This window comes from Nansenia antarctica (assembly GCF_963989245.1).
Source record: "Nansenia antarctica genome assembly, chromosome: 6".
Classification (NCBI taxonomy): Eukaryota; Metazoa; Chordata; class Actinopteri; order Argentiniformes; family Microstomatidae; genus Nansenia; species Nansenia antarctica.
Genome location: NC_137676.1, coordinates 35,805,418 through 35,875,938, shown reverse-complemented (window position 1 = coordinate 35,875,938; position 70,521 = coordinate 35,805,418). Strand labels below are relative to the sequence as shown.

At 43.5% G+C, this 70,521-nt stretch overlaps 3 protein-coding genes across 3 annotated transcripts; 1 reads left to right on the top strand and 2 right to left on the bottom strand.

Moving 5' to 3' along the window:
- Window positions 1-11,235: 11,235 nt before the first annotated feature.
- On the bottom strand, window positions 11,236-17,664 carry LOC308160160 (U8 snoRNA-decapping enzyme). The gene is made up of 5 exons (XM_080534050.1): window positions 17,552-17,664; window positions 12,892-13,023; window positions 12,640-12,680; window positions 12,148-12,388; window positions 11,236-11,973 (listed from the first exon to the last, which is right to left on the bottom strand). Exons 2-5 carry the CDS (start codon window positions 13,021-13,023, stop codon window positions 11,725-11,727), a joined length of 663 nt encoding a protein of 220 aa, XP_080390176.1. The 5' UTR covers window positions 17,552-17,664; the 3' UTR covers window positions 11,236-11,724.
- Window positions 17,665-18,643: 979 nt separating this feature from the next.
- On the top strand, window positions 18,644-30,216 carry gss (glutathione synthetase). The gene is made up of 13 exons (XM_080533318.1): window positions 18,644-18,753; window positions 19,088-19,232; window positions 21,948-22,093; window positions 22,550-22,625; window positions 22,780-22,919; window positions 23,441-23,557; window positions 24,099-24,179; window positions 27,032-27,109; window positions 27,305-27,371; window positions 27,924-28,118; window positions 28,204-28,285; window positions 28,707-28,896; window positions 29,287-30,216. The coding sequence occupies exons 2-13, from the start codon at window positions 19,098-19,100 to the stop codon at window positions 29,408-29,410; spliced, it is 1,431 nt and encodes a 476-aa protein (XP_080389444.1). The 5' UTR covers window positions 18,644-18,753; window positions 19,088-19,097; the 3' UTR covers window positions 29,411-30,216.
- A 7,159-nt stretch (window positions 30,217-37,375) lies between these two features.
- LOC308159572 (rho-related GTP-binding protein RhoA-B) lies at window positions 37,376-46,173 on the bottom strand. The gene is made up of 5 exons (XM_080533389.1): window positions 46,103-46,173; window positions 44,428-44,588; window positions 40,501-40,621; window positions 38,764-38,894; window positions 37,376-38,246 (listed from the first exon to the last, which is right to left on the bottom strand). The coding sequence occupies exons 2-5, from the start codon at window positions 44,581-44,583 to the stop codon at window positions 38,073-38,075; spliced, it is 582 nt and encodes a 193-aa protein (XP_080389515.1). The 5' UTR covers window positions 44,584-44,588; window positions 46,103-46,173; the 3' UTR covers window positions 37,376-38,072.
- Window positions 46,174-70,521: the final 24,348 nt, after the last annotated feature.

Genomic DNA, 70,521 nt, shown 5'->3' with positions numbered 1-70,521 from the left:
GAAGTGGGAGCCCCCAGTTCAAGGTCGTTGTGTGGAGAGTGTGTTTTGGGGGTGCACGTAGACAGACTGAAAGGGAAATCATTTCCTGTTTTTAGCTTGTGCATTACGATCACTTCCCCCTGTATGTTTTTTTCACTTGACCTGTGTCAAGTGCCTTGAAGTGGTCTGAGTTCGTGAAAGAAGCGCCATACCAAAGAAAATGCATTACTAGTATAACTTTCATTCATAGAAACATATTAAGACAGTAGGTTGGAATATGTTGTTACAGACCAACACTAAGCAAAGGTTAACACTGGAGTTAGGGTCAAACTTTTTATAGATGATTTTCTTTTCTTTTCTCTTCTAGTGTAAATATGGTGAGCATAGAGAGATATATCAGCTTTGTTTTTCTCTATTTTGTGATGATTTTGTTTTTCCTGGCTACAGGGAGATTATTTTGATTTGAAGCACACTAAATGTTAAACAGATCTAGATGCAGGGTAAAGAGGCCTTTTTTGGTACGAACTGGCACTCTTTTTTGAGGAGTGCACCAAAAAAAATAAAAAAAGTGCCAGTTCGTACCAAAAAAAGGCTTCTTCATTTGTCCCAGTAGGGGAACCCATGTTGAACGCTTTCCACAGAGGGTTCTATATAGCAGTGGTTCTCAAACATCTCCTCGGGGAGCCCCAGCCGCTCCACATATTTGATCTGTTCCACCACCAGCACACCTGATTCAACTAATCAAGTAAAAAGCTATTATGATTTGTACTTGATTAGCTAAATCAGGTGTGCTGGTGGTGGAACAGATCAAATACGTGGAGCGGCTGGGGGTCCCCGAGGAGAGGTTTGAGAACCACTGCTATATGGAACCCAAAATAGTCGGACATGGAAACAAAAGCGTTCTACATGGAAACCAAAAGGAGTCTTCAAAGGGTCTCCTACAGGGAGAAATAAAGAATCTGTCCGTCCCTTTCCCATCATAGGCTAATTAGAGTGCCCTAAAAGGCAGAGCTGCCTGCGGTGCTAACGATCAACTCTACTCTCGCTGCCGAAGTCCATCTGATCTGGGAGGCCTGGCAACAGGCCAACCGTGGACCAATAACACTGCCGCCTCACTAGCGAATGCCAGCTTACACACAGCTCACAAAAACAATGCCTTCCAGCGAGCTATCACATGCTATTTCACTGGCAGCTAGCTAACACAACTAGCTAACACAACTAGCTAGGCGATCTGTAGTACACATACCCATTCCAACTGTACTAAGAGGTCTGGGCTAGTCCAACAGCTAGCTCATAACAGTGGTAGAATGCTAAAATAATACATATAATTATGGTATGATATGTGTATAGTATGATGATATGAACATATGAACATAGAGGGTTGAGAATACACTAAGTCATCAGCATGCTGAAATGCTGATAGTGAAGGGTTAAAGGTGATTACATGTGATGAGTAACGACTACTGTATATTCATTATATGCACTTTAGGCTACAGTATGGTAATATAACATCGTGACACACACTCTCTCACACACACACACACACACACACACACACACAATTGAACATACAAAAGACAACATTTATCCACACCATTATCATCCAAACATCGACACACACACACACACGCACACACGCACACACACACACACACACACACACACACACACACACACACACACTCACACACAGCACAGAAAATGGTGCACAACCATTACATAATTGATACCCTAACAGTCTGTGCATCCATCATGCAGGAGTCCATTTACAAAAACCCATATTCACTCTCACACACAAACATGCACCCGCATGGATTCACAGTAAAATCACACACTGTCTCTCTCACTCTCTCTCTCTCTCTCTCTCTCTCTCTCTCTCTCTCTCTCTCTCTCTCTCTCTCTCTCTCTCTCTCTCTCTCTCTCTCTCTCTCTCTCTCTCTCTCTCTCTCTCTCTCTCTCTCTCTCTCTCTCTCTCTCTCTCTCTCTCTCTCTCTCTCTCTCACACACACAGACAGACACAGACAGACACCCGTACACACAGACACGCACACCCAAACGTGTCTCTGTCGCATCTGTGAATAGCACACAGCATGACAGACGTACCTCACTCTGTAGTCCTCTGTCCTCTCGCTCTGCTCTTCTGCTCTCCTCTTCCCTCTCTCCTCTCCTCCCCTCTTCTCTGCCCTCGCTCTCTCCCCCTCTAGATCACACACAGGCAGCAGTGTTTGAATCTGACAGATTCCTCTCAGCTCAGTTCTCTCCTCTCCTCTCCTCGACCCCCCCCCCTCCCCCGTTTTCAGGCACACACTCAAAAACAGCCCTTTCTCTCTCTCCCTCCCTCTCCTGCTCGCGTACACACAGCCCTCTCTCTCTCCCTCTCCTCTCACACACAGACCTCTCTCTCTCTTTCCCTCCGTAGCAGAGAGAATGTCATAACCTAAGCCACACCCCCATCCTCTCCTCTCCTCGCGGGCCTACTATAAATACCCCAGTAGATATGAATACACCATCTTTTCCCCTCAGCCTCCATCCCTACCTCTCCTCCCTCTTGCTGTCTCTCTCCCTCCCTCCCTCCCTCCCTCCATCTCTCTCACGCTATGAAATGTTTTTGTGATGACCTTGTATAATTCACCCCAACAGCACCATCATCAGGCAACCTCCTCTCTCCACACACACACACACACACAAACACACACGCACATAAAAACACACACACACACACACGCACGCAGGTAGATAAAACAATGTATTATGCATACACACACACACACACACACACACACACACCACACACACACACACACGCCGATGGTTCTACCTCCACCAGCCACCCCTGACACAAAAACATGTCTATGCATGTTTTAAACACACAGGTAGGCACATTTGAATGCACACGTGCACACACACACACACACACACACACACACACACACGCACATGCACACGCACGAAGACACACACACACAGTCATGATATCCATCTCTTTTGCTTCCTGTTCACACAGTTGCGCCGGATGTGGTAAAAAGAAGTGAAAAACATGTCTGAAAGAAATGCATCTGTCTATAACGCATCACAACTATATATGAAGAGGTTAGGTTAGCTAGGTTTAAGATCAGCTTCACATCTGAAGCTGTGCTCTATCAAGTTGCTAAGTGGAAGAACATTTAAGAAAAGAGGTTTATATGAATCACTGTTTTCCAGTTCAAAGTATTCCAAACTTGCCACATTGTATCAAAGAAAAAACCCTGTCTGGTAGAACCATACTGGTCCTGATGATCAGAGACAGAACCAGACTACTGGTCCTGATGATCAGAGACAGAACCAGACTACTGGTCCTGATGATCAGAGGTAGAACCAGACTACTGGTCCTGATGATCAGAGACAGAACCAGACTACTGGTCCTGATGATCAGAGACAGAACCAGACTACTGGTCCTGATGATCAGAGGTAGAACCAGACTACTGGTCCTGATGATCAGAGACAGAACCAGACTACTGGTCCTGATGATCAGAGACAGAACCAGACTACTGGTCCTGATAATCAGAGGTAGAACCATACTGGTCCTGTTGATCAGAGGTAGAACCATACTGGTCCTGTTGATCAGAGGTAGAACCATACTGGTCCTGATGATCAGAGATAGAACCATACTGGTCCTGATGATCAGAGATAGAACCAGACTACTGGTCCTGATGATCCCAGAGATAGAACCAGACTACTGGTCCTGATGATCCCAGAGGTAGAACCAGTCTACTGGTCCTGATGATCAGAGGCAGAACCAGACTACTGGTCCTGATGATCAGAGACAGAACCAGTCTACTGGTCCTGATGATCAGAGATAGAACCAGTCTACTGGTCCTTCTTCTTCGGCGTATGGGTAGTTGTTTTCCTCTCCACTCCACCAGGCTCGGGCCGAGGGGCTACCCTTTTACCACCCTGAGACCTGGTTGAGGGGCTCACCCGGGCTATATTTCTGGACACCCCTCCAGAAGCCACGTCATTGTCTCGTCATCTAATACCGACAGACCATGCATCCCGTTGGGTGGGTGGTACACCGGGCAGGAGGCCTGCGGGCTGGATGCCTGCTAGGATGGGAAGGTTGTCCACGGGGGTAGGATGCAGGCATCCTGTCACAATGCGCAAGGCTTCGTTTATAGGCGAGTCGATGAGGCGGGTGTGGGCACTGCGACACCATACTGGGGCGCAGTATTCACTAGTTGAATAAACTAGTGGTCCTGATGATCAGAGATAGAACCAGTCTACTGGTCCTGATGATCCCAGAGACAGAACCAGGCTACTGGTCCTGATGGTCAAGAGATAGAACCAGGCTACTGGTCCTGATGGTCAAGAGACAGGACCAGGCTACTGGTCTCTCGTAAAAGAAGAGAAAGAGAAACTTCAGGTTCAACGTGTTGATTGTATAAACACTCTTTAATAGGATTAAATATTTGATAACATTTCATTTTACAGATCTATGGAGTACACAGGAGTCCACAAATTATGCAAACATGATTTGTGTGTGTGTGTGTGCGTGTGTGTGTGTGCGCGTCACAAGACCATGGTCAATATTGAGGTCAGTGGCCATGATGTCTCAAAATACAGTCTATTATTTATTCTGAGCAGAAAGTTTAAAAAAATGTGGTGCTGTATTATTATTATTTTTCATTTTGTAGTAGCTCCCAGTTGAGGCGTTGATTTCCCTCAGGTTTGATTCTCCCTCAGCCATGTCTGAGTCCTGGTCCATCTCATCTTCCCCTTCTGAGAGATTTCAATCTCCTAAGGGGCCCGTTGGAACATCACCTAGAAGTCTCACCCTGGGCCATCGTTGTAATGTTAGGGACTAGAACTGCTAGAATGTATAACTTATGAAACCACTCAATACAGTGGTGAACATCCAGTAGCATAGATAACACTGAGATGGAAACCAGGTGTAGAACAATTCTAGGATCTTACCAGGAGGTCCAAACAGATCAGGGTTGAGATGGAGATGTGTTTGTCTTTTATCTTCAACCAGGAGGGACAGTTAAGTTACAAGTTGTCCTTGTAATTGCTTTGGTAAAATGCAAAAATACTTGTTATAGTAATAGTCTACCACAATGTATTGCACAATTTTGTGATTTACAGCGTCAGTCAGGTTTGACGAGCTGACAGCCCAGTAATGTTTGATGTTGAGAGCATAGTATATATATTTATTTGATGGTCAGTCCTTGTATTGCATCCATAGCTCTGTCTATGAATTTTAGTGATTACATTTGTTCAGCTCCATCCATCCCCTGCATTGTTGTTGTGTTGTTGTTGTTGTTGTTGTTGTTGTTGTTGTTGTTGTTTGAATACCAGATTGCCCCTTTAACAAAAGAGTGTATAGGAAGCATAATGCAGAGTTTAATTTCAGTCTGTGTAAGTGTTTGCCAGCATTGTGATAAAAACAAAACAAAAACAAGAATGAGAGATTAATTAAATGTTTTATTACAGTAAGCACCAGGGGGGTATTCCATCAACGTCACTAAAGGAAAATCCAGGCTTATTTTTGATAACTCTCGTGAGGAAAAAAAACAAAGGATCTTGGGACGGCAGGAGAAAAAGGAAAACATATGAGGATGAAGAAGACAAACATGACAGATCAGAATGTGTAGATGCTGGCAGTCCAAACTTCAGTCCCAAACTGACAATCTGAGAAAAATAACAGAAAAAGGAAAGTGAGAGAGGGTTTGCCTTTACACACACTGTTGACATGAGACAAGCACCTTTTTTTTGCTGAGCACCTCAAAAAGTTCCTGTTTCATACTCTGTGAGCAGTATCAGGTCTTGATCATTGTGGGGAGCATGGCGCGTTCTGGCCTGCAGAGGGAGCCAGACTGTTGGTGGGGGATGGATGACGGGCTGATTACGGACAGGTGTCAGTAATCAGACTCATTATCCAACTGGTCTATTTAACCTGTGTGTGTTTGTTCCCCCAGGAGAGTGAAGGAGGCGGGGAAAACCTGCCGAGGTGTTGGAGAGAGACAGAGAGACAGAGAGACGAGAGAGACGAGAGAGACGAGAGAGACGAGAGAGACTAGAGAGAGAGAGAGAGAAAGCGACAGGACAGGACGGCAGAGCCAGCTGAGTTCCGAAAGGGGAGTCAGCGCCGTTTGAAGTCGCCGCAGCGGATCCTGAGAAGGGAATCCAGTGGGCGTGACGGCCACGCGCTGCACCACTCGCTGCACTTATTCTTTATTATTTTGAAAGTCTCGCTCAGCACGTCAGTGACGTTGCTGAGCCGTGCTGTGCGTCCATAAACACGTTTGTACAGCCGTTCCTCTGTGCCGACCTCCCTCTGTGCCTAGAGACTCTTACAATCATATTTTATACAAAATTAAAGAACAATATCCTACTACCTCGTCTTCCCTGTGTGGACTATTTCTCACCTCAACCTTCTTTTCTCCCAGATTGTCATCTTCCGCTTTGGAAACAAAGCCGCCTCTGGGTCCTCCTGAAGGTCCTCTGTGAAATATACCCCACGCGCCATCCATTCAAGTCTCTGGTCTCTCTTGTGGGCAGCCCACATCTCATAGCGGTCCACCTCCTTCTGCCTCTTGGCACTTTTCTCCTGGGCTTTTTTCTCCTGGAACTTATTCCAGCGCTCCTCTGTCTTCTGTCTCTTCTTCTCCGCCTCTACAAGCTCCTCCCTCTTCTCCTGCTCTCGCTGGGCACGGGTGCGCAGCGTGTGTATGGCTACTGAGCCCATGCCCCCAGCCATGGCACCTGACAGAGAAAAGGACAATATCCAATGGTACTAAGTTTAGAATAGAATAGAACATTACGCTATACTGTATCTAACAATAGACTTGTTGTTTTAAAGAAATTGCTACAGTAATTGTCTGGGCTTACCGTTGAAGTACACCTGGTGCCTCTCCTCCTTCTCTCTCTTTAAGGTCCTCTCTATCTTCTGGTTGAAGTACACCTCATGCCCCTCCTCCTTCTCTCTCTTTAAGGTCCTCTCTATCTTCTGGTTGAAGTACACCTCATGCCCCTCCTCCTTCTCTCTCTTTAAGGTCCTCTCTATCTTATTGAGGTTGTGCTCCTATTATGCTCTTGAGCTCAAAGCAGAAATATCAGTCCTTATCATTACAGTATATCGACCACCAAGATGCTCATTATCAGTATTCATGCAAGAATTTTCAGAACTGATCTCAACTGTCGTCACTAGATTTGATAGATTAATCTTGAATGGAGATTTGAACATTCACATTAATAAGAAGGATGACCCCAAAAGTATAGAGCTCTTGAACCTAATGGACAGTTTTGGACTTACACAGCACATACATCAAGCTACGCATCAACATGGCAACACCCTGGACTTGGTAATAACAACAGGGCTGAACATTGATAACGTATCAGTACATGAAATGCCTGCTATCTCTGACCATTACTGTGTGTTTTTTGATACTAACCTAATCTTAACAAAGACTAGAATACAAACGGTAGTTCAAAAAAGACTCTTAGACACCAATGCTGAAACACAGTTTTCTAACATTATGAGATCAATTGAGCCATGCAGCGACGAATTCTCTTTACATGAGATGGCCCTAAATTTACACAGTACACTATCAACTACGTTAGATATTGCTGCACCCCTAAAGGTTAGGAAGCGGGCAACTGATAGAATCTCCCCTTGGTTGAGCAATACCAGTGTTAATGACAGCAAGAGGAAATGTCGGGCAGCTGAAAGAAAATGGAGGAAGACTAGGCTCACAGTTCACTGTGATATTTACAAAGACACGATGACTGCCTACAACAAAACAATACGCCTTGCTAGAAAGGATTACTTCTCCATGATTATTACAGAAAACGCTAGTAACTCTAGAGTGTTATTCTCTACTATTGACAAGCTAATCAACACTGCCCCCCCCCCCTCCGCAGCCGTCAGCAACAAAATGTGAAGAGCTTGCACTGTTCTTTAATAATAAAATAACATTTATTAGAGCCAGCATCACCCCTGACGCAAACATAGTCGACCTCAGGAAAACAAAAGCAGCAACTATGAGTGAATTCACCTGTATCACACTACTGGACCTCTGTAAGACAGTCTCTAAATCTAATTCCTCCACCTCCTGCCTTGACCCTATACCAACAGCATTCTTCAAGCGGGTGTTTGATAGTGTCTCAAATCATGTGCTGAAGATCATAAATACGTCGCTTCAAACAGGCATCTTCCCAGATGACTACAAAACAGCTGTTGTAAGACCGCTATTAAAGAAACCCAACCTCGACGCCGATGCACTGAAAAACTACAGACCGATATCCAACCTCACATTCATTAGTAAGATACTTGAGAAGGAAGTTTCACTACAAATAAACTCCTTTCTGAAAGAAAATAATGTCATGGAGGAATTTCAATCAGGTTTTAGAACATATCACAGCACTGAAACTGCTCTTACTAAAATAGTGAGTGATCTCAGACTAAACTCTGATGCTAATAAGGTCTCAATTCTCGTCCTATTAGATCTAGGTGCAGCGTTCGATACGATCGACCATGATATCCTAATCAATCGTCTCGAAGAGTTAGTTGGTCTTTCTGGCAGCGTGTTAAATTGGTTCAGAACATACATTACAGGGAGAAAGTTCTATGTCAAGCTTGGAGATCATGTGTCTGAGAAATATGACAGCGATTTCGGAGTCGCACAAGGGAGCTGCCTTGGTCCACTACTATTCTCATTATACAAGTTACCACTCGGGGACATCATTAGAGAGCACAACGTATGTTTCCACAGCTATGCCGATGACACGCAACTGTACATTTCTGCTGAACCAAATGATACTTCAGCTATAGACTCCATTACGAACTGTCTTCTAGCAAAAAATAAATGGATGAGCAATAACTTCTTGAAGCTAAACGAGGACAAAACTGAAGTCCTACTGATCGGCCCTAAAGCAAAGAGGGATATGCTGCTTAATAATCTAGGGAAACTGACATCATTGATTAAACCTGAGGTTACAAGTCTAGGTGTTATTTTCGACTCAGACCTAAGCTTCAAGTCCCATATTAACAAGGTGACGAAAACATAATTCTTTAACCTTAGAAACATTGCTAAAGTAAGACCACTTATAAACCAAAAAGATGCTGAAAAACGGATTCATGCCTTTGTCTCAAGCCGGCTCGATTACTGTAACACACTTTTTACTGACCTTCCTAAAATAACGACTGCAAGACTTCAGCTCATTCAAAACTCTGCAGCTCGACTTCTAACTAGAACCAAGAGGAGAGAACACATAACTCCGGTCCTAGCTACTCTGCACTGGCTGCCAGTAACATGTAGGGTTGATTTTAAGGTCCTCCTCCTTATATGCAAAGCCCTTAATGGGCGAGGCCCAAAGTACATTGCTAATTCCCTTGCCAATTATGCACCCTCAAGAACACTAAGATCATCTATCGCAGGTTTATTAGAGGTTCCCAGCAACAGTCAGAAGAAGATCGGGAGCGCAGCCTTTGCCAACTATGCCCCAAAGCTTTGGAACACATTACCCTTAGAGATCAGGGAAGCCAGCTCACTAAATATTTTTAAAAGAAAGCTAAAAACGCACTTCTTCAATATAGCCTTCAACTAGCTTATCTGCACCTGCCCACTGCTCATTTGCCAGCTATTACACTTTAAATATGTTACTGTCCTGGATACTAGATTTCAGGGGTAACCAGGCCCGCCGAGATCCAAGTTAGGCTTAAGGAAGGGACAGTAGGTCCTGGATACTAGATTTCAGGGGTAACCAGGCCCGCCGAGATCCAAGTTAGGCTTAAGGAAGGGACAGTAGGTCCTGGATACTAGATTTCAGGGGTAACCAGGCCCGCCGAGATCCAAGTTAGGCTTAAGGAAGGGACAGTAGGTCCTGGATACTAGATTTCAGGGGTAACCAGGCCCGCCGAGATCCAAGTTAGGCTTAAGGAAGGGACAGTAGGTCCTCCTGGATATTAAGGGGTAACCAGGCCCCGGTTGAAATACCCTGCAACCAAGTGAGAGGGAAGTACATTGCGGGTGGGGTAGCGTGTACCACAGGTGCAGGTCCCATACTAGCGTGACTACACTCACTGAGGGTGTAGTACATTGCGGGTGGGGTAGCGTGTACCACAGGTGCAGGTCCCATACTAGCGTGACTACACTCACTGGGGGGGCAAAAATAATATATAGTAGTGTATGAATGTATGACATGTAACACATAGTGTGTAAGAAATGTAAATCTTTACCTTTTATTTTGACTGTTTTCCCCTGCTTTTATATTCATTCTATGCTTGTATATGTTTTTATATTCACTTTATGTTCTTATCCCTGTTGTAAAGCACTTTGAGCTGCATTTCTTGTATGAAAGGTGCTATATAAATAAAGCTTTACTTACTTACTTACTTACTTCCACTTCTGGTTACCCAAGTTGAATATTCTTCTCCGGAGGCTCTTTTCTTTCTTCTGAATGGGACTCCCCTTATGTGTCTCCATGTCATTCTGTTCTTCATCTCTCTCTTTCTCTTGTGTTTCTCATCCTCCATCCTCCTGTCAGTCTACGTCTCTGTCTTCTTCTCTCATCACATTTTTCCACCTCTTTCTCTCTCTTCTCTCCATCCTCTGCAGACGAGATATCTATCCACCCCTTTTTGTCTCCTGGATACTTTTGCCCATTAGTACAACTATGTTGTAGCCCCCAAGCTTTCAAAGGATACTTCTTTGGCGCAGACATCTTTCCTATTATCCTTGAATAAAAAATAATCAGGGCATCACATTATGTCCACAAATGGCTTACTGTTTTCTAAGTCTGACATACAATAACGGTGTCTGAGAACAGCAAGTATCTTTACATGCAATGCAAAACAGTACATTGATATACAGAAAATGTCAAAAGACCTTTACCTCTCACTACTCTCTAACCTTCCCAGACAGAACCTCTCTAACTTCTCAGAGAAGTAGTATTTGCATTGTAATGAAGAATTGGTGGAAATAATAGTAGCTCTAATTGGGAAGTCGTACTGATTACATTGTTACCCCCCCCCCCCCCCCGCGTCAAATATGCAAATGATACACTAGTTCTGGCCAAACGAATAATGTCATATTTTCATATTATTATGTGTGACAAGTGGCGCGTTAATAGAAAACTGCATTTAAGGTCTAGGAAACTCAAATGAGCTACTGTAGGTTGACTTTAGCAATCGGCTGTAGTTTGAAAACTCATACGACTCAAACTGCTATACGGAGTGCTGTGTACCACTACATTAAGTTTGATCACACAAGCGTTGCAATTAAAGAATCCGAGGAGAAGGTCAAATCAAATCAAATTTTATTTGTCACTTGTGTCACATACAGTTGTAATAGACCCAAACGTTTTGGGTTCTTGCTCCAAGCTCAACAACAAGGGGTTGAGGTAGTGTCTTTATCCGTCGAATTCCCCATTTCAGCATATGTAGTCTGGCTAGAGCAGCCTCTCAACAGTGTAGTTTAAATAAAGGATAGGAATAAAATAGAATAACAACAATCATAATAAAGGTTAGGCCAGCCGATAAAGATTGTTCTTAAGGCCTGCTTTAAAAGGCCCAACAGTCTGAACAGCCCTTAGATTGTCAGGAAGAGTTCCAAATGCGTTACTATAAGGCAGTACGTACTAAATACATGTATATATATGTGCTGTATATATGCTGTGCATCTATCACTGACACCGCGGATGGTTAAACATCACATGATCCATATTCTAGAAGTGTTGCCGAGGTGTGTGTGTGTGTGTGTGCGTGTATTAAGGCTGTTTCCTCATCTCCTCTGTGAGTTTGATGGCAGCGTGTAGATCCTCAGAGGTGTGTGTGTGCAGGGTCACAGAGTGTGTGAGGGCTGTGTGTAACTCCTCTGGGAGGACCAGGCTGAAGCGCAGCAGAGCGTCCAACAGCTGGGAACGGCTGTTCCCAATAAACGAGTGCGAAAGGAACGAGGGAAGCCCTCCTTTTCCTCCCTTCAGAGTGTAGAGAGGGACTCTGACCATCCCCATTACCTAGAGAGAGAGAGAGAGAGAGAGAGAGAAATTTAATTTCAACCCACTTCCTTCAGAGCTTATCTCACAAATCAAATCAGCCAACACACATACACACACATAGGCACGCATGGTCAGATTCCCTGCTGCCTAAAAAGAAAAACACACAGACACACAGACACGCATAATCTCTACCTCCTGGCCGTGGTCTGTTGCCGTGGTAGCGGCTGCTTTCTCCACCTCTCTGAGTCGTTTCTCTCCCATCTTCTGAGCGTAGAAGTGAGTGATGAGGTGAGAGGACGAGGAGGAGGAGGAAGAGGGGGCATGACAGGATGTCACATGATCCTCCATGGACACAGGAAGCTCCACGCCCAGCTCTTCCCACAATTCCCTGCTAAGCCCCGCCTCCAGCGACTCCTCTAAGGGGTTAACTAGCCTGAGGGTTAAATGTCAGATAACAGCCACTGTACTTTAGCTGTCCATCACCCACACACACATAAACACACTCACACACCCACTATTATCTACTAGACTATATCTTCAAGAGTCCTCCTAGACAATAACATAAATACAGTTTCAGTCACACACTTCAGGCTCGATACTCATCCTATAGGACACACCCTCCTATGGACACACACTCATCCTATAGGACACACCCTCCTCTGTCACTCTTCATTACCCACTCACCCGCCAGGAAAACCCAAAAGACCGTCGAAGCGCATCTGCATCTGAGGATAGATATAGAGACAGTTACATAAACACACACACACACTGTGTATATATACATACACACACACACACACACACACACATACTGTATATATACACACGCGCGCGCACACACACACACACACACACACACACACACACACACACACACACACACACACACACACACACACACACACACACACACACACACACACACACCTCTCTCACCAGTATGATATGTTTGATAGGCACTTTTCCAAACAGCTGAGTGTGTGTGTCTGCATAAAGCATCATGTGACACGCATGTCTGCAGCCCGGACATGCCAACGCCTCCTCTCTGGACAGCTGTCCACTGGCCATCTGCGCACACGCACACACACACACATACACACACACACACACACGTCACACACACACACACACACACACACACACACACACACACACACACACAGAGAGAGAGAGAGAGAGAGAGAGAGAATCAGATAACAAGCCAATGCCTCCTCTCTTAGTAGCTGATGCAGTTTGCCATCAGCTTCTGCTTGTCAACAACAGAACACATAGAGACAGAGTCACAGACACACACAGACACAGACACAACAGTACACACCACCAATCTCTGAGTCTTCTCATCTCCTTGCTCAAGATTAGCATGATGCTCTCGCAGAATGTTGTTGGTGTCATCTTTGAGGCAGAGCACATCTGCCCTTCTCTCTTGTGATGTGAAATACAATGTGTCATGGTATTTCTCTTGGAGTTTCATCTTTAGCCATTTCTTTCTTTCTTTTCCCAAATTTCGTTGTTTGGTACCTGTACTATATCAATGACAATAAAGACCATTCATTCATTCTTTGAATAAGAGAGGCTCTTATCTGGTGACTGATCAAACTCCTGCAGCTTTTCGTGGACTTGGTCAAGCGTCATCACCCCATGCTCGAGTTCTGTGTCTAGCCATTCGCAGAATTCAATAAAAACAGCCTCTCGCTCATCATCAATTTTCTTCTGTCCTCTCTTTCTTTGTCCTTTATCTTCAGTCTTGGAGTAATGGTCTCCCCTCTCAAAAAGAAGTTTGCAGCGCAAATGGTACAAGGTTTCTTCTGCTACCAAGTCATGTATCCCTTCCAGACGTCCAAGGACTTCAGTGCCCCAGTCATCCCCACGACTCTGTGCTGTCTTCAGCAAGCTTGCTTTCAGTCTATCTGCAGTCAAATTATCAGGCACTCTATATCTCTTTCTAGCGTCTGCTGGATTATGTTTGTAGAGATGAGCGGGTTGGTTGCAAAGAATGCAAACATTCTTGTACAGAAGATGAACGGACTGTCTATTTGTAGAACTGCATCCAGTTGATGCACTGAACTCAGGGCTAGTGCGTCTTCGCTTCACTTTTGCTAGCTCTTTCTCTGCCGTTGCTGCTTCAGCTGACCTCTTGGTGACCTCGACAAACTTATTGTAAAAACCACTTTTACACTTTTTGTGGTACCTAAGTCTTTCCTTATTTTCGTCCTCCTTCATACACTCCAAAATCGTAGCATTCCCAACCGCTTCTGCCTGTTTCAATAAAGTAGAGTAGCCTTTAGGAGTTCCTTCTATAAGCCTCTCAGCTGGCATCTGCGGGCCTTCACAGATGAAGCACTTGAGTAGAGGTGGAGTAACATCTTCATCCATAGTACTGCAAGAATGAAAATATATATTTAATATTTAGTAGTTAGTAATATCAATATTTTTGTGACATTTAAGTCAAAATCTGTCATGTGGAGGAGGAATAGCTTTCAAATATAATGTATTGAGGAGGAAAATAAGAGATCTGCTTTACAGTAAAGAAAACAGCAAAAAAAAAATCTCTGAGGCAGTAGGCTACACCACGTCAACCTATAGGTAGGTAATGGAGCAGACAGCTAGCATTTAACAAAATAAATAAATCAGATGTAGTTTTTGGAGTGTAATACACACGTGGGAGTCTGACAACTAATGTTAAGCTGGTGATGACAACTTTTAGTGGGAGTTACCATTAACGTTAGCTAATCATGTTGCTTACTGTGGGTGCGTGGCGTCAGTCCGACCTCTCTTTGTTCGACCTCTCTTTGTTCCGACCAGTGGCGGCTGGCCGATAGAGGGCGCTGGGGCGCCGCCCCCACCTTCACTTCCTAGTTGCGATTTGTAAAAGTTTTTTTTTTAAATGAACATTGTTTATTCACAAAACGCGGCTGATATTCTGTCGGCGCCTATCAGCATTCATTAAAAATCCTCCAATACAATAAACATTTTTATCTGTGTGTGTGTGTGTGTAAAACTCACTGTTAAAATACATAGGGGGAGAACGCGGGGCGCCGGTCAATGCAATTCTATGCCAGGACGAATACTTTTCGCTTACACGTGAGCTGTAGCAGCGCTCCAATTGGCTGTCTCTATTTCTTGGCCAGGGCGCACAAATGTGCGTCCTGAATCTCCGGTTGTATTGCAGACAATGCATTATGCTGAGGACTTCCGGTTTTCCGGACTTCGGGCTTCCGGAGTATTTTAAATGAACATTCGTAATGTCTGTCTCTGATGTTCATGGTCAATTAAATCAGCCTATTTTGTGCAACTAATAATGTTCCCGCTAATGGGTTAACCAAGCAGCCTCGCACCTAACGTGCAAGCACCTATCTTCGAACTATTCATAGCAATATGCGGGTAAACACGGCTCATGTTCTGTCATCAAAGGTAAGAGTTGGTTTTCTTTAACTCAGCTGATGCATTACCTTGCTGTTGTTGTTTACCGAATGCTCCATCTGACTGTCACACTGTGATTGTACTTGTGTAAACAGTAACACAGACGGGGTGAATTTCATGAATGAAAGTGAAAGTTCTGTCACAAAACGCCTTTACGTATCCTCACACATGTTTAAGTGGGTATTCATAGCTTTCAGTCACGTGGTTTCTTCCCTAGCAACCACCAACCTGACGGGCAAAAAGTATCATAGCAACATGGCGAGTGGACGCAAACGGTTAATAAAATACAAAGGTTCCATCTCACAAAACATAATGGAATGTCAAAACTTTGACGCTCAATATCTCTGAACTACCCTAAACGGAGTTAGAACCTTATCATTCTAAACGGAGATAGAACCTTATCATTCTAAACAGAGATAGAACCTTATCATTCTAAACAGAGATAGAACCTTATCATTCTAAACGGAGATAGAACCTTCTCATTCTAAACTCACGAGTTATCTTCAGTTGATGGATTTGACTTAGGGGGCATTCATTTGAAGTAACGTAATGAACATACAAGTAACAACAACAGGTTAATGCAGCCAACCAGCCAGCCAAGCAAAGACCATGACTATGCCCAGTTTATGCATTATACACTCTAATATAATTGTTAGATTGCCAGGGTATTCGCTACAGGTTGTTGTATACATATACGTTTAATACGAAACTCGATCAACCGGGCGTTCGGGAGTTCTACCGCTGCTGGACGGAACTCCCGCTGACAGCGGGTCGAGGGGATATTTCTACCCGGGAATTCGCTCATTGCTGTGTCCACGGTGATAGGAGTGGAGGATCGACTCCATTCAAAAACTTTTCGATTCCCTGGTTTCTCCTCTTTCCGAACACGTTGGAATTTTTACCGTAACCCCCGGAGAATCAAAGTTATTAAGCCGCAAAGGGTGCCTCCTTGACCGGCTTTGACCGTGAATAACACCGGCTATGGAGGTGCTACAAACACAGTTTTAATTTCTCTAAATTCACCATCAGTATACGGTCATTTTGAGCCCTTACACACCGCGCTGACACCCCGAGAACATATACTTTTAATACGAAACTCGATCAACCGGGCGTTCGGGAGTTCTACCGCTAATTCGCTCCTTGCTGTGTCCACTGTGATAGGAGTGGAGGATCGACTCCATTCAAAAACTTTTGGATTCCCTGGCTCCTCCTCTTTCCGGACACGTTGGAATTATTTTCCTAACCCACGGGAAATCAAAGTTATTAACCCGCAAAAAGTGGGTTTTGCCCGTGGGTTTTGCCCGCAAAAAGTGCCTTTTGCCCGTCAGGTGGGCGTTTCCACTATGCTGTGACGTCACATGAAAGCTATGAATTGCGTGGGTAAAGTGAAATTACGTCTTTGTTTTGAGCGCCAGTGCGTGTTTTATGCGTGTGCACGCGGAAAAAAAAATCGTGCACGCGAAAGAGGACCCCCCCCGCCACACTGCTGTGCCAAATTGTTTTGCACCAGTCGCCACTGGTTCCGACCACTAACCACTAAAACCATAACCATAACCCTAATCCTAACCTTAACCCTAACCATAACCCAGTCCAACCACTTAATGTCCCTAGCCCTAACCCGAAACCCTAACCCCAACCTTAAGGCTAATGGTCGGACTAATGGGAGGTCGGACTAACGCCTGGTCCCCCTTACTGTTTGCAAGCAAAGTTATAACTTTTATGTTGAGTATGCAAATTAACAGTGTAGTGAAGTGAAACATTTCAAGTTGTAAGAAAAACATGTTGATATTACTTACGTATCTGAAGTTAAAAGCAATATATTGTGTCCGTCCATGATCCACAGAGTAAGAGGTTGTTGCTGCTGCTGGTGCTGTCTAATGTTGTCTAATGTTACCTGTTACCTCCAAACTTCCTCACTTTGAATGCCAACCAGCAATGGGGGTGGGGGGGGGGTTGGGGGTTGCACCAGGAAGTGCTCTTGGTGACAAATAAATGCGTGCAATCAACTCAGAATCATGAAAAATGCCTAGTTTGACCCCTCAAAAGTTACTCAAGTCCAATTTAAGCATTTTCGAATTTTCGAAAATCGGTTATCGGTACCCCAACTTTGAGCAGTTTTTTATGAGGTTTCCCACAGGAGTTGAATTTCAACCTTTTAGGACATGTTATTACACACCTTTAGAAACACATTGGTGAAGACATTTCTTGGTAACGATTTACTTCGCAGATTGGTCCTTTCTGGAGATCACCAGTTTGCGTGCCTCCTCCCACCATAACTGAGTAGGGTCCATCGCGCAGTTGGATACTTGCACACACTAGCAAGCAGGAAGCTTGGGGCTCATAGCTGTAACTGACAGAAGGCTCTATACCGCCACCCACTGGACTGGAGTGAAACACTTTTTATAACCATGATTCATACACAACGTTTTGATAAAATAAAGATTAAAGATGCTGAATCGACACATAGAATACAAAACAAAAATAGTATGGTTCAAAATGTGGTATGATTGTTATTCTGATTAACACAATGTGCAGCAATTAAGAAACACACAAACATAACATATTTCATATCAATTAATAGAAATGATTTGCAAGCCCATGGTATTCTCTTTTTCTCTTTAACTATTAGGCTAGTATCCCTAACACTATAGCCTAGTATAAAGCGTAGGTGACTGATGGTTGGTCAAAACAAATGGATAATGCCATCACATGGAGAGTGGAGAGTTACACCCTTTTACACCTACTACTTTTATCTAAAAAGAACCCAACAGATATATGCAGTGAGGTGTCCCTCAGCGCAGTTGCCTTGGGTTTTTATATTTGTACAATATATTTGCCACTTGTCATACAAGAAGCTAGAGAGAGATTGGAGGGGGAGAGGGGGGGTGGAAGGTTTATGGGAAAGTTGTATTTGTACTTGAATTTTGTCATTGTATTTCTCTCCTGTGTTTAATTGTTTGTTACCACTCCCTTGTATTATTCCCTGAAATAATAATAAAACATTGATCACAAAAAAAGAAGCATGTACTGGATGCTGATGACGCTCCACATGTCAGCACCTACAACCAGTGATCTCACTGAGACTATTGACAAGAAGTTACAATCAGTATCAGAATGAGTGCCTTACAATAAACTGGCCATACATTTAAAAGCTGAACTCCGACCTAGGTGTACACGGATGTTTCTCTGATTGGCTAATGTAAACACTGAGGAAAAGCTCCAACCAATCGCAAGCTTGAGGGGGAGACATTAACTTGTTCTGCTACTTGTTTTGTACTGTGTGTTGTCGGTGTCGGGGTTCATTCAATCGATCACCTTTTTAGTTCGGAGTTTTCTTCATAATCGCAGATTTGTTGAAGAACGGATAGCTCGCCTTGGGTAAGTGGAACACATTGTCTAACACGTGATGGCGTGTGGTGTGTAAAGTTCCTAGTGTTTAGCTAACACAGCTAAGATCTCCTTGGCGATCTGGTTGGCTGTCAACATGTCATATCTCGGGGCGCATAAAGCACATCTCAACAACATAAAGCACATTTCAACAACACGAGCACGTCGCTAGATCACTGTACCATAACGATTACCTCCTAAACGGCTGCAGTTTCTATTGTCATTTCTAGATGATTCAGACTCTGGTGCGAGCTAGTCTAGTGCTTGAGCAAAACTGTATAGTCACAGTTACAGTGCAAGTATTGACCTACTGATTTACCCACAGGTGAATAGACATGGCTGTGAACGGGATACCAGAAGAGGTGTTGATGGACACGGCTCTCATAAAGGATCTAATGGACGTAGCCAAGGACACCGCCCTCCTACATGGAGTTCTGATGCGCATTAAAGAAGAGCCCAACTCATCAGAGGTGAACTATTTCATGCGATTTGTGTACTTCAGACTAGGACCATATGTAACATCAGACTAGGACCACATGTAGGGGATTATTCACTGGATGGGACAGACTGAGTCAATTGCTTCGCCGGGGTACGAGGCAATACGGGAAACCAAAGAGGGATCCAAAAGATAGATAGATAGATAGATAGATAGATAGATAGATAGATAGATGGGTAGGTAGGTACTGTAGGTAGGTAGATAGGTAGGGATACAAAATATATATAGATAAATGGGGACCAATACAGTACCTGAAGGGAAATTAAGATTTTCCAGCAGCTCAATCAATCAATCCCCCCAAAAATGTAATGCAAATCCAAGTGCTGAACATAAAACAATGGTAATAAAACAATAGTAAATAAAATACAACACAATAAAACCAGGAATAAAAGATTAGATTAGATTGAGCTTTGTCATAAAGAGTTCAAGCACAATACAACGAAATGCAGTTTAGCATCCAAATAGTGATATAAGAACATGATATAAATTAAACAAGAATGATAGTGATGGGTAACTATACAATATACGGTATGTGCACGCAGAGGCAGTATTGTAAACATCAGTTTAGTTTAGAGGTATACAGTTATCAGCTATATATTGTTATGAGCTATACAGTGAGGTAGCTTGTACAGTGTGGTAGTTTATGTAGGCTACTGTATCAAATGTGCAGAAGTATAAAATAAGCTATATCAAGAGATATAGGCGATAAGAAGTAGGAGTAAAAGTGCAAGTTGAGAGCCTAAACACTAGATAAAAGCCAGGCTAAAGAGGTGTGTTTTAAGCTTTTTAAAAAGAATATCCACACTCTTGAGCCACCCTCAAGTCCTCCGGCAAGCCGTTCTATAGTCTGGGACCATAGTGGCTAAAAGCGGCCTCACCATGGGTCTTAGACTAGACCCTAACCCTGGAACAACCAAGAGACCAGTACCAGAGGACCTCAGGGATCTAGTGGGTACATATCTTAAAACCATGTCAGACATGTAGTCGGGAGCGAGACCATTTAGTGCTTTGTAAACCAATAAACCAATAACCAATCTTAAAATCAATTCTACAACTAACATGTAGCCAGGACAGCGGTTTTTAAAACAGGTGTAAAGTGTGCTCTCCTTCTGGGACTGGTTAACACACGAGCAGCTGGATTCTGAATTCTTTAGCTCACACCTACAGCAGCTCACACCACAAACAACAACAACAACAACAACAACAACAACAAAATAAAGTGATGGGGGGGGGGGGGGGGGGCAGACTGATGGGGGCCCTGGATGGGGAAAAAGGGGTAGGTGAGAGGTGTGAGTAGGATGGGGGGTGGGGGGGGGGTGCTGGTCTGGTAGCTGAGCAGAGCTGGAGGGAGGAGAAGGAGAAGGAGGACAGAGTGGAGAGTCGTTGGTGGAGCTGGGGGGAGGTAGACAACGAGCCCCTGAGTGAAACCTGTTGAAGACCTGTTTTAACTCGTTGGAACAGATCCAGATCTCCAGCCACTTGCGGGTCCTCACGCTGCTCCACACCTCTCTGGTGTTGTTGTCCTGCAGGCTGTCCTCCATCTTGGTCACGCTGCTCCACACCTCTCTGGTGTTGTTGTCCTGCAGGCTGTCCTGGCTCCATCTTGGTCACGCAGTAATTTACTTGAAAAGTACTGAAGTTGCCGTTCTGTAAATAACGGGACAGTGAAGCATGTTTTCTTGTTTTGGCTCAAATAATGACTATGAGGTTAAACTAGAGATTGTAAGCTTTTATGTAAGTAAGTAAGTAAGTAAAACTTTATTTATATAGGGTATTCTTGTACATTAAATCTGGAGATTGACTTGACGAGCCTTTCCACTTTTTGGCCCTGAAAAACACCTCTTGCAATCACTCAAACAAACATGATCATGATTTGTCTTATCTGTCCACAATACCTTTAAGGCTTCACTGTCCCATTACTTACAGGGCGCCCTGTATATTCAAAAAGGTCCCCCGCACCACTTATGGGGATATAGGGAAGCACACAATACAGCAAACAGTGAGAAGTGAAATCCGCCACTTGTGAAATGCTGATCCGCGACTCTGGACATGACTAGCGTGGGTGGTGTTAGTGTGGTTCAGATGAACAGCAGGTCAGCCATTTGGACCTGGTGACGGTGTTCAGGCAGGCGTGAGGAATGTCCAGCCATGCCAGGAATCTGTCTCCCTTTGAGTCCTGTGTTTCCTGACCGGATTGGGTGGGAATTTATTCTGTGTCAGTGGGCACTAGGGATGCTGGAAATGTTTTTCAGCATACAGTATTCATGTTTTTCCTATTACCCAGCAGCAACATCTCCAAATGTTACAGAGCAGAGCAGGCCCCAATTGAAATAAGCCAGTGGCTTTCTTGGGTTTTTATCCTTTTAGTTGACCTTGTATGTAATATGTACTTTCATGTACCTACTTCTGCAAACCTTCTAATAAAGTTTTCAATCAATCAATCAATCAAAGGCCAACATCTTCGCAATGTTTAATATTTCAGTCTTGTTGATGAAGACATTCCTAGTAGATAAGAGTTTATTGTCATAAGTGTGTTTGTTTGTTGCCGCCATTGGTGTGTGAATGTGTGTGTGAATGGATGAATGAGAGGCTGTTGTAAAGCGCTTTGGAGCAGCAAAAAAGGCGCTATATAAGCGCAGTCCATTTACCATTTACCATTTACCATTTGTACTTGTGTGTTTGGTTTCAGGTGGTCACCTACGCTCCGTTCACACTCTTCCCCTCTCCGGTGCCCAGAGCGGTCTTCCTCCAGGCGCTGGCCGTGCAGACACACTACAACCTGCTGGTGGACAGGATCAGCCAGGACAGCAGCTTCCTGCAGGAGGCTCTAGCCAGGTAGAGGAGGCTCTAGTCAGGTAGAGGAGGCTCTAGTCAGGTAGAGGGTCACGTACGGGGCGATGCTAAGTGGGATGCCTGGGACGAACCCATCCTGGTGCCCCATCGCTGAAGTTGAGATTTAAAACGGTTAGGGTCATGGTTAGGTAGGGTTAGGTAAGGGTTAGGTAAGGGTTAGGTAAGGGTTAGGTTAGGGTTAGGTTCAGGGTAGGGTCCTCCCAAGGATCGCACTTAGTATCTACCATCACATAAGAAATGCTGAATAGCTAGGCAGCCTGGGAAGGGATTTGGTGATCACAGCCATGCTGTGACTAGTACTAGCATGCTCTCTTACCCATTATTGCATTTATGTAGATGAACTGAAATAAAACCTTTTATCGGAACAGTTTAAAAAGTCAACGTTATTGATTTTCTGTCCCATTTAAGAATGTGTGTTATTACCGTTTCTCTTCACAGCACCATTGAAGTGGATGACTTCACTGGGAGGTTATTCAACATCTACAGACACGTCTTAGAGGAGGGGAGGACCCAGGTAGGATGGTTCTTTTCAGCTTAGGTCACCACGACAACACAGTCATCATGACAATCTGGAGTCTTTTTTCGACACTCGCATCCAGAATGAGGTGAAATCAAAGACCTTGTCCTCACTGGTGTGCGTGTGCGTGTGTGTGTGTGTGTGCCTTCAGTCCATAGTGGTGGGTCTGAACCGGTCTGACTACATGCTGGACCAGGACGGGGAGGGCAGGGCTTCCCTGAAGCAGATAGAGATCAACACCATTGCTGCTAGCTTCGGCGGTCTGTCCTCGCGCACGCCAGACGTCCACCGGTACGTCCACCAACCTTCACACTACAGAGTTAAACTAAACTGAGCTGAGCTGAGCTGAGCTGAGCTGACTTGGTTAGTTAGCCCCATATTTTCTGTAACAGTTAACAGTCAGTATAATAATAATAAAAATAAAAATAAATATTATTATTATTTATTATATTTATAAAGCGTTTTTTATTATATAAAGAAATGAAAGGTGCATATAGTACAAGATAAAATAGAAACAGACACAATAAACATTTTTAACAGAGACATTTAAACAACAAAAGCAAAACAAATCACTGAGCACTTTATTTTTGTTTGAATTCACTCAGGTAGAGATAAGATACTGTTTATTTAATGCAATGACCGGCAGACAGATGGGGATAGTGTGGAATAGGGGAATGGTTCTAGATCGTTCTGGAGCCAACTTGGATAAGATTTTTGCCTACGGTTCTTGTCTGTTCGAGCCTCAGAATGTATCTTAGAATGTACCTCTTGTGGATGATGTAGTCATGACAACTCCATGTCCCTGTCATCAGACACATCCTGAGAGTGGCCGGGCGGATGGAGGAGAGCAAGCGTATCCTGGACAACAACCCCGCTGAAGGCCTGGCCAGGGGGCTGGCTAAGGCCTGGGAGCTCTACGGGTCTGAAAGGTGAGGATGACCGTATTAGATATAATAATAATCATAATCATAATAATAATAATAGTTGTTTATTGTCATGCAATCAACTTGTCAGTCAATTGTCAATTGCACAGGGTCAGCCATAGTTGGCGCCCCTGGAGGGGTTAAGTGCCTTGCTCAAGGGCACATGTAGCTCCCTCCTGAGGCGAGGATCGAGATGAGTTAGGGTCTTCTTGTTTAGCCAATTTGTACTAAATGAATGAAAGTTGAACACAGTGCTGCTCTGGTGCTGGAGAGTACTACATGTTTCTGTCCCAGCTCAGCTGTGACGGACCTGATTCAGCTAATCAAGACTTTTGTATATTCGTTAATTAGTTCAATCAGATATGATACGACTAGGCTAGGACTAAAACCTGGACTCACTGCAGCTCTCCAGAACCAGGATTAAGTAGCACTGGTTTAAAAGCTACAGATAGTTCTAGATTGACTACAAATATATGAGCATTTGGAATACTGCTACCTTTATTAGTAACAGAATGGGTTTAAGTGGCCTTATGCTCTGTCATTACAGGGCGGTGGTCATGTTCCTGGTTGAGGATGTACAGAGAAACATCTACGACCATCGATATCTGGAAAATGAGCTATGGAAAAGGTAAGTACAGTAGGGTTGGGCGGTAATACAGTATACCATGGTATTTGAAAATAGAAACTGTGTCCGTTTCAATACAGTTATAAAAGAAATCTGCTGTGCCATGTGTGCATATATTACGGTACATGTGGGAAAACTAAGATTAGGTGCTAGGGTTAGGGGTAGGGTTAGGGGTAGGGTTAGGGTTAGACATGCCAGCATGTACCAAGTCGACGTAGCACCTAACCCTAACCCTAGTTTTCCCACATGTACCGTAACACATATACAGTATATAATTAACGCATTACGGGTGTTTGTCCAGCACCACTGTCTGTGTGATTGAAGACGCTATGAAAGTGATGACAGAACCTTTTGTAAACAATGTCATTTGTCAAATAAATTACTAATTCTTAATTTGTAATTTTTTAAAAGCAGCAATCATAATCATGTGTCACGATTTATAGCACTCGTCTGCCGTAATACGTTTTGCACTTTGTACTGGGGTGAGTGTCGGCAGGATTTCCCATACATACAGTCCCACCATAGTCTCATTATGAACCGGAAGTATTTTTAGTGCGTTTCTTTCTTTTTATTCTCAATGAAAAAATCCACCTTTCATCAGCCGCTGTCACAAATTCATCATTTGAAATTGGCGGCTCCCTCAAAGTCTCAAAGCCTCAAAGATTTTTAATTCCGTGGTAAATTTGGGGACGGTTTAACGGTGTCAAAAATTGGATACCGCCCAACCCTGAAGACCAGTGGTGCTCTGCCACGTACATTGTAATTGAGTCCGGTACAATATCACTGAACTGAGTAATTGAATGTCTTATCTAGGGACGGCACAGTAAATCAGCTAACGTGTTATGGTTAGGGTTGGGTACCGTTTGGGTTTTATCCGGTACCGGTACCTAACCGATACTTTAAAAACGGTACCGGTACCAAAACGGTACTTAATTCGGTACTTTTGATTTTTTTAAATGACATATATATATATATATATATATATATATATATATATATATAAATAATAACACGGTCGACAACATTAAACAGCTTTTCACTTTTTTATTGCTGAGGCACAATATATATTAGTTAAATATACACTCAAATTAAAATAAATGAAAATAAAACTCCTGAGCCTTGGGGACTCCATTAAGCTGGGGGTGCCTATCGTTGGTACTGATGTCGAATACGAGTACACACTTGTTCGGCAGCCCCTCAAGGACATCAGAATATTCTTAGAAAAGGGATCTAGTGAAGAGGCCTGCATAGCCCCCAGAACCAAGAGGAAATATAACTCTGATAAACTGGAGCCCTCCACCTGGTCAAAATCCAAACTCTGTTGCCGCTCAGCTACTACTCCTCCCCTCCTCCTCTCTGGTCCATGATGACATGAAGATTGATTTTTCAGACACAGTAGTAGGATAAGGACATATCTACATGATATATACATGATCTGACACAGTACCCGAATATCAGGAGATCCCCGATCATGTTGTCCACCTCGCAGAGCGCAGCCACACATCCGCGCAACGTCATCAACAGACGCGTCGAATCCTGGAGTGCACTGTCCAATCAAAGGCTTGCGTTCGTAAACTCGCTCTGAGAGCGTCGCAGCGCACACTGGGCCAGACGTCATAAGGGGAGCAAGTCATTTGATTGGACAGAAGGCATTCCACGAGTGGTGATCAGAATTCCAGAACGAGTTTACGGAACGCACCCATAAGTCGAGCGTCGCGTTACGCCAACCCGCTAGCGGAAGTTGCTATTAGCAACCTTCTCGTTATCCTTCCGTACTCGCTGCTTTCACTGAGTGGAAATTTAACAGGCGATGTGACGTCGCGAGATAGAAAAGTACCGAAATGAGGCACCGAAATCTCCTTTGCGATTCGGTACGGGTACATACCGAATGTAAAGTAACCGGTACCTACCGGTACCGATTTTCGGTACCCAACCCTAGTTATGGTACACTGCATCCCACTGTTGTTCATTTCAATGTGTCAGTTTTATTGCATCTGTCCCTACTCAAATAAACAGTTACTCATAATAATTTGGTATAATATTAATCGGTATGACTCTGACTGATTTCTCTGCGAAGTACAGTATGATACCGTCAACATGATTCAATTCGACATAGATTATTTCTCGTGTATGTACACTGATTTCAGAAAGTCAGCACCCAGCCCACTACTAACTGTTATTCAAGGTGTTGACAGTGTGATAGCTCTACATTTGGGTATTGTTCTTGATAACAAACTGTTTTGAATCCCATGTTGACGCTGCCTCAAAAAACGTCCAGCAAAGACTTTATTTCCTAAGAAAAGATTATCTTTTAACATTTCTACTGAGATGATGACGCTCTTTTACAGAAGTTTCATTTAATCTATTCTAACATTGTGTATTGCTGCATGGTTTGGTAACCTAAATCTATCCAATAAGAACAGACTTGGAGGTGTTGTTAAGGTGGCCAGTAGGATCTCTGGTGGTAGTCAGGCTTCTGGACATTTGTAACAGGCAGGTCCTTAGGAGGGCTGAAGCCGTATGGGTCTGCCAGGACCCTCCACTCCAGAGGGACTTTGAGCTTTTACCCTCTGGCCGTCGTTTCAGGGCTCCTGCTAGGAGGACTAAAATATGTTATGCTTCCTTCATCCCTAGTGCTATTAATATGATTAATTTGTGGCGAATATTTGCACACTAGCACTTTTTAGTACTTGGTATGGATTTCCATTTCTTTGAACTAGCTCAGCGATTTTATTGTGTTGATTACTGTGTTGTCCTTTTTGTATTCTGTCTGTGTTAACACTGGCTGCAAAACTAATTTCCTGAAGGGGGAAAATAAAGAAACCTTGAACCTTGTATTTTCTGCTTGTGTTTAGAAATGTTCCTGTTGTACGAAGGCGGTTTGAAGATGTATCTAAGACTGGATCCCTGGGTCAGGACAAGAGGCTGTTTGTGTAAGTTTGTGTCTCAGACAAAAGTACTTTTGTCTGGGACACAAAAACTTTTTGCCCACTTTGCCCAGTGTATTTTTAATTTCTTAATAGTTGTGTTACTGAGTTAACCAAGCCATGCTTTATGTCATGTTTATCTGATGTTCTTTACAGAGATACATGATTACATTTAATATCATTCTCATTCTCTTCTGTCAGAAATGGACAAGAGGTTGCAGTCGTGTATTTCCGGAATGGGTACATGCCTCAGAACTACACTGACCAGGTCTGAACATGCTTTGGTTGACCTCTTCTCTGAGTGCTACCTGACCTTCTAGAAGCTCTATATGTGATGCTCATCATGGTCCTGGAGAGCTGGAATTGGTCTAGGTTTTTGTTTAGTGCTATCACACCTGATTGAACTAATCAACTGATCTTCTAAACCGTGATGAGCTGAATCAGGGTGCGTCACTGCTGCGTCACTGCAGTACTGAGGCTCTCCAGGACCAGGAGTGAGGATCACAGCCTCACCAGTCAGGATGGAAACTACTATGGAACTATGGTTCCAACCCAGTGTTTCCCCTGCCATTGAACAGACAAGGCTAGATCTGTTCTGCCCTGGCTAAAACGATTAGGCCACGATAGGTGTTAATGGAAGATGTTGTTAATGGCAACGCTGGATAGTGATTTGGCAGCACCCCTTAGCTTCGAAGGGAAGCAAAGCTGGTTCAACCAAGCTCCCAGTAATAACTTTTGAGTATTCGTCTTTATGCTGCCCAGTTTAGTTAATCTCATGAATATTGTGTGCGTGCGTGCGTGTGCGTGTGCGTGTGTGCAGAGCTGGGAGGCTCGTCTGATGATGGAGCGCTCTCTGGCTGTGAAGTGTCCAGACATCAGCACCCACCTGGCCGGCACCAAGAAGGTCCAACAGGAGCTGGCCAGGCCCGGGGTTCTGGAGAGGTTCTTCCCTGACCAGCCCCAGGTCGTGGCCCAGATCAGGGACACCTTCGCCGGGCTCTATACCCTGGACATGGTGAGAGAACAACCGCTAACCCTTGGCCAATGTCTTTGTAAAAAAAGCGTGTTGTTTTCCTCATGTCCTTGTTTGTTCACCACAGGGGCCAGAGGGCGACCAGACTGTGGCGATGGCTTTAGCTAAACCAGACCAGTTTGTCCTGAAGCCACAGAGGGAAGGCGGGGGTAAGAGGAACCAATGACTTGTTTTTTTATTTTATTTTTTACTGATTTATTGCCATGCAATCGACTTGTCTGTCAATTGTTGGAATTTGGTATTTTTGCTCTAGGCACAGGGTTTAGGCACATGGTCAGACATAGTCGGCGCCCCTGGAGCAATTAGGGGTTAAGTGCCTTGCTCAAGGGCACATGCAGCTCACTCCTGAGGCGGGGATCAAACCAGCGAGCGTCCGATGGCTAGCCGGCCTCTCTAACCTCCAGGCTTGGAACTAGGAAACTCGTCGTACAAAAATGATACCCGAGTTTCCCCACCCGAGTATCACAACCAATAGGAAGTCCTTTATAATGAATTTTTAAATACCTAAAAAATAATAACAAAATAACTTCTAGGAATTTGAACCTTTTGTGTGGTTTCACGTGTTTGCAGGGAACAACATCTACGGTTCAGAGATCTGTGAGGTGCTGGGGGACGTGAAGCAGAACTCAGAGAGGACCGCCTACATCCTGATGGACAAGATCAGGCCCCGCCCCCTCCACAACTACCTCCTGAGGCGAGACGCGCCGCTCTGCCTCAGCACCTGCCTCAGTGAGCTGGGTGTCTTCGGGGCCTACGTCAGGTAACGTACAGTACACAAACCCACCTGTTCACAATCTTCTTACAATCAATGTCATTCGTAAAAAAAAATCGTGAAACCCAATTCTATTTTTTTCACTGATTTCCATTTCACTAACTATTGAAATGATGTTGTAGCCAGGGAACAGGGGAGGCTGGTGGAGGTAGAAATTGTGATTCGTTGTAATGCATGGAATGGATTCAGGAACGGTATCAAACGTGATTTATACTTCCACCAGCCTCCACTGTGTTGTACATGCAAAATGTCAGGCTTGGTTGAAGTTCATATGTGATACAGGCTAGGTTCATCCATGATGATGGAGGTGTTGTACATATAACTGTATAAGGTTTTTGTGTGTGTTTACCGACATTCTGTGTTTGTGTGTCCGTACAGGCAGGGTAAAGACATGATCCTGAACGAGTGTGTTGGTCATCTACTGAGGACCAAGAGTTCTGAACACTCTGACGGAGGCGTGGCTTCAGGAGTGGCAGTGCTGGACAACCCTCTCCTCATCTGACAACACTGCGCCCTCTGATGGTCGTAGTGGAACTGCACAAGAGGACGATCACAGCGAAAAGAAACAAACACAAGTGCACTTCTTTTGACCACAGGAAGAATTGCTGCTCTCTAGCAAATAAGGATGCACCGATACCGATACCAGTACTCGTACTCGTAAAGCTACTCCGATACAACCGCTCCCGCTACCACTCTACGGCAACATAACGTAACCTCTTGTAGGAGGTTGGCAGAGGAGGAGCTATGTCAACAGTTAGGAGATATTTTAGGATAAAACGTGCATCCCTACTATCATTTTTTTTTATGTATCCGTTTTATTTTATTTTTATCGAAGAATGGTTATGTGTGCTCATAGTTTTTTGGGGTAAATCAGTAATCAAACAGATATGGCAGAAAATCTAATAAAACACACTTGCGGATGCTGTGAAGTTGTGCTGAGATGTAACTGAGGAAGTGCATTTATCATGACTCTGTAGTCTGGAGTAGAACACATCCATGAAATCAATGTGCTATGATTATTTTAGACCAAAGGTGTGTATAGTAGATTATCTATAATATTTTATAGATAGAGATATTGAACAATCAAAGAGAGGATCGAAACTCCATACGATTTCATCTTGATGGAACTTGAAAAAAAAGAGTATGATATGTCAAAGGTATCAAGTTACCTTATCAGGGAAGTCTTCACAGTTAGTATCAGTAGAGTAAATATTAATGGCATAAATATATATGTATATATATAGAGAGAGAGTGATTGTTTGTCAGTGTTTTAAAGGTATGATTGAAATATCAGTAATAAATGGTTTATTACCGGACCTTTGAATTTCTGTATTCATTTAAAGAAGCAGGTCGTAGGTTTGTTTGCCATATAAACCCCTGAAATGGACTAGCCGTGTCTGATTGGCTAGAACTGCCCTGGCAGTAACAACCGAGCGTCGGATAGGACACTCCATTTTAGAAAGTGCTTTTCCAGACCAAAACTGTGTTTGTAAATGAAATATTTCAAGGGATTCTCATTCCCTGATTGCTGCAGCTTAAACGTCATAGTCATTACAAGCAATAGAAAGCTTTTAGAAAGCTTGAGTGTTACATGGACCTTTAAATGTATGATTGTCATCAACCAAGCCTGATTTAGGAATAATGTTAGCTTACCCTACGTGTGTGTGTGTGTGTGCGTGCGTGCGTGCGTGCGTGTATTATTGTGACGATTTCCATTGACCAATCAACGGTCTGCAGCGTCACAGAGTAGCATGGATAGCACCTTTCGCTCAGAGTCAGGAAGGGTAGCTAACATCAGTACGGGTACCACGGCCCGGTACGGCCCAGTTGGCAGTGGAGAAAGCAGAACAAAGCGGGTGCACAGGTTCTGGTCCGGGACGGGACGGTAGTGGAGCAGCGCACCATAAGTCAGTCCACTCCATTAGGAGTGGCATTAAGAGCTGACTGAAGACGCTTGTTTGTCAGGATGTTTATGTGCTCTAGAGAGGCTGCTCAATGCTGTGGCCTTGGAACACACACACACACACACACACACACACACAGCTCTCCTTAGAAAGCGTCACATCAGAGAGGACAGCCTAGCCTAGCGATCTAAGAGTGTGTGGTGGTGTGTGTGTGTGTGTGTGTGTGTGTGTGTGTGTGTGTGTGTGTGAGAGAGAGGGAGAGTGTGTGTAGATGATTGTCAATAGCATAGAACCATGAAGGAACGAGATGTGTGTCTCTCCACACTGTGTAGATGCTGCAATGGGCTGAATATACTTTTGTGTTTGTGTGTGTGTGTGTGTGTGTGTGTGTGTGTATGTAATATCCATGTTTACGTGGAGTCCTTCTGTATTCCGTGACAGCATCTGTTTCTGATGCAGCACTGTTTCAATAAACACTAACAGAGATACACACCGCTGCCATAAAACAAACATTTTGTGTGTGTGTGTGTGTGTGTGTGTGTGTGTGTGTGTGTGTGTGTGTGTGTGTGTGTGTGTAAGCACAGACTTAGAAAGGATATAAAAAGTCATATTCCAACTCCTGGGTTTGCAGGAGGTGGCAGATAGCAAGGTGGGGAGAGTTGCAACCTGGCCACATAGTGAACACTGCTTCATAAAACTTCACTCAGACAACCCAGATATGATATTGCAAATCATTATAATGATGAGCTGCAACGTTTGCAGGAAAAGCGCTATACAAATAAAGTTATTATTATTATTATTATTATTATTATTATGTAGGGTAATGTAGTACAGGACTGCTACAGATTCCATAGCCTACAGAGACATGTGCTGCTGATGATGTCACAATAGCAATCTGACCAGATCTCTGACCCACTGCTCTGGTTCTGGTTACCCAGGACGATGACAGAACTTGATTGTGATGTCATAGGTGTGTATTATGTTAATATGCAGTAGATTTATGAGCCACAAACAGTGTAGTAGCAGACATCGAACAAGACAAGACAACGTTGCATTTACAATTTACTATTTACCATTTACCATTTACAAGTACCAGACAACGAAATCCAGTGAGATGGACATTCTACAGTACCTGAGCCATTTCAAACCTTGTGCTCCTTTTCCTCTGGATCCAAACATTTACGACGTTCTGGTGAGATCTTTCTCCAAGGAAGACCTCCGCTGCTTCTTAACTCATCATTTCATAGGAGCTCAGAACCAGACCCAGACCCAGGGACAGAATCTCCACCTCCAACAGAACCAGGCCCATGGCCATCTGAACAGACCTATACTCCGTGCTGCTGGTGAGTACATTTCAGGTCCACTATATATTTACGTATATATATATATGTACACTGTATATACTGTAGCCTTGCCACATAAAGCTCATCAGCATTTACTAATTGATTCAGTTTATATAAATTCATTTTATTTGTATTTCACTTTCTAGTCTTCCAGTTCCAGCCAGCTGTCCCCACAGTCTCTGCTGCTGGTGAGTACATTTCTTAAAGGTGCTAAAACTATATAAATATAATGGAATTTGTATTATTTAGACTCATGAATGCATATGATATGTTGTGTCTAGGACTCTGCACTGTACACTGGATGTAAGCACTTCCACATTAAGTCCAGTGTATCTGCTACATTGTTTTACTCTACTGTATAACTTGCCACATGAAGATCATCAACATTGACTGATTAGAGTTTATTTAAATACATTGTATTTGTATTTCACCCTCCAGCCTTCCTGCCTGCCTCCAGCCATGGACACGGTCCTGACTCCGTCATGGACTGGACTGCAGGACCTCAGCTGGGCCACAGCAGCCAGCAGAGTGTCAAACCTGCCCACCATGGGCATGATAATGACTCGTTCATGGACTGGACTGCAGGAGGGATATAGACGGGAGCCGACCAGAACACCTATCAGACCACCGACCAGGCCACCTGCCACCACCTGAAGACCCTTTCCAGCCTCTGCCAGGGGGCCAGGTCTCATCTGACCCATATTGGGACAAACTGATCTCATCTGACCCATATTGGGAACAACTGTCATCCCAGATTGAGGCCTATCTCAATAAACCTTTTTACAAATTCATTAAGTCTCTCCTGATTTAAATACTTTTGACTTGAATCTTGATTATAACATGTTAAATGTCACTTGGCTGAGAAGAATCTGAATGGGTCTATCATCATATCCGCTAAGAACCATCATACCCTTCAGGAACACCTTTCATAGTTTGGACAGGAAGTCTTCTGCCAGCCCAGGACGTCCTTATTTGGGCATGTCATAAAGAGGTCCTTATTTGGGCATGTCATTAAAAAAGCCTAGATAGGTTAGCAGAACATGGCCTTTGAGCTATCCTGAAAGTACATCACACAGACTGAACGCATGTATTGGACCGGTGTGTGAGTGTGAGTGTGTGTGTGTGAGTGTGAGTGTGAGTGTGAGTGTGAGTGTGAGTGTGAGTGAGTGTGAGTGTGTGAGTGTGTGTATGTGTGTGTGTGTGTGTGTGTGTGTGTGTGTTCTGGACAGTCTAATAAAGAATGGGTTATTTTATACACGTCTTATAACTCACCTAATACCATAACAATGGTCACTTATGTTTTATCATTCTTTGTTGGCACTAGACTTCCGTAGAGAAGAGTTAAGTTTATCGGTGCATTAGATTCATAGTTCATTGTGCTGCCCTCTGATGGCTATTGTGGGTGTATAATAGGCAAACCTCTCTTACCTAATTTTCCATTATTGCAAATGTGTAGTAACAACACACACCAAAGGGTGTCGCTGTAACACGAGTATATAGGAAAGCATCCCCCCTAGCAGCCAATACCCCCCTAACCCCTACTCTCAGCCCTATACCCCTAACCTCTACTCTCAGCCCTATACCCCTAACCTCTCTCAGCCCAATACCTCTAACCTCTACTCTCAGCCCTATACCTCTAACCTCTACTCTCAGCCCTATACCCCTAACCTCTACTCTCAGCCCTATACCCCTAACCTCTCTCATCCCTATACCTCTAACCTCTCTCAGCCCTATACCCCTAGCCTCTACTCTCAGCCCTATACCCCTAACCTCTACTCTCATCCCTATACCCCTAACCTCTCTCAGCCCTATACCTCTAACCTCTCTCAGCCCTATACCCCTAACCTCTACTCTCAGCCCTATACCCCTAACCTCTACTCTCAGCCCTATACCCCTAACCCCTACTCTCAGCCCTATACCTCTAACCTCTACTCTCAGCCCTATACCCCTAACCTCTCTCAGCCCTATACCCCTAACCTCTCTCAGCCCTATACCCCTAACCTCTCTCAGCCCTATACCCCTAACCTCTACTCTCAGCCCTATACCCCTAACCTCTCTCAGCCCTATACCCCTAACCTCTCTCAGCCCTATACCCCTAACCTCTACTCTCAGCCCTATACCCCTAACCCCTACTCTCAGCCCTATACCCCTAACCTCTACTCTCAGCCCTATACCTCTAACCTCTACTCTCAGCCCAATACCCCTAACCCCTACTCTCAGCCCTATACCCCTAACCTCTCTCAGCCCTATACCCCTAACCTCTCTCAGCCCTATACCCCTAACCTCTCTCAGCCCTATACCCCTAACCCCTACTCTCAGCCCTATACCCCTAACCCCTACTCTCAGCCCTATACCCCTAACCTCTACTCTCAGCCCTATACCCCTAACCCCTACTCTCAGCCCTATACCCCTAACCTCTCTCAGCCCTATACCCCTAACCTCTACTCTCAGCCCAATACCCCTAACCCCTACTCTCAGCCCTATACCCCTAACCTCTCTCAGCCCTATACCCCTAACCCCTACTCTCAGCCCTATACCCCTAACCTCTCTCAGCCCTATACCCCTAACCTCTACTCTCAGCCCAATACCCCTAACCCCTACTCTCAGCCCTATACCCCTAACCTCTCTCAGCCCTATACCCCTAACCTCTCTCAGCCCTATACCCCTAACCTCTCTCAGCCCTATACCCCTAACCTCTACTCTCAGCCCTATACCCCTAACCCCTACTCTCAGCCCTATACCCCTAACCCCTACTCTCAGCCCTATACCCCTAACCTCTACTCTCAGCCCAATACCCCTAACCTCTCTCAGCCCTATACCCCTAACCTCTACTCTCAGCCCTATACCCCTAACCCTTACTCTCAGCCCTATACCCCTAACCCCTACTCTCAGCCCTATACCCCTAACCCCTACTCTCAGCCCTATACCCCTAACCTCTACTCTCAGCCCTATACCCCTAACCTCTCTCAGCCCTATACCCCTAACCTCTCTCAGCCCTATACCCCTAACCTCTACTCTCAGCCCTATACCCCTAACCTCTACTCTCAGCCCTATACCCCTAACCCTTACTCTCAGCCCTATACCCCTAACCTCTCTCAGCCCTATACCCCTAACCCCTACTCTCAGCCCTATACCCCTAACCTCTACTCTCAGCCCTATACCCCTAGCCTCTACTCTCAGCCCTATACCCCTAACCCCTACTCTCAGCCCAATACCCCTAACCCCTACTCTCAGCCCTATACCCCTAACCCCTACTCTCAGCCCTATACCCCTAACCTCTCTCAGCCCTATACCCCTAACCCCTACTCTCAGCCCTATACCCCTAACCCCTACTCTCAGCCCTATACCCCTAACCCCTACTCTCAGCCCAATACCCCTAACCCCTACTCTCAGCCCTATACCCCTAACCCTTACTCTCAGCCCAATACCCCTAGCCCCTAATATAAACTCTGTCGTCATTCCTCTGATAAGAACAGCCAATGACGGACTCAGCATATTAGGGCTTTAGATGGAGCCTTCACCATATGGTTTAGCATCTAATCCATCATTATGTGAGACAGACAAAGTGCAAACAATAACGGTAGGCTATGATACACCCTGATCTAGATTAGTGGTTGGCAAATAGCACATTAAACAGATCCCCACTTGGACATCTAGACTTCTCTCCAGGTCTTGAATGTGCAGGTGGACAGCGGTCACCCCTAAAGCTCCTCTAGTCCTTGGCCCTGCTCACATTCACCAGGATAGAACTGCAACTGATCAAACCTAATGACCCTGTGTATAACCCTGTGTGTCTTTTAGGCCCAGTCTCACCTGACCTGTGTGACCTATTGATAGCCTACCAGCCTACATAAAGGGGTGCGCGCAGCCATAGGTGAACCTGTCAGGTAATAGAGAAGAGGTAATGATTTCCTTTAATTGATTAAGGGGGGAAGACAGATGTTTAGGGCCGGAGATTTGGGAATGATAAAGACTGGGTCTGGAGGAGGAGTGCGCAAGCTTTGGCTTTGAAGAGATGCTGCCGATGTGGAGATATCTATTGCAGTGTGACTAGCAGATATTAACAAGCGAACATAATGTTAATGTTGCGAGGTGCATAGGGAGGACAGAAGTAAGGCAATTGGATATATTTTGAAGGTGCGGTGGCTCTTGAGTGAGTCATTTTTATGTTTCAGGTTTCGGGGTGCCTTACACTGCAGTCAGATTGTTCCACAGTAATTTCTAAAGTTCAAACAGAAAAACCTGTCAAGGGCGCGGCGTTTCTCTGGGAATCCAATAACTCTCGGCGCCTATGATTCACGCCAGGGCAATCCGTGTAGGAAATAAATGAATTGCCGGTTAGAGAGAGAGAGGAGAGAGAAGAGAGAGAGAGCGAAACCTCGCCAGTCACTGCAGATTCTCGTTGTGTAACCCGCCTCCTCGCTCACTCCCTCTCTCTGTCATTGGGCGGGTCAGAAACGATGAGCTCATTGGTTAAAAATAACATCACTCGTCGGAGCTAAAAATAGCCCGGTATATAAGGCTGGGGTTTGACTCAGCTGTGCGGTACAGCTCTGGGCTGGCTCAGCGGAGAGGCACCGTCCCCCCTCCGCTCCCCTCCAGCCTTGCACCAGGAACAGCGGCGCTGCGCAACACGTCGTCCTTTCACCAGATGGGTGTTCGGGTGTAACCGACCATGGGTGGGGGCTCGGTGACGGATTTCCTTCCTTTTTAGCAACTGTGTCCGATTCTGTGTTTGCTGCCTCAATGGCCGTCTGTTGTATTGTGTAAGTTATAACTTACAGTATTAGGCCTAGGCTCGCTGTTCATTTGTCTTGTCTGAGGCACGAATAGCCTAAATGTAGAAATAAGCCACGCTTTTCCTGTTCTGACTTTAATAAACTGCCAGTTTGTTTTAAAATCAGGCAACTATCAACTCCTCTGACAATGTGAGAACAGGAAACGCGTGGGTTATTTCTACGACCATAACGAAGGTCATCACACAAAAAACGTAACCTCCCCTCATATGCACTATTTATTTTGAATCCTTACTGTCCAGTTTCAACCACCAACAGTCAGTTCAGCACACCATGGTCTTACCTTGTAATCTTTGTTCCTCAGCTGTTTATCTTTTTATTAGCCCACCATGTCAAAGTACACCCCCCACTCTCCACAATTTATTGTAATAAGGTAGACCCCCTCAATACCCAACACACAATGAAAGGAAATGTGTTATAGAAAGTAATTTATTACACAAGTAACCAAGGCTAGTTTACAAATACAGTTTCCAGTCATGTACGTGTGTACATAATGCATATACCCACGTTTCATATTTACAGACTTGCATACAGCATGTTTTTTCCTGTTTATTTGTTTAAACACTTATCTTTACGGTTTCACATCCAAAAAGAAAAAAAGTTTTTTTGTACATAACAGAGATTACAATTTAAAGCAGTTTCTCAGCCCTGTTTGTGTTTACAAACAAACAGAAAAAGCCAGCCAATGGGGTCCAGGCCGAACTCTAGACCCCTCCCATGACCGCCGGACAACAGCATTTGGCAGGGTGAGCGTCGACGGTAATGATGATGATCACAAATTCAGGTAAAGCGTTTTAAAACAAAAAAGCAATCCCCATTTCATTTTTCCCACCTCCCTAATTTAAATACTGATAATAAATGTAATCCAATGACATTTTTAAAAATAAAATGAGTAAAAAAAAGAAAACAAAATTACAACAACCAAAAAAAAACTACGTTCCGGTTTCTCTCTTAAGCGAGGAGGCGAGAGCCTCCAGCCAGTGGGCAGGTGTGATGGGAGGACGTCGGTCCGGTCGAGGGTTCGATGTAAACGGGTGCTTCTCCGACCCCCCTCCATCCGTCCACACACTAGCCAAGAGCCCCTGGTTACAAGGCCCAGGGGCAGAGTCCTGTCATGCAGTCTACAGCAGCAGACATTTATTACTTTTCTTCCCCCTCCGGGCCTGTAGCGCCGCCCTGGTGGCCATCTCAAACACTTCCCTCACACCGTCCTTCGACTTGGCGGAACACTCCATGTAGCCGAACGCTCCGATCCTGTTGGCCATGTCCCGCGCCTCCTCTGGCTTCACTGGCTCCTGCAGAGACAAGCACACAGACTGTCAGGACAACCAGGACGCAGACCACATGACAGGCAGGACAACCAGGACACAGACCACATGACAGGCAGGACAACCAGGACACACACCACATGACAGGCAGGACAACCAGGACACACACCACATGACAGGCAGGACAACCAGGACACACACCACATGACAGGCAGGACAACCAGGACACACACCACATGACAGGAAGGGAGAGGCAGATACAGACAGGTATTACAGACAGTTGTAAACAAGGTGTTTTTAACCCAATGTATAAATAAAGGTGAAAATCAAATGAAAACCATTTAACCCGTCTCCTAAACACCTTTAAGGGTTTGTATGGGGGGGAAGTCTCTACTCTTCCTCTCCTAAGTGTGCACTGAGATTGGTAGCAATGCCAATATGACTTTTTCCCTATATCAAATCTGTGTGTGTGAGAACAAGTACACACTTGGGTGAGCAGGGTAGAGAATCAGACCGCCGCCCTGTGTATATCAGTCTCACGTACCTGTTTCATTTTGGCGAGCTCACGGCGTGTGTGCTCATCGTTGCGTAGGTCCTTCTTGTTGCCCACGAGGATGATGGGAACGTTGGGGCAGAAGTGCTTAACCTCGGGAGTCCACTTCTCTGGAATGTTCTCTGCACAGGAAGCAAGGGGTCATAGGTCAGACAGGAGGCACGCGCACACGCGCAAACACTACAATTTGACCTGGCAGTTTGGTTTGGTAGGGTTTCAGGGCTTGACATTAAGCTTTTTCAGGTACTTGTCCTTCGGACAAGTGAACTTATCTTTTACTTGTCCGAGAGCTCAAGTTACTTGTCCAAATCCAAAGATTTTGAAAAAGCAATAATATTAATAATAATATATTATACTCTCACCGGCCACTTCATTAGGTACACCTTTTCAACTGCTTGTTAACGCAAATATCTAATCAGCCAATCATGTGGCAGCAATTAAATGCATTTAGGCATGTAGACATGGTCAAGACGATCTGCTGAAGTTCAAACCAAGCATCAGAATGGGAAATAAAGGTGATTTAAGTGACTTTGAACCTGGCATGGTTGTTGGTGCCAGACGGGCACCAAGTGAACTTGTGATATTATAGTGTCAATATGGACTAAAATCTCTGAGGAATGTTTCCAGCACCTTGTTGAATCTATGCCACGAAGAATTATGGCAGTTCTGAAGGCAAAAGAGGGGGTCCAACCCCAAGGTGTGCCTAATGAAGTGGCCAGTGAGTGTATGTGTATGCAAATAACACATTTCACTACTATTGATTTGATGATGTATCCTTAATTTTCAAATGTATTCATTAAACAATATTTTGTAATTATTTTAAATTATTACAATGGGGTAATCAGTGATTACCCTAACCCTTTTAGATTAAGATTGGCCACAAAAGGGATGAATATCTAGGAATATTTACAAAAGAAATGTGTAACTATAGTCCCTCCCCAATGGAAGCAATCTTATTTGCTAGCTTTTGGATAGTATCCTATATTCAAATTGAGAAATCTATCATTAGTGTCATTCTGAAGTTCGCATTGCGATGTGCTGGTCTTAAAACTTCAAACCTAAAATATACGATCGCATCGAACTACATGAAAATAAGCGGCATTGAGAAGAAGCGAATATGCGTTCACGCGAATGGCACTAGTGACAGGAGACCCACAACGTAGGCTACACTATGGCTGCGTTCGTAAACTCGCTCTGGAATCTGATCAGCACTCATGGAATGCCTTTTGTCCAATCAAATTACTTGGTCTCTTTATGACGTTGAACGCAGTGTGCGCTCTGGCGCTCTGAGTGAATTTACGAACTATGACGATAACGAACTACGAGAGACTGAAATAGCCTCAGCGAGAATGAGGCGCGGCATCGCTTTGCTTGTAATATTTTTTTTTACTATTCAGATCGGAAGGAGGAATGAATGTTTTGCAGATATTAATACATATTGATTTCTTTTTTTGTTTTGACTTGTCCATCGGACAACTGCAGGAGGAAGTCCACTTGTCCGAACATAAAATGTACTTGTCCCGGACAAGCCTTAATGTCGAGCCCTGGGTTTGGCAAGGAGGCGGAAAAAGAAGAGCTGCCCTGTGTGTGTGGTCAAAATGGCCGAGTCACACAGCAACCAGACATGAAAAGGAGAACTGTGTAGGGATGACCTATGACGGTTTGCCTACGACTGCCAAAACAGTACAAGTGTGTGTGTGTGTGTGTGTCCAGAGTGTGTGAGCTCACCCAAGCTGTCTGGGCTGTCTATGGAGAAGCACATGAGGATGACGTCAGTGTCGGGGTAGGAGAGAGGCCGGAGTCTGTCATAGTCCTCCTGCCCGGCCGTGTCCCACAGAGCCAGCTCCACCTAGCAGACAAGACAACCACTGTTAGTCAGTCCACACACACACACTCAATAACATCATACATATACAACCACAAGACACATGCAAAAATGTGAGCACCCCTAATCTAAGTGAAAAGAAATGTTTGGGAACCCTGTCAGCTAGTACTTTGTAACTCCTCCTCGAGCAACTATAACAGCTTGCAAATGCTTCCTGTAGCCAGCTAAGTTGCCAGCTGAGTCTTTCAATTCTTGTTTTTGGAAGTTTTCCCCATTCTTCCTGGCAGAACACTACTTAGCTCAGAAATATTCTTCTGTCTTCTTGCATGCACGACATGTCTGAGATCTCTCCACAGATTTTTGTATAATATTCAAGTCTGGGGACTGTGATGGCCATTCCAAAACCTTCATCCGTCTTTCCTGGAGGTACTTCATGGTTGATCTTGAGGTATGCTTCGGGTCATTGTCTTGCTGGAATACCCAACTTCTCCAACTTCTGGACTGACCTTCGAACATTAGCCTCTAGAATGTCTTAATATTTGGTGGAATCCATTCTTCCTTCCACCAGCACAATATTACCTGTGCCCCCAGCTGCTACACAACCCCAAAGCATAATGGATCCACCTCCATGCTTAACAGTTGGCATGGTGTTCTACTCTACAAATGCTTCGCCCTTTTTTCTCCAAACATACCTTCGTTGGTTGTGGCCAAAAAGTTACATTTTGGTTTCGTCAGTCCAAAGCACATTGTTCCAACAGGCTTCAGATTTCTCAAGGATTTCTTTTGCATACTTCAGACGCTTCATTTTGTGTTGAAGTCGGCTCCTTTCTGGCAACTCCGCCATGTAGGTCTTTGTTGTTTACGGTACGCTGTATTGTTGTCCTGTTAACAAATAGACCGGTGTCTGCTACTCTTGATGTGTGGGTTCTTCTGAGCATTTCTCTCCAGATCTCAGACTATTCTATCAGAAAAATGTCTTGATCTTCCAGATCTTGCCATGACTTTAAATTGTTCCATTTATTTTCCATTTGATGATGATGTTTCTGACAGTGGAAATGGGTAGTTTGAAACGTTGCGAGAGTTGTTTGTAGCCCTCTCCTTGATGGTGGAAGTGAACTATCTTGATTCTGACATCCATGGACAACTGTTTAGAGGAACCCATGGTTTTTAACACCAGACACAACAGCCACCGGAGATGGATACTTAAGAAGGCATGGAGTTACTTCAGAATATATAGTTAAACCCTGGAATTATATTCACCTGACTCATTGAAGCCCTAACGAGTAAATCACTTTGGTCTGGGCCTTAGCAATCATCTTCTCAAAAGGTAACAAAGAATAATCCAAAAGGGTTCCCAAACCTTTTCCCTTTTTAGTATTTAAAAATGAAAATAAAAAGAAACCTTGCTTTAAAATTTGCCCAAATGTTTGCACCCCACTGTATATATCAGTGTTTCCCCTAGGTTTGCTGCCTTGGGGGGGTGGCATGGACCGTGGCATGGACCTCCCCCCCCCCAAGCTGCGACTTACCAGCGTCATGTCCAGGGGGTGTACTTGTACATTAAGCCGCCTCACGCTACGGAAACAGGAGATAGGCTCCTGCCCTATGGGCCATTAGGCTCCAGAACCATCGGTTCTCAAGGCTACTTACTTATGTGGTCTTGATTGACTACCTGTCCACTTTCTCAACTGGTTCTTGCTCTCTCTCTGGTGTGCCGACACCATCCTGCTCTCTCTCCTTCTCTCTATCCTTCTCTCCCTCTTTTGCTGTCAACCAAAAGGCAAACATAACAACCAGAGTATTTCTAATCTAATAAGAGGTATAAATTGATCCATATCAATTTATAACATAATTATAATTTAATTTTGGATTGCTGTGGGCAATGCAGTCAGATAATGTCATTTTGACATTACTCTCACCTGAAAAAAAAATCATGTCCAAATATAAAAAACAGACATTTCCAATGCTTCAATCCACTGTCCATGTACTGTAAATACGCCATTATGGTATTACCAATTCTAGCAGAATAAGAAAGATTGTATGGCTACTTTAAGTAAAATAATAAAGTGCCTCCAGTTAGCTCGTTAGCTGGCAAGTGTGCAGCAGACTAGCTCATCTCATCACCTCTGAGCTAGCTAGCTTGCTAGTTCTTTGACTATTTACACCATGGAATTATAGTCACACACTTTCTAGTCACAATAATAACGACCAATTTTAACCAACGTTCTCTGTCAGAACACTCAGCAATTATATTTGCTAACGTTTCAACTTGCTTACTTTCATCTGCAGACATCTCACCCGGCAAAAACTCTCTCGCGTCGCGCGCACACTTGCGCACAATCTTGTATTATTCTCCAGCGCGCCACAGTGCGAACCGAAGTGTGGAGATAGGTCTGGCTATGCGAGACTACTGGCGGACTAATGTTACCAACGAGCCTATGGGCTTGCCACTCGCCAGATTCGGGTTGGGTGCGTTTAAAAAACGCTGATATTTTAGCCTGCTTGTCAGATGTTTGTGTACGTCCGTAATAATTCCTCTTTCTTGGGGGGGCGGGTGGTTCCGTTGGGGGGGCGGCCCGCCCCCCCAAGGCAATGGTAGGGGAAACACTGTATATAGATCACATTCAATTAATCACTTTATTGGACTCATTTTCAAATACAGCCAATTCTTACTCCACAGGAATACAACAACACACAAACAATTATCGATGATTAAAAATCCCCAAAATCGACCGACTGGTTTCCATTGAGGTCCTTGTTATTGTTCTAGGTAAAACCAGGAGGCGCTATGATGCCGACCTCAAATCACTAGAGCAGGTTAGTGGTGACTTTCGAATGGCCACGCCTGGTAACAGAACGACTTTCGACTGCATGTATATGAAACATACGTATTGATTCAGTCAAATGCGGGACACGCATGCACAATAGCAGCTTTATATCGACCTCCCCCCCACCACCCACAGAGACGGACACTCCGCGACGACGTTCAGACTGACCTCTGACTCCTCACGCAAAGCAGACGAGGATGTATTCTCTCGCTATGTTTCAGCGTTGCGGTCACACTTTGATATTGGAATTAGATGCCGCTCCTCGTGAGGCAACACAACCTGACATCTCCTCCTTTTGACATTCACACCTGACGCACTCAACGCAAATCTAAAATGGAGCTGGAAAAAAAAAAATCCCACCACCAAGCGGAGGGCGTACAGCTAAATAGGGAAAGCAAATTGGAGCAAGACATTTCTGAAAGTATGACACATGATGTAGGCCTAAGAACTCTGCAGAGAGAGGGGGGACAATCCGTTGAGCCAAGAGAAACTAGGCTAGAGGTCCCAGGTTCCCAGTCAGTCAGTATTGAGGCCAGGGCACCTGGGTGTGGAACCCACATGTTGGAGCTGTGTTCGGCAGGCACGGCTATCGAGACGGTTGGCCTACTTCTTATTGGACGTCTTCTACTGTTAGGCCTAAAATGACCTACTGAACAAGACCATGGGTCACGTGGTGAAGAACCAGCAGGGTTCCTGATCAGTTCCTATAGGCTACTGGACACAGTGTGCCATGCTGCACCAACACCATATACGCTTACCAATCAACAATTAGTGCTAGTCAATCCCATAACACCGCCACCGCTAGGCTATGGCTATTGAAGTCGTACCATAATAGAACACAACAAGACTGAAGTCATCTGGAACAGACTTCAATAGGCAATAACCCCTCAGTCAAAAGGTTTATGCCTGACGAGGGCTTGTTTACCTGACAAGCACGCACTTTCAAAGTAAAGCAGTGTGTGTGTGTGTGTGTCCATCTTTACATGGACGCGTGTCCATTACCTGTTTGCTGTCCACCTCGATGTCGGCCACATAGTTCTCAAACACGGTGGGGACGTAGACCTCGGGGAACTGGTCTTTGCTGAAGACGATGAGGAGGCAGGTCTTCCCGCAGGCGCCATCTCCCACGATCACCAGCTTCTTACGGATCGCTGCCATACCTGCTGGGGGGACAGAGAGGGGAGAGCGGTATGAGACAAATGGAGAACACACACAAGACAAGAGACCCATTGCTAGGTCGACGTTGTGAACCAGTTGGTTTAACCTAGGCCTAACATAGCAGCTGTGTAAGGCCTTCCCAAGAGGACATGGGGTATTATATGGACACCTCTCACACACTTTAATGGGCAAAATAACACATGTTTGAATGGTTCAGAGGCTCACGAGGAGAGAAAAAAACAGTCCATAGGAACATACTATGGACAAGACCGACAATCACCAATAGGTTACAAAACCCAACTTGTTAACAACGATGCAGATCTCGAGAAACCGCAGATGTGGAGGAAGGCAGAACATGCCCTCACTAATCACTATTCCCTGCCTGTAACGCCTACGTTCAACTAATGTTGTAATGTATGTGACCATGGAAATATCCTGTCCAATACATTCGGTGACTAGATGTTTAGGTAAACAAGGCGTCAAATATCAGGATGAGACCCCCATCGCACTATGATACATGATTGATGCGAAGCGTCAATGTCACAGGATGCGACGTGTCTTTAAACAGTACTGCGAAGTCCACACAACAGATCATCAGAAACTACTAAGTATCATGACATCACCCATCAAACGTCAAGCCTCTGCCCGCTTATTGATGCAGCCTTGTAGACTGTCAAGACAGTCGGACACTCAATGTTAGTGAATCTTATCCATCTTGGTATAGGGTGGGTCATGCCACTGTTCAGTAAGATGGCGTCAAGGCTGCAACAGATGGCTGTTGTGCGCAGTCTATAGGGGCGGCCCCGTTTACAAACGAACTAGTTAGCAAGCAAGCAAGCCAGCAAAACACTGTCTGATCACTTTTGAAGTGAATCTACAAACCACACCGAAGAAGGGCATTGTGTCTAATCTTTCAACACGCCTAAAAGGCCAGTAAAGTAGCCCTACATGACAATGTGATAACATTGGTATTTGTCTCATTTAGCCGAATCAAGACAATGAAGTAAAGACAAATATGTGGCCGTGTTACACATGTGAAGGTCTCGATACATTAAATACTGATTGTCGATGTTGGCTGGATGATTTGTTGCAATCTGAATCCCTAAGCACACAACGACGCATCCTAGTCCTGGGCTCCCAGCAGGAAGGACAGACAACCGACACGCTAACGCTGCTACCGACAGAACAACCGACACGCCGGTTTGATTCAAATAACTGGAGCTTAACGTTTCAGCAACCAGAAATCACACCATTAATAATCAGATAAATTGTTCATATTGTGCGCCGTTTCCCCATCCAGGATAAAACAACGAGCCACTTGTCCACCGGAGACCAGCTCAGCTAGCTACTGGCGCTGAGTGCGGAACCTCTCCTCTCGGCCAAGAAAAGCTAACTTGGCTAAGCGAGAGAGCTACACTGTTTTAGGCAACTGTATAACAGCATATTCTCCAATATATTTAGACAAGAGTGTTTATTGTAATATATAATCAATATACAATTTATTCGAAAGTAGTTTTACCTGTTGTTTAGGTAGCTAGCAGTCGTTTTCCAGGGCTGAGTTGCTTCGCGGATAACAGCCGTTTCAATCCGATACAATGAATTACCTCGCGTGAACGCGCGAACAGCTAGTAGGTAGGGGGAGGGGTATCGGGAGCGAGCATGAGCCACGCCTGCGCGGGCACGTTGTGTACATCCGAGTGCTGGTTTCGATGAGAAATGTATTATTGTAATATTATTATTAATAGAATGGCTAGGTCAATATTTATTTTCAGTGTATGTGCTTGTCCTTCACTACATACATTGTATTGCAATTGTAACATTGTATTGCAATTGTATGTGCCCGCCCCGGTTCCATGGAATATTTATTTAAAGTCAGACCAACATAGCTTAATCACACAAAATCTACCTCAAAAACCATAGCAGGTATTATTTTAAATTAGTTGCGATCAAAACCTTAACGGAAGTCTCCCCTAGCAAAGATGTTACTATTCTCTGTAAAATAATTCTAGCAGAAGGAGGAATCTACTGACGCATCTCCTGCGCCATCTACTGGCGTATTTGGGTGACACACCGACACTGAATTCAAGAGTTGAGCCTGTGCTGGACACAGTACGAAGAGAAACACATCATTAGCGAAAACCAAAGGAAACTGGTGGAGGAAAATCAGACGCCTTGAATCACCTTCACCAACAGATAGAGCAGAACGTGAGTTAGAGGCCTGTTCAGGAGGTTGTAACCTTACAGTACGTTCAGATAGAAATGTGCTGTACACAACAGCTATCAGTGTCTCTCTGAGACAGTTATATCTGCAACGCCCTGAACGTTTCACTTCATTGAACACAGTATTTGTATTATTCATTATCACACCATATCATTTCCAGTTTATCCACACAAACTGCATTATCAAACTTTATAAATACAGTATTTGTTTGTAGTTAGGCTACAGATTGAGAATGCATTTACCATCTTAACCCGACACAGAAGGTGACAAACCTAGAACAAAACGAACAAAAAAGAAGACAAAAGGAGTTCCTTGGGAAGAAGGGACTGAAAAGGCGGGACTGAATCAAGAGGCTGTATTGCTCGACTATCATTCTCAAAAGCTTCACTTAATCAGTCGGAAACCGTTCAGAAAGTATATAGGGGACATTATGTGTACTGTAACGTGGACTCAAATATGGACACAGCACACCAAAATATCAATGCAAGCTTTTATTGACATCAGAAATCAGACATAGTAATTAATTCAATGGCACTGGTAAAGCTTTATTATCACCTTGAACTTAGATGACATGAACCTCACAGTCATGGGTTGACCAACAAAACTAACATAAAATGGGCCCAGCCAACAGCCAATCAGTTAACACATAAAAAAATAACAGTAGTCAAGCAAGCAAGCAAGCCAGCAAAACACTGTCTGATCACTTTTGAAGTGAATCTACAAACCACACCGAAGAAGGGCATTGTGTCTAATCTTTCAATACGCCTAAAAGGCCAGTAAAGTAGCCCTACATGACAATGTGATAACATTGGTATTTGTCTCATTTAGCCGAATCAAGACAATGAAGTAAAGACAAATATGTGGCCGTCTTACACATAAAGTAAGTAAGTAAGTAAAACTTTATTTATATAGCACCCTTCCCAGCACAGATGCACAGGGTGTTTTACATATAAAATAAATACAAATAAAAAGTGCAAATTCGAAACATCAATGATTAAAAACAGAAAGGAGACAACATAAACAGAACATAAACATGACAATAAGAAGGCTAAAATTGACTGCCGGCCTGTCTGAACAGATGTGTCTTAAGTTGCCGCTTAAAAATTTGTTCTGAAGGAGCGGCTCTCAGGTCAAGGGGGAGGGCGTTCCAAAGTTTTGGGGCCATCACCTCAAACGCTCTGTCCCCTTTTGTTCGAAGTCTGGTCCTAGGCACGACCAGGAGCTCCTGGCCGGAGGACCTTATGGCGCTTTTCCATTACAGGGCCAAAGCAGGCCAGCCCGCTTCTGCCTGCTTCTTTTTCCTTTTCCATTTGTCGTTCCAGGTCGAGTCAGCTCGGTTCGGGTCGCTTCTTTAGCTCCCCTTCGAGACCAGGGTCTACATTTTTAGATCTGGATCTTTTTGCCAGGCTGCGTGTGACGTGTGACGCTGCACACCGTTGATTGGTCAATGGAAATCGTCATCCCATGTTAGATTTCTTCACTAACCGCCATCTTGAAATACCACATTCGCTCTTGGAAAATGTCACTACAGTTTCTGTAATAGCTTATTAATAAAGATTCGAAAAATTATGCTGACCATCGTATTATCTTAGTTTAATGTCATTTAAATGAATCATATAACTTTTATTTACAACAAGCACAACACAAAAATCGCTATTATGCACCGTCTTTGCCCGTGAATAACACCGGCTGTGGAGGTGGTACAAACACAATACTCCTTTGCTAACTTCACCATCGGTCTACGGTCATTTTGAGCCCTTAACCACCGCGCTGACACCCCGAGAAGTTATGCTTTTAACCGTAAACTCGATGAACCGGGAGTTCACCCGCTGCTGCTGCTGTGCCGTCCAGCCATTTTCGCCGTTCACTCATGAGTCAAATGCCGGTAGATTCGCGTCTTGTCGGCGTTTCCCTGGTTGCGAGATCTAAACTATTAGAACTGAAAGCGGCAGGTAACAGGCACGTAACATCCATAGGCTGTATAAATAAACCGGGTGGATGAGTAGGGGTGAATGAGATCCGAGATGTAGGCGGGGGCTTGGCCATGAAGGGCTCTGAAAGCGAACACCAGTACTTTAAAAATGAATTCTAAGTTGTACCGGGAGCCAGTGCAGGGATGCTAGGATAGGGGTGATGTGGCATGATTTCTTGGACCTGGTGAGAAGCCTGGCAGCCGAATTCTGGACCAGCTGAAGTTCTGCTACAGATGATTTGTTGAGACAGGTAAACAGTGAATTACAGTAATCGAGTCTAGATGAGATAAATGCATGTACAGACAGTTCTAATTCAGAGTGGGATACAGTGGACCGGAGCGTAGCAATATTTCTGAGGTGAAAGAAACAGGTACGTGTCAGAGATTTAACATGTTTATCCAAATGCATGGGCTGATCAAAAATAAAACCAGGTTTCTTAGATGGGGCCGAACATTGTCTTTGAGGGACCCTAAGTGCGTGGCTACTCTAGATCCAATGTTTTCAGTGCTTCTGATTGTAGGTCTGTGAAGGTCTTGATACATTAAATACTGATTGTCGAGTATTGGCTGGATTTGTTGTAATCTGAATGCCGCACACAATGACGCACATGAATAATAACAGTAGTCACAAACTCTGGTTTGCTAGCTAGCTAGCTGCATTGCATTTACAGGCGATAACGTTCGCCACACTATCCCCTCCTTTAAAGGACCAACGTCCTGCTGGACTACCCCAAGTCCCAGATGGAGGTGTCCAACCACCTCGGGGGCTCCCTCCTCCTGGAGCCCCTCTCTGCACCATGCACCATGTCATGCTGCAAAGAATACCTCTGTGTCATTGGCTGCTATAGGCATAAAAGGAGAGAAACTCATGGTGTGGCCCCCATCTTCCCCTGACCTCAACCCTATTGAGAACCTTTGGAGCATCCTCAAGCAAAATATATATGAGGGTGGGAGGCAGTTCACATCAAAACAGCAGCTCTGGGAGGCTATTCTGGCATCCTGCAAAGAAATTCAAGCAGAAACTGTCCACAAGTTCAATGGATGCAAGAATTGTGAAGGTGATATCAAAGAAGGGGTCCTATGTTAACATGTAACTTGACCTGTTAAGATGTTTTTGTTTGAAATAGCTTTTGATTTCAGTAAATATGACCTCCTAATATGACCTCCTAACCCTAAATTCATCAAATTACCATTTTTAGTTCTTTACAACCTATAAAATGTTTTGAAACTCTGTTGTGCATAATAATTTGGAACAGTGCATTTTGAGTTTTTTATTTAAAAAAAAAAATACTGTTATCATTGGGAGGTTTGTTCAATAAAATTTGAATTATACTCTAACGGTTGATGACTTGAAAATTATACTGATTGTCATTTGCATCGACTATTTAGGACAATCTGCGAAAAATATAATTTGCATAATAATTTGGAACGAGGTGTATATAAGATGATGACCAAAGGTCTTTCTGCTGCTGACCAAGGGGCTGAGTCCAGTTGATGGGGCCCAATTTTATTTAGACTCTGTAGGCTATTGTTTATTAAGACTTACATAAATATGATATATTGTCTGAATTTGTCTTGTTTTATCAAATGTTCCAATTATTTTCATTTCTTGTGCTGGTTTATTGTGAACAACATGTAAAATTGCAGAAAACTAGCACAAATAATTGTGTGGGAGAGAGGGGCCGCCGCTACCAAAACGTGCACAGTTTTGGGTCGCTCCACCATCAAAAAATCTCACTCCAAACTTTTGGTGAAACTTGGCAGCCCTGATCAATGTTAATGTAACTTCACCTGTCAGTGGTCATAATTGGGTCATAATAAACTGGTCTTGGCTCATGGGTGTACAGTATGTAGTATTGTGATTGGTTGCAGTAGCTATGTGAATATAGTTAAAGTCTTGTTCCACTGTTGTTCACTGGTAAGATCCTCAAAGGGTGGAGAGTAGCTACAGGACATGCTGAGGTATGGAAAGATTATCTTATCGAAAGTGTGTGTAAACATGTGTAGGCCTAGGTGTGTGTTGTTATCAGGGTCAGAGAATGACAGCTTTCCACTGCCGCAGTCCAACTACACTCTAATCCTCTGGGGTTTCTGTCTCACTGAGAGAAAAGTGCCTGGTTTTGTTTGGGAATATACTGTGTATGCACCTCTGGAGTAACAGAATCCCCAGTATCTTTCCTCTATACCTTTCTTTGTTTGGTTAGACTCTGGTATCACACACAGAGCCCAAGATGTTTTGTCTCCAACCTCAACGACCTCCCAGTGGTGTGTTCCTGAGTTATTTTTCTGTTGATGCTGTTAAGAAGTCATTTTATTGAAAGAGTCGTATTTCCCTAATGCTAAAGTTGTGCTTGAACCCTGGTCTTCCCTTTGTTTCCAGTGTGCTGTATGTTGGTGGGGACTCAAGTACGGGTAAGATGTGATACATGCAGCATACTGTACCTCAGATACCGTAGCCAAAATAACATCTGGTTTGTTGACCTTCTCAAGCGTACTCATTATGTGCAATGATAGTGTCAAACATAAACTGTTATTAATATATCTGGCCTGTGTTAATTTAAATACTGATTCCTGTTAGAATGTACTTGTTATCCCTAACGGTGTAATAAGAGGTATGTTCTTCAAGTAAAGGGATGGACAGTTTAGCAGACACTCTAGCAAATCTCAGGCACTTAGTCCTATAGGCTGATAGTGAGGGTGCTGTGTGATTTTAGGTTTTCCCTCGTGGTTTCTTCTTGGGTTGACTATGGCAAGAGTATTTTCCATGCCAATTTTCTGTTTAGCAGGAAGCAAGGAACCGACTACTACTCTATCAGCCCCTTGTGTGTGAAACACGCTTATCCTTGGTCTAGGATCAGCTGACTGTTATCCATGGTCTAGGATCAGCTGACTCTTGTCCTTGGTCTAGGATCAGCTGACTCTTATCCTTGGTCTAGGATCAGCTGACTCTTATCCTTGGTCTAGGATCAGCTGACTCTTATCCTTGGTCTAGGATCAGCTGACTGTTATCCTTGGTCTAGGATCAGCTGACTCTTATCCTTGGTCTGTGAGAATCTAGAACACTATCTGGACCAGTTGAGATATTGATAATAGTACCTATTGTAAACTTGTAAACAGTAGACTTGTAAAAAGTCCATAATTGGTTGGCAGCACAGAACATGAGTTCTAGTTTAGTTTAGTCACAGTTTAAGTCAGATGCAGTGTATAGTTTAGGATTACGTTACTGATCTCAATTAGTTTTGTGACAGAAATGCCAAATATGTTATACATGAATGTGCAAGGTATAGCTTCATGGCTTGTCTTCGTCTGCCATCATAGTTAAAGGACGTAGTCAGCCATGTTGATAGGAGCATGATGAAACTGGAGGCTGGCCAATGATCAAATCAAATCAAGTTTTATTTGTATAGCACATTTCTCACAAGATGTGACTCAATGCGCTTCACATGATGACAGAGCCGCAAGCAGGCAAAGGTAAAAAACCAGTACACTGTGCAGCCAGGAAAATTCCCTTGCAGCCCTCTACTCATAGAGCGACTACTACCAGTTTGCCTACCAGCACACAGCAGTGGCCCCCAAATCCACCCCCAGGAAGCCCCAGCCGCCCCACACACCCGACCCGCCCAACCACCAGCACACCCGGCCCAACCAAGCACAGACCATAATAGCCCCACACCAGGCTAGCCAAGCAGGTGCCCCAGCGGCGGAACAGATCAAGCACGCGAGGCGGCCGGGGGCCCCCGAGGAGAGGCCCGAGGACCACCGGCGCATAGCAAGCAAGCAAGGGCGAAAAACCTGTAGACTGTACATCCAGGAAAAATTCCCTGCATCTTATCAGCGTACACTCATAAATCATAAATGATTAAAGTTATTTCTGCATGGTTGAAACTGCTTTATCCAGCACGGGGCACAGATCCTGGTACAGCCTGGTACTTCAGCTCCCAGGTACTCTTTCCTGTCAACAGAAGATCTCAAGCACAGTTATGATGTAACAACACAACAACAATAACAACAATACAACCTGGTGACGGTCCAGGTACAGCCTGGTGCCGGTCCTGGTGTCACTGACAGCTATCAGTGCCCCATCAGCACCCAGGTCCTCTTTCCTGTCAACAGAAGGTCTCAAGCGCAATTATGATGTAATGATGATGTCAAGGTCCAGGGTCAGGGTACAGGCCCGTCTATCCGTCTGAGGCAGGGTATGGCCAGTCCAGCGATGACAAAGGATCAGGGTACAGGCCCGTCTAACGATCAGATCTAACGACTCAGGGCAGATGCCCCAGAGCCAGGATGATAGGAGAGAGAAGATAACATGCATTGGACAATTGTATTATAGTAACATTTGCATAAGAGATGCAGAGCAGAGTATAGAACCAATGTGATGAGACTCTAGCAGATGAAACATACAATATGACAGAATCAGATATGTGAAGACAAAGCTGTGATTTTCTAAATATACACAAACATACATTTGCAATTAGGCTAGGTAAAAAGGTGCGTGTTTTTGGCAAACTTCTTCAGGAAGATGCACTTACAAGACTATGTTAGGTTACTGAGCTACTGAACCACCACCCACACAATTCACACCCCTTTGACCTCTTGCTCCATGTAAAACCCATCGGGGTGACCGACAGTGTTTGAACCCAGGTCTCCTATTTGTAACAGTGTGTGGTGTGATGAATCTTCATTGAGACCTGAATATGTGTGCAGCTTCTCAAACTAAAGCCAATCGAAGGCATTGAGGGGTACAGGAGACCTGGATTCAGACACAATTGTCCAGTGACTCTCTCTAGTCTCTGAGACCCCTACATATGCATGCTGTAGGACTGTGTTAGCCCCTTGAACTGAAGCCTATAGTCATGAACCAGAGGAGGTGATCCAGTTGTTCAGGTCTAAGTCAAGGTCACTAAGTCAAGGTCACAAGTGTGGCTCATTGCTCCCCCACACTCCCCTTACCGTACCACGGTACAACAAACAAATCTTCAAAATACAAAGTAAAGCACAATATAAAGCAAAATAATAATAGGAAATGAACTAACAAAAATACAATATATAAATACAGCAAATTACAATACTAAATAGATTTTATGAGTTCACAAATTATGTTTATCGCACCATTCCAGGCTTGTAGGATAGAGGTTTAGCTTGTTAACCTTGTAGACAATTATAACATCGTCTTGAAATTGAATAAGCCAGTACAGCACAACAATCTATGACAGGGCACATTGGGAAGAGCCAATAATGACACATAATTTAATTCTGTTTGTGAATGTCTGTAATATGAAGTTGCTCCATGGTTAAAGAAGAAATAATCAACAAAACTCAACATATGTCACTCAGAATGGCTGTATAAGACTGAATGTCAAATGCTACTGTTAACATTTGACTAGGGAAGATAACTTCATCATAATCTATATAGACTTCCCATTTACAGACAACACAGAATTCAAGTCTTCCAAGACATTCATTATTGGCTCTTCACACATTGCCTTTCCTTGTGGCAGGCTCATCATGGGAAGAGCCCATAATTAGTCAGAGTTGCATTCTGGTTATTGATGTCTGTTCATAGGAAGTAGCTCAATGGTTTATGAAGAGGTCATTTTGTTGCGTTCAGCTTTTAAAATCCTGTGAGACATGTTTGGTCCATAGGGATGAGATGTCAAGGTGGTTAAGACCACAATTCACATTTCATCTCAACAGGTTGGATTACATTTGTTGTTAAACAAGATGGTGAAGTGGTTGAGGTATTGTGCGCTCCGCCACTTCACCATTTTGTTGAAAAGACGTATTACGAATTTGGCCTGAGTATGCACTCCCACGAGATAGGAGTATGTTCCTTAAAACGAGATGGCAAGATGAAAATGCTGATCCTCCTCAAAAGATAGGTGAAATGTTGACTTTGGTATTTGCTTGTCATTCAGCCAGTGGAGGTCAAAATGTTGTTTCCATGTAGGCCATCAAGTTCAAAAAGATGTCCTTTGGTACGGACAAGCTGATTGTCAGTCACATCCACCTTGAATAAAACACCATTTAGTCATGTCATCATGACTAAATGGTGTATCGCGCATTTCTCACAAGATGTGACTCAATGCGCTTCACATGATGACAGAGCCGCAAGCATGCAGGCAAACGTAAAAAACCTGTACACTGAGCAGCCAGGAAAATTCCCTTGCAGCCCTCTACTCATAGAGCGACTACTACCAGTTTGCCTACCAGCACACACAGCGCCACCCAAACCAGCCGCCCCACACACCCGACCCGCCCTACCACCGGCAAACCCGGCCCAACCAAGCACAGACCATAATAGCCCCACACCAGGCTAGCCAAGCAGGTGCCCCAGCGGCGGAACAGACCAAGCACCCGAGGCGGCTGGGGGCCCCCAGAGGAGATGCCCGAGGACCACCGGCGCATAGCAAGCAAGCAAGGGCGAAAAACCTGTACACTGTACATCCAGACAAAGGTAAAAAAAAACTGTACACTGTACATCCAGACAAAGGTAAAAAACCTGTACACTGTATATACAGGAAAAAATGTGTTGCTTTCAGCCTTTAAAATCCTGTGAGACATGTTTGGTCCATAGGGATGAGATGTCAAGGTGGTTAAATAAATTAATCCTAAATTTCGTTGTTTGGTACCTGTACTGTAGCAATGACAATAAAGTCCATTCATTCATTCATAAGACCACAATTCACATTTACATTTACATTTACATTTTTGGCATTTAGCAGACGCCTTATTCCAAAGCGACTTACAATCAATACATTAGAATACTAAGCATGTGAATCAGCAGTCCACTATTCGTTGCAGGAAGAGTACTCTAGCTCGGGCCGGGGCCACTGATAGAAGGAAAAACCTTCTCCCTATTATCGCCTTCTACTAAAACTTTTTTTTTTTTTTTTTTTTTTTTATTACTGGAGAAACTGAGAAACAGTACAAGGGGGGCAGTAGAAGTTCTTAGGGACACAGTAAAGGGGAAAGCGGGTGTCTTTAGGAGACGTAGTGGTGAGGGTCAGAAGATGTCTCAGGAGGAGCAGTTAAGATGTAACCTGAAGAGATGGGTCTTCAGTCTACGACGGAAGATGGGTAGTGATTCTGCCGTTCTGACAGCCGTGGGGAGCTCATTCCACCAGCGGGGAGCCAGTGTTGTGAAGAGACGTGATCGGGCAGCCCGACTGCTGTGTAGAGGAGGTGGGGCCAGTCGGCCAGCCGAGGTGGAGGAACGGAGTGAGCGGGCAGGGGTTTGGGGGGTTACCATTTCCTTCAGGTAGGCAGGGGCTGTCCCTTTAGCTGCCTGGTATGCAAGCACCAGGGTCTTGAATCTGATGCGAGCTGCTATCGGGAGCCAGTGCAGGGTGCGAAGGAGAGGGGTGACATGCGAGTATTTGGGGAGGTTGAATACCAGCCGGGCAGCAGCATTCTGGATGAGCTGCAGAGGTCTAATGGCTGAAGCGGGGAGCCCAGCCAGGAGTACATTGCAGTAATCCAGGCGGGAGATGACCAGTGCCTGGGTCAAGAGTTGCGCTGCCTCTCTGGTAAGGAATGGTCGTATCCTTCTGATGTTGTAGAGGAGGAATCTGCAGGAGCGAGCCGTTGCTGCAATGTTCTCCGCACAGGATAGTCGGTTATCCAGGATCACTCCAAGGTTCTTGGCTGTCAGGGAGGGGGTTACAGTAGAGTTCTCCACTGTGATGGAGAAGTCTTGGAGAGGGCAGGCTTTCCCGGGGATGAAGAGGAGCTCGGTCTTGTTAAGATTGAGCTTGAGATGGTGGTCAGCCATCCAAGTTGAAATGTCAGCGAGACATGCTGAGATACGGGTTGCCACCAGTGGCGTAGCGGACGGGCCCGCAAGCGACGCACCGCGGGGGGGCCCCAGCCACTAGGGGGCCCCCTAACATTGGATCATTTTTTATTTTTTTTATTTTTTATAATTTAAAAAAATATAAAACAAAGAAAATAAGTGAACCTTCATTGTGTCAACCTTAATTTTAATATATAGGCCTATATAAAAAAAGATATACATAGTTAGCCATATCCAATAGCAACATGACTTTGACGTCACACGTAGGCAGCGAGACACAAGGAAAATGAGCAAGCGAAAATACAATACAAAGTACAATAAGCATTCTTTAGGTGGTGGTAGATTCTCTATTCGGACATTATAGCCGCTATATGTGGGACTGTCGGTCCGATATTGTAAAAAAAAATAAAAATAATAATATGTTTACGGAAGTACATGTCTCAAGTATTATCTCGGCGGTTAGTCGAGTGAAAGAAAAACAACATACAGATGATAATTCACACAATATAATACCACGAAAGCGTACAGCACTAAACAATAACATTTATTTGGGCAGCATCATACTCAAACTCAGGCAGAAGGGCAGGGTCCGGCCAGGTTCACAGTCACAGGCTGTCAGTGCATCATACAGGTACATAATTCAGCATGGTTAGGCTATATATAGCTGTTTATTTTTCTATTCTACTATTCTATTCTACTTCTGCTGTCTGCGTCTCCCTGGGTATTCCTAGACCAGATGGCAAACATTAAAGAAATGCCACAATATACCAGGACTTAAGAAACGAGATGTCCAACAAAGGATTTGACTAACCCTGGCCAATTTTACGCAACAAGTAGACTCTGATGCAGCGGAGACAGGGTTGCCAGATGGGCTGGTTTTTGGTGGATTTAGAAGTTTTTAGATTGGTTAGGTTGGAAATTCTCAATCCCATCTGGCAACCCTTAGCGGAGAGTCTACAGCTTGTATGTTTACAGATATCGCGCTGCTGTGCACACCACACTTTGTTAAAAGAAATAAAGCTTGTACTTTTCTACTTATAATACATTCTACTGATGTAGTCTACCATTTGGTTTTAGTTATTGCTCTCACTTGTTTGTACCTTTTGCTAAGTCAAGCATTTAGAATGTAGAGTGCATATTGCGAAATTTCGCAACGTCAATAACGCATCGGCCTCTAAAAAACGCACGTTTTTTTTTTTTTTTTTTTACTCCGTTGCGAAAGGGCCCCCGCCGCCACCTTGCGGGGGGGCCCCGGGATTTTGCGCTACGCCACTGGTTGCCACGTGTACATCAGACGGGGGGAAGGACAGGAAGAGTTGAGTGTCGTCTGCGTAGCTGTGGTAGGAGAGCCCATGTGAAGAGATTACCGAGCCAAGAGACTTGGTGTAGAGGGAGAAGAGTAGGGGCCCTAGGACGGAACCCTGGGGAACTCCAGTGGAGAGGGTTCGTGGAGAAGATAGCGATTCTCTCCAGGTCACCTGGTAGGAGCGGCCCGCCAGGTAGGAAGAAAACCAGGAGTGTGCGGTGCCAGAGATGCCCAGGTCTGAGAGGATGGAGAGAAGGATCTGGTGATTGACTGTGTCGAAGGCAGCAGACAGGTCAAGGAGAATGAGAACAGAGGAGAGGGAGGAAGCCTGGGACATTTCGTCTCAACAGGTGGGATTACATTTGTTGTTAAACAAGATGGTGGAAGTGGTTGAGGTATTGTGCGCTCAGGCACTTCACCATTTTGTTGAAAAGACGTATTACGAATTTGGCCTGAGTATGCACTCCCACGAGATAGGAGTATGTTCCTTAAAACGAGATGGCAAGATGAAAATGCTGACCCTCCTCAAAAGATGAAATGTTGACTTTGATATTTGCTTGTCATTCATCCAGTGGAGGTCAAAATAATGTTTCCACGTAGGCCATCAAGTTCAAAAAGATGTCCTTTGGTACGGACAAGCTGGTTGTCAGCAGTGTTGGGCACGTTACTTGAAAAAGTAATTAGTTATTAGTTACTTATCCCAAAAAGTAACTGAGTTAGTAACTGAATTACTTCATTATAAAAGTAACTAGTTACTAGAGAAAGTAACTATTGCGTTACTTTTTAAAGTAAACATTTAACAATATGAAGTGCTTTTAAATCTTTGTAGTGTAAATTAAATAAATCAAACTGTCACACAACTTCAGACAACTGGTAGACAGACTGTAACTTCAAGTATTTTCAACACAACAAAAGTAAACAGTTAAACAATATGAAGTGCTTTTAAAGTAGTACTGAAAAAATAAGACATGAATTTCTTGGACAAATCCAACTTTAGCTCCTAAACATTCATTCATTTATTCATCTATCCATCTGTACACTCCTTCCTAACACTCATCCATCCATGCATGCATTCATTCATCCAGCCAACCCAGTCATCTAACCATCCTAGCCAATATGAAGTGTTGACACTGAACTATGGTTGGCTTATGGCTGGCTTACCATGAAATGTTCTCTACCATAGCCAATCATGATCACTTGCGCGGTTGTCTCGCCCCTCCCCTCCCCCCTCCCCAACAAACAAACAAAAAACACCTTTGCAGCTGTGACTGAGGTCGGATGACAATGAGAAGCTTCAGTAGTAACGCGCCGCATTGAATTACCGGTAACGGTAACGGCGTTATAACGATGGGAATAGTAATTAATTAGATTACCCGTTACTGAAAAAAGTAACGCCGTTAGTAACGCCGTTTATTTTGACGCCGTTATTCACATCACTGGTTGTCAGTCACATCCACCTTGAATAAAACACCATTTAGTCAGGTCATCACTTTGATATTGAAATACATGTTAGGACTAAATTGACCTACATATGATTTAGTATACAGTACATTTAGTTGACCCTTTGTCTGTGTAGTAATGTTATATTTAATTTAGTAACACAACTCTTCTAAATAATGAGTCACTACAGTTATTACAAGTACTATCCATGGATCAAGCCACATCATGTAAAGTGTGACCAATAAATTAGTCCATTCTGGCGTTTCAACACCAAATTAACACGGCACTTCTGTTTCAACTCTTACTCTTCACTGTTACTTATGCTGGTGTTAGAAATACATCACTAAAATGAAAACATGCGGTATATAAACTAGCTAGCTAGCTAGAGATTAACATTTGACTACAAATAGTTACACAACTAACTACCTTGTTAATGGGGTTAAGAGTAAATGATTGGCTACAGACTAATATGAAGTCAATTAATAACTGACAATGGCATATATTCTCATGTGAAAAAGATCGTTCTGTACTAATGATCAGCTGATATGTTCTCTCTATAAATAGTGATTTGTAGGATTTGAGAGGAATTCAAACAACCCACGACCCTCTGACTCTGTAGCTTTGCTCCGTAGCTTGTAAACCAACACATGTCCCACAGAATTGTTGAATTGAACGTAATAAAAGTCAAATTCTATGACATCATCATCATCTCCATAGACTTCCCATTTACAGACAACACAGAATTCAAGTCTTCCAAGACATTCATTATTGGCTCTTATACAACAGTTAGTTCCGACAAGTAATTTGATTGGACAAGAGGCATTCCATGAGTTACGATATACAGTATAACAGCTAGTAGACTCCATACTAGTAGACTCCATACTAGTAGACTCCATACTAGAAGACTCCATACTAGTAGACTCCATACTAGAAGACTCCATACTAGTAGACTCCATACTAGTAGACTCCATACTAGTAGACTCCATACTAGTAGACTCCATACTAGAAGACTCCATACTAGTAGACTCCATACTAGAAGACTCCATACTAGTAGACTCCATACTAGAAGACTCCATACTAGTAGACTCCATACTAGTAGACTCCATACTAGTAGACTCCATACTAGAAGACTCCATACTAGTAGACTCCATACTAGAAGACTCCATACTAGTAGACTCCATACTAGAAGACTCCATACTAGTAGACTCCATACTAGTAGACTCCATACTAGTAGACTCCATACTAGAAGACTCCATACTAGAAGACTCCATACTAGTAGAGTCCATACTAGTAGACTCCATACTAGAAGACTCCATACTAGAAGACTCCATACTAGAAGACTCCATACTGGTAGACTCCATACTAGTAGAGTCCATACTAGAAGACTCCATACTAGTAGAGTCCATACTAGAAGACTCCATACTAGAAGACTCCATACTAGTAGACTCCATACTAGTAGACTCCATACTAGAAGACTCCATACTAGAAGACTCCATACTAGTAGACTCCATACTAGTAGACTCCATACTAGTAGACTCCATACTAGTAGACTCCATACTAGAAGACTCCATACTAGTAGACTCCATACTAGAAGACTCCATACTAGTAGACTCCATACTAGAAGACTCCATACTAGTAGACTCCATACTAGAAGACTCCATACTAGAAGACTCCATACTAGAAGACTCCCTACTAGTAGACTCCATACTAGTAGACTCCATACTAGTAGACTCCATACTAGTAGACTCCATACTAGAAGACTCCATACTAGTAGACTCCATACTAGAAGACTCCATACTAGTAGACTCCATACTAGAAGACTCCATACTAGAAGACTCCATACTAGTAGACTCCATTCTAGTAGACTCCATACTAGTAGACTCCATACTAGTAGACTCCATACTAGAAGACTCCATACTAGTAGACTCCATACTAGTAGACTCCATACTAGAAGACTCCATACTAGTAGACTCCATACTAGAAGACTCCATACTAGTAGACTCCATACTAGAAGACTCCATACTAGTAGACTCCATACTAGTAGACTCCATACTAGTAGACTCCATACTAGAAGACTCCATACTAGCAGACTCCATACTAGCAGACTCCATACTAGTAGACTCCATACTAGTAGACTCCATACTAGAAGACTCCATACTAGTAGACTCCATACTAGTAGACTCCATACTAGTAGACTCCATACTAGAAGACTCCATACTAGTAGACTCCATACTAGTAGACTCCATACTAGTAGACTCCATACTAGAAGACTCCATACTAGTAGACTCCATACTAGTAGACTCCATACTAGTAGACTCCATACTAGTAGACTCCATACTAGAAGACTCCATACTAGTAGACTCCATACTAGTAGACTCCATACTAGAAGACTCCATACTAGTAGACTCCATACTAGTAGACTCCATACTAGAAGACTCCATACTAGAATACTCCATACTAGTAGACTCCATACTAGTAGACTCCATACTAGTAGACTCCATACTAGAAGACTCCATACTAGTAGACTCCATACTAGTAGACTCCATACTAGTAGACTCCATACTAGAAGACTCCATACTAGAAGACTCCATACTAGTAGACTCCATACTAGTAGACTCCATACTAGTAGACTCCATACTAGTAGACTCCATACTAGAAGACTCCATACTAGTAGACTCCATACTAGAAGACTCCATACTAGTAGACTCCATACTAGTAGACTCCATACTAGAAGACTCCATACTAGAAGACTCCATACTAGAAGACTCCATACTAGTAGACTCCATACTAGTAGACTCCATACTAGTAGACTCCATACTAGTAGACTCCATACTAGAAGACTCCATACTAGAAGACTCCATACTAGAAGACTCCATACTAGTAGACTCCATACTAGTAGACTCCATACTAGAAGACTCCATACTAGTAGACTCCATACTAGAAGACTCCATACTAGTAGACTCCATACTAGTAGACTCCATACTAGTAGACTCCATACTAGTAGACTCCATACTAGAAGACTCCATACTAGAAGACTCCATACTAGAAGACTCCATACTAGTAGACTCCATACTAGTAGAGTCCATACTAGAAGACTCCATACTAGTAGACTCCATACTAGAAGACTCCATACTAGAAGACTCCATACTAGAAGACTCCATACTAGTAGACTCCATACTAGTAGACTCCATACTAGTAGACTCCATACTAGAAGACTCCATACTAGAAGACTCCATACTAGAAGACTCCATACTAGTAGACTCCATACTAGTAGACTCCATACTAGTAGACTCCATACTAGAAGACTCCATACTAGTAGACTCCATACTAGAAGACTCCATACTAGTAGACTCCATACTAGTAGATTCCATACTAGAAGACTCCATACTAGTAGACTCCATACTAGTAGACTCCATACTAGTAGACTCCATACTAGTAGACTCCATACTAGAAGACTCCATACTAGTAGACTCCATACTAGTAGACTCCATACTAGAAGACTCCATACTAGAAGACTCCATACTAGAAGACTCCATACTAGTAGACTCCATACTAGTAGACTCCATACTAGTAGACTCCATACTAGTAGACTCCATACTAGAAGACTCCATACTAGAAGACTCCATACTAGTATACTCCATACTAGTAGACTCCATACTAGAAGACTCCATACTAGTAGACTCCATACTAGTAGACTCCATACTAGTAGACTCCATACTAGTAGACTCCATACTAGAAGACTCCATACTAGTAGACTCCATACTAGTAGACTCCATACTAGTAGACTCCATACTAGTAGACTCCATACTAGAAGACTCCATACTAGAAGACTCCATACTAGAAGACTCCATACTAGTAGACTCCATACTAGTAGAGTCCATACTAGAAGACTCCATACTAGTAGACTCCATACTAGAAGACTCCATACTAGTAGACTCCATACTAGTAGACTGCATACTAGTAGACTCCATACTAGTAGACTCCATACTAGAAGACTCCATACTAGAAGACTCCATACTAGAAGACTCCATACTAGTAGACTCCATACTAGTAGAGTCCATACTAGAAGACTCCATACTAGTAGACTCCATACTAGTAGACTCCATACTAGAAAACTCCATACTAGAAGACTCCATACTAGTAGACTCCATACTAGTAGACTCCATACTAGTAGACTCCATACTAGTAGACCCCATACCAGTAGACTCTATACTAGTAGACTCCATACTAGAAGACTCCATACTAGTAGACTCCATACTAGTAGACTCCATACTAGTAGAGTCCATACTAGAAGACTCCATACTAGTAGACTCCATACTAGTTGACTCCATACTAGTAGACTCCATACTAGAAGACTCCATACTAGAAGACTCCATACTAGTAGACTCCATACTAGAAGACTCCATACTAGTAGACTCCATACTAGTAGACTCCATACTAGTAGACTCCATACTAGTAGACTCCATACTAGTAGACTCCATACTAGAAGACTCCATACTAGAAGACTCCATACTAGAAGACTCCATACTAGAAGACTCCATACTAGTAGACTCCATACTAGTAGACTCTATACTAGTAGACTCCATACTAGTAGACTCCATACTAGAAGACTCCATACTAGAAGACTCCATACTAGTATACTCCATACTAGTAGACTCCATACTAGAAGACTCCATACTAGTAGACTCCATACTAGTAGACTCCATACTAGTAGACTCCATACTAGTAGACTCCATACTAGTAGACTCCATACTAGAAGACTCCATACTAGTAGACTCCATACTAGTAGACTCCATACTAGTAGACTCCATACTAGTAGACTCCATACTAGTAGACTCCATACTAGAAGACTCCATACTAGAAGACTCCATACTAGAAGACTCCATACTAGTAGACTCCATACTAGAAGACTCCATACTAGTAGACTCCATACTAGTAGACTCCATACTAGTAGACTCCATACTAGTAGACTCCATACTAGAAGACTCCATACTAGAAGACTCCATACTAGTAGACTCCATACTAGTAGAGTCCATACTAGAAGACTCCATACTAGTAGACTCCATACTAGTAGACTCCATACTAGAAGACTCCATACTAGAAGACTCCATACTAGTAGACTCCATACTAGTAGACTCCATACTAGTAGACTCCATACTAGTAGACCCCATACTAGTAGACTCTATACTAGTAGACTCCATACTAGAAGACTCCATACTAGTAGACTCCATACTAGTAGACTCCATACTAGTAGAGTCCATACTAGTAGACTCCATACTAGTAGACTCCATACTAGTTGACTCCATACTAGTAGACTCCATACTAGAAGACTCCATACTAGAAGACTCCATACTAGTAGACTCCATACTAGTAGACTCCATACCAGAAGACTCCATACTAGTAGACTCCATACTAGTAGACTCCATACTAGTAGACTCCATACTAGAAGACTCCATACTAGAAGACTCCATACTAGAAGACTTCATACTAGTAGACTCCATACTAGTAGAGTCCATACTAGAAGACTCCATAATAGTAGACTCCATACTAGTAGACTCCATACTAGTAGACTCCATACTAGTAGACCCCATACTAGTAGACTCCATACTAGTAGACTCCATACTAGAAGACTCCATACTAGTAGACTCCATACTAGTAGACTCCATACTAGTAGAGTCTATACGAGAAGACTCCATACTAGTAGACTCCATACTAGTAGACTTCATACTAGAAGACTCCATACTAGAAGACTCCATACTAGTAGACTCCATACTAGTAGACTCCATACTAGTAGACTCCATACTAGTAGAGTCCATACTAGAAGACTCCATACTAGTAGACTCCATACTAGTAGAGTCCATACTAGAAGACTCCATACTAGTAGACTCCATACTAGTAGACTCCATACTAGTAGACTCCATACTAGTAGAGTCCATACTAGTAGACTCCATACTAGTAGACTCCATACTAGAAGACTCCATACTAGAAGACTCCATACTAGTAGACTCCATACTAGTAGACTCCATACTAGTAGACTCCATACTAGTAGACCCCATACTAGTAGACTCTATACTAGTAGACTCCATACTAGAAGACTCCATACTAGTAGACTCCATACTAGTAGACTCCATACTAGTAGAGTCCATACTAGAAGACTCCATACTAGTAGACTCCATACTAGTTGACTCCATACTAGTAGACTCCATACTAGAAGACTCCATACTAGAAGACTCCATACTAGTAGACTCCATACTAGTAGACTCCATACTAGAAGACTCCATACTAGTAGACTCCATACTAGTAGACTCCATACTAGTAGACTCCATACTAGTAGACTCCATACTAGTAGACTCCATACTAGAAGACTCCATACTAGAAGACTCCATACTAGAAGACTCCATACTAGTAGACTCCATACTAGTAGACTCCATACTAGTAGACTCCATACTAGTAGACTCCATACTAGAAGACTCCATACTAGAAGACTCCATACTAGTATACTCCATACTAGTAGACTCCATACTAGAAGACTCCATACTAGTAGACTCCATACTAGTAGACTCCATACTAGTAGACTCCATACTAGTAGACTCCATACTAGTAGACTCCATACTAGAAGACTCCATACTAGTAGACTCCATACTAGTAGACTCCATACTAGTAGACTCCATACTAGTAGACTCCATACTAGAAGACTCCATACTAGAAGACTCCATACTAGAAGACTCCATACTAGTAGACTCCATACTAGTAGAGTCCATACTAGAAGACTCCATACTAGTAGACTCCATACTAGAAGACTCCATACTAGTAGACTCCATACTAGTAGACTCCATACTAGTAGACTCCATACTAGTAGACTCCATACTAGAAGACTCCATACTAGAAGACTCCATACTAGAAGACTCCATACTAGTAGACTCCATACTAGTAGAGTCCATACTAGAAGACTCCATACTAGTAGACTCCATACTAGTAGACTCCATACTAGAAGACTCCATACTAGAAGACTCCATACTAGTAGACTCCATACTAGTAGACTCCATACTAGTAGACCCCATACTAGTAGACTCTATACTAGTAGACTCCATACTAGAAGACTCCATACTAGTAGAGTCCATACTAGAAGACTCCATACTAGTAGACTCCATACTAGTTGACTCCATACTAGTAGACTCCATACTAGAAGACTCCATACTAGAAGACTCCATACTAGTAGACTCCATACTAGTAGACTCCATACTGGAAGACTCCATACTAGTAGACTCCATACTAGTAGACTCCATACTAGTAGACTCCATACTAGTAGACTCCATACTAGTAGACTCCATACTAGAAGACTCCATACTAGAAGACTCCATACTAGAAGACTTCATACTAGTAGACTCCATACTAGTAGAGTCCATACTAGAAGACTCCATACTAGTAGACTCCATACTAGAAGACTCCATACTAGTAGACACCATACGAGTAGACTCCATACTAGTAGACTCCATACTAGTAGACTCCATACTAGAAGACTCCATACTAGAAGACTCCATACTAGTAGACTCCATACTAGAAGACTCCATACTAGTAGACTACATACTAGTAGACTCCATACTAGTAGACTCCATACTAGTAGACTCCATACTAGTAGACCCCATACTAGAAGACTCCATACTAGTAGACTCCATACTAGAAGACTCCATACTAGTAGACTCCATACTAGTAGACTCCATACTAGTAGAGTCCATACTAGAAGACTCCATACTAGTAGACTCCATACTAGTTGACTCCATACTAGTAGACTCCATACTAGAAGACTCCATACTAGAAGACTCCATACTAGTAGACTCCATACTAGTAGACTCCATACTAGTAGACCCCATACTAGTAGACTCCATACTAGTAGACTCCATACTAGTAGAGTCCATACGAGAAGACTCCATACTAGTAGACTCCATACTAGTTGACTCCAAACTAGTAGACTCCATACTAGTAGAGTCCATACGAGAAGACTCCATACTAGTAGACTTCATACTAGTTGACTCCATACTAGTAGACTTCATACTAGAAGACTCCATACTAGAAGACTCCATACTAGTAGACTCCATACTAGTAGACTCCATACTAGTAGACTCCATACTAGAAGACTCCATACTAGTAGAGTCCATACTAGAAGACTCCATACTAGTAGACTCCATACTAGTAGACTCCATACTAGTAGACTCCATACTAGAAGACTCCATACTAGTAGATTCCATACTAGTAGACTCCATACTAGTAGACTCCATACTAGTAGAGTCCATACTAGAAGACTCCATACTAGTAGACTCCATACTAGTAGAGTCCATACTAGAAGACTCCATACTAGTAGACTCCATACTAGTAGACTCCATACTAGTAGACTCCATACTAGTAGAGTCCATACTAGTAGACTCCATACTAGAAGACTCCATACTAGAAGATTCCATACTAGTAGAGTCCATACTAGAAGACTCCATACTAGTAGACTCCATACTAGAGGAGTCCATACTAGAAGACTCCATACTAGAAGACTCCATACTAGTAGACTCCATACTAGAAGACTCCATACTAGAAGACTCCATACTAGTAGACTCCATACTAGTAGACTCCATACTAGTAGACTCCATACTAGAAGACTCCATACTAGTAGACTCCATACTAGTAGACTCCATACTAGTAGACTCCATACTAGTAGACTCCATACTAGTAGACTCCATACTAGAAGACTCCATACTAGTAGACTCCATACTAGAAGACTCCATACTAGTAGACTCCATACTAGTAGACTCCATACTAGTAGACTCCATACCAGAAGACTCCATACTAGTAGACTCCATACTAGTAGACTCCATACTAGTAGACTCCATACTAGTAGACTCCATACTAGAAGACTCCATACTAGTAGACTCCATACTAGAAGACTCCATACTAGAAGACTCCATACTAGTAGACTCCATACTAGTAGACTCCATACTAGTAGACTCCATACTAGTAGACTCCATACTAGAAGACTCCATACTAGAAGACTCCATACTAGAAGACTCCATACTAGTAGACTCCATACTAGTAGACTCCATACTAGTAGACTCCATACTAGTAGACTCCATACTAGAAGACTCCATACTAGTAGACTCCATACTAGTAAACTCCATACTAGTAGACTCCATACTAGTAGACTCCATACTAGAAGACTCCATACTAGAAGACTCCATACTAGAAGACTCCATACTAGAAGACTCCATACTAGAAGATTCCATACTAGTAGACTCCATACTAGTAGACTCCATACTAGAAGACTCCATACTAGAAGACTCCATACTAGAAGACTCCATACTAGAAGACTCCATACTAGAAGACTCCATACTAGACTCCATACTAGTAGACTCCATACTAGAAGACTCCATACTAGTAGACTCCATACTAGTAGACTCCATACTAGTAGACTCCATACTAGTAGACTCCATACTAGTAGACTCCATACTAGAAGACTCCATACTAGTAGACTCCATACTAGAAGACTCCATACTAGAAGACTCCATACTAGTAGACTCCATACTAGTAGACTCCATACTAGTAGACTCCATACTAGTAGACTCCATACTAGAAGACTCCATACTAGTAGACTCCATACTAGAAGACTCCATACTAGAAGACTCCATACTAGTAGACTCCATACTAGTAGACTCCATACTAGTAGACTCCATACTAGAAGACTCCATACTAGAAGACTCCATACTAGTAGACTCCATACTAGTAGACTCCATACTAGAAGACTCCATACTAGTAGACTCCATACTAGAAGACTCCATACTAGAAGACTCCATACTAGTAGACTCCATACTAGAAGACTCCATACTAGTAGACTCCATACTCGAAGACTCCATACTAGTAGACTCCATACTAGAAGACTCCATACTAGAAGACTCCATACTAGTAGACTCCATACTAGAAGACTCCATACTAGAAGACTCCATACTAGTAGACTCCATACTAGTAGACTCCATACTAGAAGACTCCATACTAGAAGACTCCATACTAGAAGACTCCATACTAGTAGACTCCATACTAGAAGACTCCATACTAGTAGACTCCATACTAGTAGACTCCATACTAGTAGACTCCATACTAGTAGACTCCATACTAGAAGACTCCATACTAGAAGACTCCATACTAGTAGAGTCCATACTAGAAGACTCCATACTAGTAGACTCCATACTAGAAGACTCCATACTAGTAGACTCCATACTAGAAGACTCCATACTAGTAGACTCCATACTAGTAGACTCCATACTAGTAGACTCCATACTAGTAGACTCCATACTAGAAGACTCCATACTAGTAGACTCCATACTAGTAGAGTCCATACTAGAAGACTCCATACTAGTAGAGTCCATACTAGAAGACTCCATACTAGAAGACTCCATACTAGTAGAGTCCATACTAGAAGACTCCATACTAGAAGACTCCATACTAGTAGACTCCATACTAGTAGACTCCATACTAGAAGACTCCATACTAGAAGACTCCATACTAGTAGACTCCATACTAGTAGACTCCATACTAGTAGACTCCATACTAGTAGACTCCATACTAGAAGACTCCATACTAGTAGACTCCATACTAGAAGACTCCATACTAGAAGACTCCATACTAGAAGACTCCCTACTAGTAGACTCCATACTAGTAGACTCCATACTAGTAGACTCCATACTAGAAGACTCCATACTAGTAGACTCCATACTAGAAGACTCCATACTAGTAGACTCCATACTAGAAGACTCCATACTAGAAGACTCCATACTAGTAGACTCCATACTAGTAGACTCCATACTAGAAGACTCCATACTAGAAGACTCCATACTAGTAGACTCCATACTAGTAGACTCCATACTAGTAGACTCCATACTAGTAGACTCCATACTAGAAGACTCCATACTAGTAGACTCCATACTAGAAGACTCCATACTAGAAGACTCCATACTAGAAGACTCCCTACTAGTAGACTCCATACTAGTAGACTCCATACTAGTAGACTCCATACTAGAAGACTCCATACTAGTAGACTCCATACTAGAAGACTCCATACTAGAAGACTCCATACTAGTAGACTCCATTCTAGTAGACTCCATACTAGTAGACTCCATACTAGTAGACTCCATACTAGAAGACTCCATACTAGTAGACTCCATACTAGT

What these genes read in the sequence shown, in the direction of transcription:
- LOC308160160 (XM_080534050.1), bottom strand. Translation starts at nt 13,023, where the DNA reads ATGGCCAGTGGACAGCTGTCCAGAGAGGAGGCGTTGGCATGTCCGGGC. An exon ending in CTATCAAACATATCATACTG is followed by an intron (nt 12,681 to 12,891) that starts GTGAGAGAGGTG and finishes ATCTATCCTCAG; the next exon opens with ATGCAGATGCGCTTCGACGG. An exon ending in CAACAGACCACGGCCAGGAG is followed by an intron (nt 11,974 to 12,147) that starts GTAGAGATTATG and finishes CTCTCTCTCTAG; the next exon opens with GTAATGGGGATGGTCAGAGT.
- gss (XM_080533318.1), top strand. Translation starts at nt 19,098, where the DNA reads ATGGCTGTGAACGGGATACCAGAAGAGGTGTTGATGGACACGGCTCTC. An exon ending in TAGAGGAGGGGAGGACCCAG is followed by an intron (nt 22,626 to 22,779) that starts GTAGGATGGTTC and finishes GTGTGCCTTCAG; the next exon opens with TCCATAGTGGTGGGTCTGAA. An exon ending in GGCTCTATACCCTGGACATG is followed by an intron (nt 28,119 to 28,203) that starts GTGAGAGAACAA and finishes TGTTCACCACAG; the next exon opens with GGGCCAGAGGGCGACCAGAC.
- LOC308159572 (XM_080533389.1), bottom strand. Translation starts at nt 44,583, where the DNA reads ATGGCAGCGATCCGTAAGAAGCTGGTGATCGTGGGAGATGGCGCCTGC. An exon ending in TCGAGGTGGACAGCAAACAG is followed by an intron (nt 40,622 to 44,427) that starts GTAATGGACACG and finishes CTTGTCTGCTAG; the next exon opens with GTGGAGCTGGCTCTGTGGGA. An exon ending in AGACAGCCCAGACAGCTTGG is followed by an intron (nt 38,895 to 40,500) that starts GTGAGCTCACAC and finishes CTTCCTGTGCAG; the next exon opens with AGAACATTCCAGAGAAGTGG.